The sequence below is a fragment of the Miscanthus floridulus genome, chromosome 5 (assembly GCF_019320115.1).
Source record: "Miscanthus floridulus cultivar M001 chromosome 5, ASM1932011v1, whole genome shotgun sequence".
NCBI classification, from domain to species: Eukaryota; Viridiplantae; Streptophyta; class Magnoliopsida; order Poales; family Poaceae; genus Miscanthus; species Miscanthus floridulus.
Window position 1 is genome coordinate 50,928,431 of NC_089584.1, and position 70,487 is coordinate 50,998,917.

At 52.5% G+C, this 70,487-nt stretch overlaps 2 protein-coding genes across 3 annotated transcripts; one reads left to right on the forward strand and one right to left on the reverse strand.

The window, feature by feature from the left end:
- Window positions 1-11,662: 11,662 nt before the first annotated feature.
- LOC136449958 (dual specificity protein phosphatase PHS1-like) lies at window positions 11,663-16,456 on the forward strand. The gene is made up of 10 exons (XM_066450193.1): window positions 11,663-11,898; window positions 12,005-12,093; window positions 12,638-12,860; window positions 13,021-13,197; window positions 13,272-13,432; window positions 13,522-14,530; window positions 14,869-15,015; window positions 15,092-15,319; window positions 15,422-15,579; window positions 15,791-16,456. Exons 1-10 carry the CDS (start codon window positions 11,848-11,850, stop codon window positions 16,149-16,151), a joined length of 2,604 nt encoding a protein of 867 aa, XP_066306290.1. The 5' UTR covers window positions 11,663-11,847; the 3' UTR covers window positions 16,152-16,456.
- Window positions 16,457-16,592: 136 nt separating this feature from the next.
- LOC136449959 (uncharacterized) lies at window positions 16,593-53,219 on the reverse strand. Of its 2 annotated transcripts, none has more exons than XM_066450195.1 (7): window positions 52,854-53,219; window positions 51,874-52,281; window positions 51,501-51,782; window positions 50,039-50,547; window positions 49,712-49,842; window positions 49,484-49,626; window positions 16,593-17,256 (listed from the first exon to the last, which is right to left on the reverse strand). In XM_066450195.1, exons 1-7 carry the CDS (start codon window positions 53,103-53,105, stop codon window positions 16,783-16,785), a joined length of 2,199 nt encoding a protein of 732 aa, XP_066306292.1. In that variant the 5' UTR covers window positions 53,106-53,219; the 3' UTR covers window positions 16,593-16,782. The 2 variants fall into 2 exon arrangements, with proteins under 2 accessions (XP_066306292.1, XP_066306291.1); XM_066450194.1 differs by having other exon boundaries at window positions 50,039-50,550.
- Between the last annotated feature and the right edge of the window lie 17,268 nt (window positions 53,220-70,487).

The window sequence follows — 70,487 nt, forward strand, 5'->3', positions numbered from 1 at the left end:
CCCAGGGTAGAGAATTATAATGAAGAGCAAGCCGCAACTGTTCAGACAGGGGACATCGATACAGCCGAAGAAGAACGCCTGATCACTTGCATCCGCACAGCCAAGTACCTAGAAGGCCTGCGAAGATACTACAATCACAATATCAAAGGTTGTTTATTTGCGGTCGGTGACCTCGTTCTCCATAGAAAATAGAAAACCAAAGGGATGCACAAGCTCTCCTCCCCCTAGGAAGGGCCTTACGTGGTCAAAGAGGTTACCCGACTAGGGTCTTACCGGCTATGTGACATGGAAGGAATCAATATCCCCAACTCATGGCACATCGAGTAGCTTATACATTTCTATCCTTGAAACGCTCTAGATATGTACTCTCCACTCCATAATGAATAAAGTTTTTGTCGCCATAATTTGTCTCCATTATTTCTCCACTCTAGTTTAATCTCCGTTTACGATCACCAGCTCCAAGCCATACCTCAATAAGCTCCAGCAATTATACATGATCTCCATAAACGCTTCGCCCCGCTTCTCCATACTGAAATAACTCTAAGATATTTCACCAACCATCGAGCAGCACATGTTCCGCTCTGTGTTCTTTGGAAAAAAACCATGTCTCCGATCTCTCCCTACATGTGCTATGGGCTCCAGCGCTCTGTGTTATGGGTGGTCGGCTGTGGTTCCTCGGTCACGTCTGTTCCCCCTACATGTGCACAGGCTCTAGCGCTCGACGTTATGGGATACGGGCTAGCCAAGGTCAAGAGCCCAGTAACGAACTAACACTCGGATGCTACTTATACCACGTATAAACGCGTTAGGGTTAACAACACGTCTCTTTTTCACTGAAAACGCTAGCAAGCCCCCTAAACACGCACATGTCGTCTACTTACAACATTTATACAAATACACAAATGTTTGCTTAGGCCCTTGTGCATTTAACTCCCCTTTCTAGTTGTCCCATACAGGTTCCTCTCTACTCAGGTTATTGGGATTGGCCCTCACCGTCTACCTCGCTGAACAGATCGACATCGTCGGCCAGCCTCTTTGCCGTGTCCTCCATCTCATCCTTCAGCTGCTCCTGCTTTGTCGCACCCATCCCTCTTGTGAATCTGGCCCCTATCGCTCGAAGATTGATTGCAGGGTAGTGAGACCAAACCACCGCCAGGGCATGTGTCATGATGGAGACAACGGCATCTTAGTTGAAGCCTTTGAAGTTCTCCCACACCGCCTTGCACCTATCAATGATGGCGTCTGGACGGGGCAGCCTGTCGTCGGGCTGAGGAGCTACCTCCATGTCGACACAGTCGAGCACCGACCTAACTTCGGCCACCATGGCGTCAAGTTTTCCCCTCTGGATTTTTGCCTCCAGCTCCAACACGTTGAACTACGCCTTGGTTCTTCGATGGTATTCTGCAGACACCAAAGGGACTCGTCAAACAGAGAAATCATATCAGCAACATCTCCAACCACGAACTACTCACCTTCTAGATCCTCGGCCAGTTTCTCCGCTCGCCCAGACGCTTTCTCCTTCTCCTTTTGGAGTTGATCGATGACTTGATGCAACCAGCCAGGCTCCACATCTTGCTCTACAAACGTAACGGTCGACAACAACATCAAAACTATTTGGCAATGCAGAACAAATTCACCGATCCACAGTACCTTTCTTCTATTCGAAGATGCTTTTCAGCTGCTCGGAGGTGTGCCCCAGCTACTCGAAGACGCTTTTCAGCTATTCGGAGGTGCGCTCCAACTGCTCAGAGACGGTCTTCAACCGCTCGGATAAGATGCCCTTTTGGTACTCTAGGTCCTTGGTGTTTGATTCAGCAAGATTCCTTTCACGCTGGGCCCTCTAGACGTTCATCTCCATCAGTTTCATCGCCTCCTTCAGTTTCTCGTTCTCCTCGGCTAGGGGCTCCATCCTTTTGATCAACTACTACCATTGTACGCTAGTTCGTGCTATGCCCTGCAAAGCACCAAGATTATAAAGGACCATAGTCTCCAATGCCAAAGACGGACACCGCTGATGTAATACTAACCTCAATTTTCTTCATAGCTGTGGAAAGGGTGGACCATAGCCTCTTCACCTCCCTGGTGGTGACCTCTTCCACAACCACAACTTCCTCCCCTCGCTTGCAGAGGATGCGGGTGGCTTGAGGTCGTGATCCATCATGCTCAATCTCCTCGACCTCATCCTCTTCCTCCACAGCCGGTGGCGCTCCCTAGGGGCTCAGTGGCCGCATAGAGCGACCGACCATGCCCTGCGGCGTCTTAGGTCGTGCTGCTTGCTCCTCCGACGTTGCTGGCCCTTGCACCCTAGATTCCGACACAATGTCAGTAGCTCCCGCTCCTGCCTCCGAAGACTCGGTGGCTCTCGCCGTTGCTCCTGGCATATCCGTCAAATCACCTGCTGTTGTCGCCAACCGCTCTCCACCTCCAACTCCATTAGCAGCGGTAGCCGAATCCTCCGCAAACCGATGAGCGCCTGGGGACTCTGGGACAGAGTCTATTTGCAATGTCTCCACGCTGTGAATAGCCCCGGCTACTCGCCAGTCTGGCCTGAAGGATTTAGATCCTCCGCGCACCCCATTCTGCATCAGATTAGCTCATCGATCACCGCAACTATAAAAATAGGATAGCTACCGATCCCAAGGCAAAGATACTTAAACATCAGCTTCCCGATAAACGGTTCTGAACTGGTACTGCCTCCCTAAGCACCCAGGCATTACTCTAGGGTCAACCTGCGTGTCCTGGGCTGGAGATCTTGCGGCCCCCATCGTCGGCGTCTCCTTCGCCTGCTACTCGAGGACTCCTTCCCCTCCCTTTGATTGCACCTCCATGCGCATGTTGCGTGATGACGCTTTAGTGCTCGGAGGGGGAGTTACTAGAGCCTCATCATCGTCCGACCACTTGGACATCGCCGCACTCTGTGTTCGAGCGGTCTGATCACCACCAATGAGATGTCGACTGGCTTACAGGGAGCTACATCTGCCGTTCTTCTCTTCTTTCAGGTCGGCTCATCTTTCGCCGCCCTTTTCCCTTGAACTTTCTCTGATATTAGGGGGAACTCTCCTTTTGACCAGCACCTTCGCCTCCAGATTTGGACGAGGTGCTGACAGTACCTTCCTCCGGCTGAGTGGTCGGCCTAGCGTCCACTGCTTTTGGCCAATCGCTCCTCTGCATGCCTGAGAAGTACGCCGCTCATTCCTGCCAATGGATCTTTCCACAAGCGAATCAGTCCACTGCTCAGTGCAGGCACGGGATAAAAAGCACCAGGAACAACAGTCGAGATTTTTACCCGAGGAGGTGGGTTTGTGCAGTTGAAGGGTTTCGGCTACCCCAGCACGGTGTACGACACATTTGGAGCGAATAGTTCAGTGGTCTGGTGTAGCATAGCCTCCTTCGTCAGTCTCTCCGTCCTCTCCCGAGTGCCATCAGTATCTCCTTTGAAGTCAAAGCCTGGATGAGCCCTCTCCTTGCAAGGCTGGACGCGGCGCAGTATGAAATTCACCACCACCACCACTCCGCTTGCCTTTATGCCCCTCATTAGCTCGAGGAGCTCCTTCACCTATTCTATATCGGCACTGGTCGGTTTCTCTGACTAGCTTCTTTGATTCTTTGGAATCTGGTCGACAGGATCACTTTGCTTCATATAGAACCGCCTGGAATTCCACCCCTTCAGTGAGGTATTTAGCGGCATAGGAATGTATTTGCTCACCATCCCATCGCGGAGCTATAGATACACACCGTCGATGACTTTGGAACCACCCCCTCCCTTCTTCTTGAGCCAGAAAAGGTATCGGAAGAGATTGAAATGGGGAAGAATGCCAAGATACACCTCGCAGAAGTGGATAAACACATAAATATGCAAAATAGTGTTCGGATGAAGATTACATTAGCTCACTCCCTAATACTCCAACAGATCCCGCAAGAAAGGATGTATAGGAAGCCCTAATCCACCCTAGAAATAATCTTCGAATACAACGATTTCGTCAGTGTGTGGCATCGGATAGGGCTCACCGTCGGCCAGACGCCATCTAGCGGTGACACAATCAGGAAGAACACCCGACTCCACCATCTCGTTGAGCTCCATCTTCCCCATGAGTGACGGTACCCATTCCTTGTCATGGCTCATCCCAGCGGCCGCCTTCTTTGTGTTACCACCTCCCCTCTTCGGCGCCATCCCTCAGATCTGGAGTGTGTGAATGCGAATGGGGGAGCGCGAGGGCAAGGAGGAAGACAAAGTGGCAGAGTGGCAAAGGTGGGAGCGTGGAGTGCGGCGACGCAGTTATAAAGACACCCAACCTACTTTTCGCATTCAAATGTTTTTCGAAAACCGCACCATGTTGATTTGCGCCCTTCTGAATTCCCCAAAGCGGCGTGGTGACCGTTATCTGGGCCTCCGTGCAACTGCGGCCCATATCGCCCATCTTTCAACGCAACTTGGTACTGCACACCGAATATTCACCGACCACTCCACAATACCATCAAGGCTCAGTAATTTCTACTATACAGTCATTACTCCGGCTTTTTCTCCACGATTTGAGTAATCAACACTTCTTGATTTATCCAAGATTTTCACTTGTGGCCCGAGGACTATGTCATCATTATGATTCAGTTTCTCACCATACTAGGGACTTTTTTTGTGGTTACTGCTGTTTCTGACCCTGACACCATGTGACCACGTCACCTACTGTCAGGCTCGGGGACTAAGTAGGCACACTTCACCTTGCGGTGAGTGTGTTTTCTTTAATCTGGAAGACTCTATGCCTCCTGAAGTTGAAGAAGATTATCTCCCATTCTCGTGGTCAGACTCTAAGTGGGCACACTTGGTCCATTGTGAGAAAATTTTCGATTTTGAACTTGAGCTCCTTACATCCTTCTAGCAAGCCTTACTTGGGAAAGCCCGTGCTTGGCCGAACAGTTAAGCTGGTTGGTTACGGTCCACAACTGCTCACTCATTAGGGTGGTCGGGCCATGAGTCTGACTACTCGGCTTTGTTTACACCTGCTTAGATAGGCTCAAGATAGCATTGCACAGCGGATATAAGGCGCTCGGGGACTAGCTGTGGGGGGTATGACCCCGGATACCCATGGTAGACTACATGGGCTGCGCCACCAGGGGTGGTCCAACCCATAAGACGAAGACTTACGGTGCATGGTACTGGTCGGCGTGTACCGCAAGACGTCAAGGGCGATATCCTGAAGATACGGCGTAATCTGTTAGGATATGTTACGATCCCATGATTCCTGTAACATGTTATTACTTACCAGTTATCTCCTAGATTTAACCGACTTGTAACCCTACCCACCGGCTATATAAGGCGGGTAGGGGACCCCCTCAAAACACACGCAATATCATACGATAGCCAATACAAACCAATAGACCACAGGAGTAGGGTATTACATCATGCTGACGGCCTGAACCTGTCTAACTCTTGTGTCTCTGTTGCCTTTTTGTTCTTGATTACACACACCTCTGCCGATCAATCTACCTTCGTGGGATACCCCTCGGAGGACTATCGAGCATCTTTTGTTGACACATCTATACCCATGTAGGTTCTTGAATGGTAGCCTTCGCTAGCCATCTAAAACTACAACCCTCTCATTCGAGGGCATTATCTCTTATATGTAGAGCTTATCTTTTGTTCAAGCGTAACCATCATTTTTGCAGGGTGTATGATATGTTTACCCCTTTTTATATTTTTATGCAAATGCACTTATTTGCATCATCAAATACATACATACATTATATAAATACATTGCACCACGGTAACCTGACAAAGGCCTATCCTTGATCAGGCATCAGGGCCGTCACTCTCAAAAACTTCAAAAAGCTTTACCCGACAAAGACCTGTCTGCAGTAGGCATCGGGACCTTCTCTCTCTCAAAACCTTCAAAAACTTCACCCCTCACATATTATATGAAATGACTAACCATCTTTTGCAGCTAGTAGAAAGCCAGTGTCTTTCTGAGTGTTGAAAGACTTGCAAGCAAGTTGATATTCGACAAAGCTATAACACCCAACCTAAGTCCCTAAAAAATGCAGGAGATCAACTTAGATGCATTTTCATGTGACTTCTTCGGCCTTTGGCATGCAGCGTCGGTGCCTGCATTGGCATTGCCTTCGGCATGACGAGCTTCGCCACCATCTTTAGTGACTTCACCAACATCGCCTCCACCAAAACACCGTTTTCTAGAGGGCCTTCGCAAACATCTTTATAGGAGGGACTTCGCCATCACCTTTGGCACCTACACCAACCTCGCCTCCACCAAACAACTTTGCAGGAGGGTCTTTGCAAACAGTCATGGCGAACCTGGATGACTCGCCTCCACTAATACATCGTCATAAGGGGCTTCACCGACAACTTCGTCGTCAACACCAATATCTACACCACCAGCATCAATGCCCACAATGACTTATCATCATTGCCAAGATCAAGGGGCTTCATCAACTCCTTCGACACCAAGGTCTACCACACCTTTGTCAACCACTTCAACTCAAGGGCCTCATCGGCAACTCTAGTCCGAACATCTACTTCCACTACTACAACTACATCGACTACACCTTCATCACAAGCACCGGCCAAGAGGGGCTACGGGAGCATATCGGAGGACCAACAACTCCAAAATGCGAAGTCTTTTTGCCCGGCACTCGTGAGAAGGCCTTGAAGATAAAGACCTCCACGCCAAGAAGGCTCAGAGATGAAGACCGCCTCCACGCTGAGAAGGCTCAGAGATGAAGACCTCCGCACTAGGAAGGCCTTGAAGATGAAGACCTCCACACCGAGAAGACTAAGAGATAAAGACCTTCGTGCCAAGAAGACCTGCGCACCAAGAATATATTGGAGGAGAAGGCCTTGAAGATGAAGGCCTACGCGCTAGATGAAGGCCTACGCGCTAGGTGAAGCCAGCGAACCATGTCATGGAAGTGAAGAAAGAAACCGAAGCCCAAAGGTGAAGACATCTAGAAGCACAAGGCACTCAGAGGTAGATGCCTCAAGACTTAGAACATGTTTAGGTTAGAGTCATACACGTGCTCTTTTCTCCATGCCCTTTTTTCCATAGGGTTTTTGAGATGGAGTTTTTAGTGAGGCGTGCACATGTGGTTTGTGAGGGGTAGTCTTCGCAACTAAGGTTCAAGTTATATTGTGCCTCTTCTAGTACAGATGAGCATCTACTAGGTCATGTAGTACTGGCCATAACCTAGTAGATGAGGGGCTACTGTTGGGACATGCCATATTCGTATGGGCCAAGTCCCCTAGAAGAGGCCCAACTAGCGCCATTGGAGTGGCATGTAAAACCCACCCCCACCAAGAGGTCGCTTGTAAATTGCTGCTCGTCTATATAATGCCAAGAACATGAGGGCAAGGGGGCACTCTCTTCTCCCACTATTTTTTCGCAAACCCTAGCCGCCGCCTCAATCTCCCCCCCCCTCGTGTGTTGGAGACTTCGTTGGTGCACCTTCTCAGCGAAATCTCCGCACTAGACCATCGTTGCAGAGCCTTCTCCGTGGAGCTTCCATCATGGAGCCTTCTCCGTGGAGCCCTTATTCAAAACAATCATTAGGCCTTCGTTCGAGACCTTAGTTCTGGGCATTGGCCCCGGACCTTCGTCGCAAGCCTTCTCTGGCCTAGACTTCGTCGAAGCCTTCTCCAGCCAGGCCTTCGTCGCCTGCCTTCTTCGATTGGGCCTTCTCGGAGCCTCCTTCGGCCAGGCCTTCGTCACCAGACTTCTCTGGCCGAGCCTTCGCCGGAGCCTTCTCCGGCCAAGCCTTCATCGGTCGACCTTCTCCGCACCAAGGAGCCTCCACCTCTCCAACCTGTTCGGGACGCGTGTCCCAATAGCTATGTACTTCTAGAAAAAGGCCAAAATGCCTTAAAATTTGGAATGGAGGGAATAAGAAATTAGTCCATCATTAAAAGAAATGTAGGGAACCATGTAGATCTCAAGCTGATATGGATAAATCTATTGTCTAAGAGCTAAAACATTAAGTTTTGTTGAATATTTTTTAAATCCTAGAACATCAAGTTTTCTAGGACTGAGGGAGTAATTCTATGAATGAACTAGGGGTTTGTTGGTATATTTAATACACACAGATAAATCCGCAAGCGTACGGATACCGATGTAGCTTTCACCCGAAAGTATTCCAGGTATCGTATCCACAGTGAGACTAACTACGATCTAACTTAACTAGGGGTAGCAACAAAGTTAAGATAAATAGGAGCGTAGAGAGAAAAACTAAGGTTCTCTAGTTCTGACTTGGGTAACCCATGTCTTCTACTATTCAACTAGGGACATTACTTAAGAAAAGACACCAGCAGAGGATGCTTCCCATAGTAACCGCGTCCTACTTGCCCTACAAATAGGAGGTGGACTACACAGGATTCAATGAGGCTATAAGAGTCACCCTCGCGAGCTACCATCGATCCGGAATACAGGATGCATCCACAAGTAACCAGAGTCTAAGCACCACGCTTACACTATAATTACTACTTTACTCTTCCCGAATAAAGAATAAAGCACTTAAACGAGTTGTGAACCTAATGAATAATATAAACAAGAAGCTTACTTGAATTAGAAGTTGATTACCAGAGAAATCTCAGAGGCAAGCTCAGATAGAACTTGGATCCGCTAAAGTACAAGCCGTAGAGAGAGCACCGACAGGCCGGCATCTCCTCCAAACTCTTCCCTCACTCTCTTTTCACTATTATTTATAAGACTAGATCCTATGGAGGACTAATCTTCTCTTGATAGCAGGCTCTGATCCTGAAGATATGAATTAGGGATTTAGGGATCTGCTGAGGGAGGGGGTAAGGGCTGATATATATAGGCCAGAGTATCAATCCTAAGCCCTCGGATCAAACCAACTTGAATAAATGGCGAAGATTGGATCTCAATGGCGGTGAGAAACCGACTTTCGAAGCGGAGGCTGATTGGTGGGACCCACAGGCCGGCCGGCCTGCAGGTGGGGCCGGGCAGCCCCGCATGGAAGCCCCTCGGGGTATGCTCTGGTGGAGAGCCTCCTGAAATCTTCTAGAATCTTCCCACGCTGTTTACGTGGTGAAATTCCATAATTTCCTTTGACGAATAGGTCCCCCTTGACGGCTTTCTGGATAAACCCTGCTGAAAAGATAGATTCACCAAAACTCATGGAATTTATTAATTTAAATCCCTATACCTATGTTTGGTGATGAAATTAAGTATAAATACATGTTATGTTGACGGTTTATAATTGGTGTTAGTGACCGTCAACAGGGTTGGAAGTTACAAAGTTGCAAGCAAGCCACATGTTAGTGCGCAAAGAATTATGACGCACATAGGCTCAGGCAACCAGTGAATGTTTTACCGTTCTAAATTGTAATCGACAGCCATGTATATCTTAAGCTGATATGGATAAATCTATTGTCCAAGAGTTAAAACATTAATTTTTGTGAAATATTTTTTAAATCCTAGAACATCAAGTTTTCTAGGATGGAGTGAGTAATTCTATAAATGAACTAGGGGTTGGAAGTTAGAAAGTTGCAAGCGAGTCACATGTTAGCGCGCACAGCATCATGACGCACATAGGCTCAGGCAGCCAGTAACCAACACTATATGACAAAGGATGTAGTCTATCATCTTGGGCCTCAGAGTTCTGTTGCGGGCTGGGACAAGTGGGAGTGAAAGACGACGGGCAGAAGTAAGGTTGAAATGAGGGGTAAACAGGAGGTGGGTGATAAACCAAGTGAGGTTAAAAATGAGCAACTAACAAAGAAGAGAATGAATGACCAATTGAGACTCGTACTATAGGTGGGTGGGTGTGAATTCGATCAGACTCAGGGGTGTTTGGTTTCACCTCTTAAACTTTAATCACTGTCCCATCGAATATTTGACATATGCATAGAGTATTAAATATAGACTAATTACGAAACTAAGGCCCCGTTCGGCTGGCAGAACTTTGGCTGAAACTGGCTGAAAACATTGTTCCGGCTGAATTGTTATGAGAGAAAATACTGTTCCGACTGAAAAAAAGAAGCCGAACAAGCCGAATATGGGGTAAGCCGAACAGGGACTAAATGCACAGATTGAAACTATTTCGCGAGACGAAATTTTTAAGCTTAATTAGTCCATGATTTGGCAATGTGGTGCTACAGTAAAAACATGTGGTAATGATGGATTAATTAGGCTTAATAAATTCGTCTCGCGGGTTAATTTATTTTTTTATTGGTATCCAAATACCACATACGACACCCCGTATAACATCTCCTAAACTTTAGTCACCGGATCAAATACCCACTCAATGCTACGGGTCTTTTTGGCCGGGCTCCCACATGCTCCGGCTCTGGCACTGTAGTGCACAGTGCTTCCGGATGCTCCAGTGCTACAATGAGAGAAGAGAGAAAATTAGATTCAATAAACAGTACAACGAAACAGTGAAGATATAGGGCCCCGTGAATCTATACCAAACGGGCCCTATGGTAGTTGGAGTGCAAGGCTAGAGTGAGGGAGACATGGACATAGGAGAGTGACAGATCAAGTGGGCTAGGAGTGAGGAACGATGTGCAAGATTGAAGGACTGATGAATTTTTTTTCTTTCTTATAGTTTTATCTATACCTATATATCCTGATACGAAAGAGTCAAAGTTTCTGCCACATGTATTTTTTCATCCAACTTCACGGTCACAGACTCTCAGTTCTCAGTTTCCCAATCGTGCTCGTCGATCCAAACGCTGTCCGGCACCTACGGCTAAAGAGGGTATGGTACGTAATCCGTGGCAAGAACCCATAGAGTTTCTTTTTTTCTTTTTTATGTCTTCTAGCATGTCCTCCAATCCTAGGCTCCTAGCTATATACGTATAAATACAAACCATGTATGTCAGTATAAAGTAAGATATGTGCTTTCATATTTCTTTTGAATCACGACATAAACATAAACAATCATATGCATAACTTACATGCCCACGTAAAAATTAAATAGCCAAAGATATCATTTGTTTGCACGAATAAAAAACGATCTCATCCATCCAAAATTAATTGAAAACAACATCCATATGTAGCAAGCTATTAAATAGAAATTCTCAAAACATATTACCAAAGACAATGGAAAAACGGCATCTTACAAAAGAAAATATTATACCTACTTACTACTTCCTTCATTCCAAATTATAAACCATTTTGGCTTTTCAAAATACATTGCTTTTATAATGAATACAGATATAGTATATATCTAAGTGCATAGCAAAAGCTATGTATGCAGAAAAGCCAAAATATCTTATAGTTTGAAATAAAGGGAATATTAAAGAGAAGGAATTCTTCTAACCGTTTTTTTTACTTTCCACAATGCATGCATGCCCTCTCCTTATCACTAAGTGATCCGAACTTACTATCCATGCTCATACGAAATAGAACACCACAAGTCCATCGAAGTAAATGATAACACGAGCGTTGAATAGATATTTGACCCGCAAATCGTCCAAGTAATCACACAATAAGATGTATGGTCTATTGCAATGTACAAGCATATTTGCTAGTTAATATTAAATATATATTGAGTATACCTAGTAGACAGATATATATATAAGAGGATGCGTTAAGTATCAAATCATCCCCAAACAGAGCACTTCTTTATACCAAAAACGATTCTATGAGAAATGCTGGCCACGTCCGCACCATGCATGCGCTACTGTTTCCTCTCTCCTGTCCTGTCTCCTTCCCTTGTAGCAGTTGGCCAAAAGGCACCACCTTTCCCTTCGCCCGCAGACTTCTCCGATCCGCAACCAAACCAAATTCCACAACATTTCCTCAAGCGGTTTCTTCAAGAAACCTGGATCAATCCAACCTTCAATCGCACATTCGGTGGGATCTCCCTTGAGTTGCAATGGAAGAGGGGACCACGGAATCCGGATCATTCTCCCGCTCTTCCTCCTTCGTAAGCTCATCGCGATTTAAAAAAAAAGTTGATTTGATTTGGTTCCCGTCCCCTTTTCTTGGAAGTAGAAGGGCAACACTTTCTTGATCTCGATGAATTCCTGCAGGGTGGGTTCGAGGAGTGGGTGGCATTGGTGAGGAAACGCAATGGGAAGGCCGCCTCGTGCGGGCGTCTGGGTCTCCGCTCATCAGCCAGGTACCGCCACTTCGTCTCGCTCTTCAATTCCTGTGATCCACCTGGTGGCGAAAGAACAGCTCCTTCTTTCCATGCTCAGCCACGCATTTGGATGTGGATCTGATAAATTTCTTTTTGCATAATTCCTCTTCTGAAGTTCTGATGCATTAAGTCAGACGATGAATTTTTATGACTTGTACAACTATTAAGTTTTTTATTACTTTTTGACAATCTTTCACGTGCCTGAATTTCATCAAAATTTCAATGTTTGATTTATGAGCGGTGCCAGCACCTGTTGTTGGTATGCTGAAACTGCTTACGTTCATATATTTAATCAAGCATCGTGAACTTTGTACAGTGTGAACATCTTAACTTCTTTTCATCCCAAAGCCCGAAACTGATACTTACTGTTCGATAGTAAATTGAAAATACACATTTGTATCCAAATGATTTGTACCATGAGTATAATTTGTTTCTTCATAGGATGGGGACGGGTTTGTCAGGGCAGATCATACTTTTTGTTTCAATAACTGATAGTATTAATGTTGCTCTTACTATATTGCAGTTCAGAAGTACTAGAACTTGCAGATCCTGATAGCAATGTCATTGACCCTGACCCTTGTGACCAAGTGCCAGAAGGAATCCTTTGGGAGAGGCTTGGGAGGGTTTCCATGATGGATATTGAGTCAAGTAACTTCAGTTGGAGCTCTCTCACCTCACTGCACCATACAAAACATACGGCTACAAGTACTGATCCATCTGAGGATGACGTTAGCAGAAGTTTTGAGGTTTTCATTTGTTCCATCCATGTTTTTGCAAATTACTTTTTTATAGTTGGAGAAATATTGGTATTAAAGGTGTAGGCTATCTTATATGAATATGTATATTAGAATTAATTTTACAAACCATGTCTCTAGGTCCTTCTAATGACTGTACTATTTTGCTTAGGTGACAGTAAATTCGGGGGGCGTTGTTTTTATTGCTTTATTCAAAGCTATTGAACATGTTGACCTTCCATCCAAGGAAACAGCTGCAGTCATTAAAATAGCACCTTCAAGGATGGCCACACAGTCCGAACGCTTTGGGTACGAACTCGCTAAATGGCTTGGAGTGAGAACTCCTCAAGTAAGAATCCACTATGCTAGCAGGCACTCACGCTAACTAAAATGTTGCACTGACAACTCTATTGACCCATATAGGGAAGAGTCATTCATAGCTCCTCGTCTGAATGGCAACAAATCAAGGATGCAGTTGAAAATGCTCGACATGCATCAATAGCTGCTGGTGATGAACTTGAGGAGATGATTTGCGCCGAGATGCTAGAAGCCCTTGAATTTAGCCGTTGCCTATTTCTGATGAAGTATATATAAACACCACTTACCAGTAATGTACTTATCAAAATAGTGCTTATTAATTATAACAAAAAACAAATGTCTTGCTGTTTTGCAGTTATGTACACGGCTCCCCTCTGCTAGAGAATGTAATGCCATTTGAGTCACGGCAAGCTGCTGAAAAAACTGCTGAAGCATTAGGTAGGGTCTTAATCCTGGACCTCGTATTGAGGAATGAGGATAGACTGCGATGCCGTCCCCTTGGCTGGCGTGGAAATTATGCAAATCTACTTGTCGCCAACAGGGAAGCTTATGCAAACCTTGACTCGCTAGATGATGTTTATGATTCTGCTATCATTCGATACAAGCCAGAGATCATCAGAAGCCCTCAGAAACAGAAGCAGAGAAGAGCTGTTTCAATTAGTGGCAGTATCGGCTCAGATGTCTGTGACCTCATATTGGAGGACTCTTATGCTTCTAGTGGACATGAGTTTTCTAGCTTTAATATTGTAGCCATTGATTCAGGTGTACCACGCAGGCCACCTGCCAGTAAGCGGGCAAAAGATCAGGAGAGCTACCCCAAACTAGTGGAATTAACACTGAACAACCTCGACTATTCTTCCAAACTTCTGTTTGAGGTGTCCTTCGGAAAACTTGGCATCCCAGGACATGAAGAATTTGATGTATTGTCTGATTATAGCTATAATTCTCCTCTCTCAGAGAGTGATATGGTAGCAACAGTGCATTCATTCCGAGGAGGTTTTCGTAGTGCTCTGAGAGACCTTCAGCGATTTCACATTTTCCTCATCACACTCTACCAGAAACTGGATGGTCTATTGAAAATTTTCTTCAATCTTATGTATAAATGCTCCAATGAATATGCTAGGGAGGATGCTGGTACTTCTGATTCACCATTGTGTTCAGTGGAATCACAAGCAGATTCAAATGATACTGATGTTCCAAGGAATCTGCGTAAGCCTTCCCGAACCTTATCCCGTGACAATCTAGACCTATCATCTCCTTCGTGTCGAGAGAGCTTTATCAGCAAACATTTCAAAGGAAATGGTGATGCCTCCCGTGGTCTTCGGTTGACAATGAAGCTGCGAGATTTTAACAAGTATGCCAAGGTTAAGACCTTTGAAGTGTGGATGGATAATTTGTCTATTATAAAATGTATGACGTAGGTGCCTAGTTGACATCTAGCTGTTTTTTTTTTCACTCTTATAGATTGTTCCACTATTTTTTCCTGAATATAGCACAAAACAGAATTTAGTTGTAGGAGACCAAATAGCTAAAGGGCTTCATGATTTCAGCATGCAACTTGCATACTAACCAAAGTTTTGTTTCAGGTACATATGGTCAGACGACTATTTAGTTAATTTGACTACTAGTCTGCTATGGTGTTTTGCATAAGTCAGTCAAGTTTATCACGCGATTCTATTAGTCATTCAGCAAACTTTTACAGGTAGACAGTGAATTAAGCAAAGAGATAGAACAATGGAATGACACGCTGAGGACTGAAGTAGTAAAGTTGTGTCAAGATAACAATTTTCACACAGGCTTTTTTGAAGGCACTGATAATAGCACTGCTGTTGATGCTTACGAATTGAAGGTAAATCTAAGTGTACCCTCTGTACTAACTACTTGTATACTCATTAATGGAACCTATCAAGCAATTTTGTTGTTAGGTTCGACTTGAGCACATTCTCGAGAGGATATCTTTGATCTCTGATGCTGCAAGCACTGAGCGTCCATCACAGATCACAGATTACCTGTATATTGGTGGTGCTCTAGCTGCTCGGTCAACACACACACTTAAGCACCTTGGCATCACCCATATATTGTGCTTGTGTGCAAATGAAATTGGACAGTCAGAATCACAGAAGCCTGACCTTTTTGAGTATAGGAATTTCTCGGTGAGTTCTAATATCTCCATGGATGGAAAATTATTTTCCTTTAGCATAAGCCAGAAGACCCAGTTTAGATATCTTTCAATGCTTAATTGCTTCTTTATATAGATAAAGGATGATGACAATGCAGACATTGGTGATCTCTTTCAAGATGGTTCTGATTTCATCGATTACGTGGACCACTTGCGTGGCAAAGTACTTGTGCATTGCTTTGAGGGAAAAAGTCGTAGTGCGACTGTTGTTCTTGCCTACCTGATGCTGAGGAAGTAAGACTGCACAGTAATTACTATGTCATCATTAAAATCAATAACTTGCCATGACTGAAACAACTTATTACCAGATTTACCTTTTTTTTATGTGACCTTATGGTCTATCAATCCAGAAATGACATCTGTAAGGATAGAAAGATTGCATCTTTCCTTTATTTATTGTCCTGGACTTGGTCATCATCGCATAATTTTCCCTTTTTTTCTTAAGAAATTGTACTCTCCTGGAAGCATGGAACATGCTGAAGAAGGTCCACCGACGTGCGCATCCCAATGATGGGTTTGCTAAGGTCTTGCTGGATCTTGACAAGAAACTGCACGGGAAAATCTCCATGGAATGGCAACACAAGAGGCCAGCAATGAAGGTGTGTCCCATCTGTGGCAAGAATGCTGGTCTCAGCAGCAGCTCACTGAAGCTCCACTTGCAGAAGGCGCACAAGAAGATATCCTCTGGGAGCGTAGACAGTGCAATGACTCTGGAGATACAAAAAGCAATAGAGGCAATCAAAGCTGGCTGGAGCGGCAGTGACAGCCCAGCGCATAAATCACAATCACACATCGAAGGATTTTGATGTTTAATGTTACATTCTTATGGTCCTGCTGCTAATGCATACAAGAACAAGGTTCGTAATCAGCAGCTCATACAACAAGGTTTGTAATCGGCAGCCGCTTTAATAATGAAGCCTCAGCTGTAGACTTAATGGCACTTGTAAGTAGCACATTTCTGGAACATTTGAGGGTTTTTTATATGGTTTACGAGCTTGGATTGACAAGAACCATCCATAGAGGGATGTAGTTTCTGTTATAAAATTGTGCGATTCTTTTTTTTTCTGAAGAAATATGTACGAGATGAACATTCAGACTCCTTTTTGGATATCAAATTTTGAATCCTTTGTCCTCTATAATCAGTTTGTTCAAATGGACAGAAGCTCTTCTTTTATTTCATTGTCAAACTACAGGAATCAAACCATTTTAAAATGAAATGTGAAAATTCTCAGTACAAACCATATATGACAACAATCACTGGATTCGTATCAAAGACCCATCATCATTAGTGAAACAACAGCTCAAACACAAAATTTGTCCTGTACAAAGATCCTATGTCATAGCATTGAGAAAATGAAATAATTTCCCTGCAATACCGGGTGCGTTTTTTTTTTATCTATCAGGCAAGTCCTGATGGTAATAATCTCTATCAGGACTTCAGGGTATAAGAGCTTGCCTGTACAACATGTCCTTTCCATCAGCAGGTGAGTACTTAGCGAGCATTGGTCCTGTCTCCACAGAACTCAAAACCTGCGCTGCGTTCCGGTACCAAGGCTGCAAACGAGGATCTGACGAAAGCGAGCCAGGAAGCATCACTGAACCCCAGTCTCTCTGCCCTGCCCTTGCTTCACTTATTCTCCGTCGCACTAAAAGCCCAGCCACATCTTCTCTCCTGATCTCTGTCATGGTCCGTGCAATCACCATGCATAGGAGAAGAACAAAAACTGCGTCCTCTTCAGGTAAGAACTCCACAGCAAGTAATTTCCAGTTTAGAAGCATGGTTGCTCTGTCACCATGATGATCCAGTGACTTACGAACAAGTGTGACGTATTGCTCCTCCTCAACTAGGTTGCTCGATGCATTATCAGTGTTTACTCTGTAGCTCAATCTCCTCCCGACAAGCAGCCTTGCCTGGTAAATAGCACATTGCAGTGCAATTAAAAGGCATGAAATGGCTTTGTGAATTTTTAGAACAGTGCAAAAATGTAGTAGTATATCAACAGTGTAGTAAGCCAACTGATATTTTACATTTTAATAAAACATAATGTTTGAATTACATTTAAATGGAAATTCTATGAAACTGAAACTTAGGGACCAATACAAATGCTATTCTACAGTTTAACCAGCGCACCTCTTTGCTAAGGAATGTATCTATATGAAATTCTAGAATAATATCTTTTAAGGAACAAAGTTAAATAACAAACATATTGGTGTAAATTAAGTTCATGTAAAGGAAAATGATGAACTCTACAGCATGCACTCATTTGTATATTGTATAGAAAAACTTGTTTACTATAGAAATCAAGTAAGATTCTTGTGCTGTCAGTTCTTTCAGCGGTGAAAATAGATGATGGTACTTTGCTTACTACTTGTCGGTGTTTTGGACCGGCGGACCCTTAACCAACTAGTAAAAATGTGCTGCGTGCCCCTAATCCCGGATGGTGACGCAAAGAGACACAAGGTTTATACTGGTTCGGGCAATGGGTTCCCTACGTCCAGTTAGAGAGATCGATCTTGTATTCCTTGCACCGAAATGCTCGTAGTAGGGGGTTACAAGCAAGGTGAGAGAGGGAGCTAGTCCCTAGTCTCTGCGTGGAGCGGCGTGGATTGCTTGAGATGTTGATCTCAGGCGGCGAGGAAGCGTGCGTGTTACAGAATGTCGAGTGTATGTTCGTCTACCTCGCGAATCCCTCCCCCTCTCTCCTGAAACGGCCCAAATTCCTCCCTTTTATAGTTAAAGGGGAGACAGGGGTGATACATGTGTGCGAACAGAGGCGGCATGTCCGAGCCCTGTAGCCTATTACTATGGCGGTATGGTTGATGGAGTGGTCCTGCCCTTGAAGTGCTGGAGCAACGCGCCGGTCACATCCGAACTTTGTGCGACGTGGGAGCTCCAGTGATGGCTGGACGCAGGGCCTGGCGAGCGACGTGCTGGTTGCTGTGCGTTGACTATGTGAAGAGCCGAGGCCCAGTTGGTGCCGAGGCCGAGCCGTCGTAGGGGGGCTCGACAGGCGCGAATCCCGAGGTTGCTGAGACCCTGAAGTAGACTGTCGAGGCGTGGAGGGAGCAGTTGGTTCTATACACTGACTTCGAGGCTATAGTAACCTGGACTTGACTCCGCACGCCGCGTTGTTTCTGGAGCAGGGGTTAGGTAGCACAGCACAGTACAGGCGCCGGTCGTGGGCACAGTACCGAGCACAGTGGTTGGTAACCCCTGTCCTGTCCTATCCCGGGCGGCATGGCTTCGATGTGACTGGCGTCCAGTCGGCCACGCCGCTGTGTCGAGCCATCGTTCGGCTGATATCGCGGGAGCGGTCGAACGCGCCGGTCGGACGCGACGTCTTGTCCGAGAAGTTGGTCGAGGCGGAGGCGACGGGGTTGTTTTGCCGAGCCGGCCTTGAGCGAGGCGGAGAATCGGCGTCTCGTCCGAGGCTGTACGCGCGGGGCCTCGGGCGAGACGAAGAATTGGTTCCTCGGACGAGGCCTTTCGCGCGAGGCCTCGAGCGAGACGGAAAATTGGTAGAGGCCGTCCGAGGCCTCTCGTGCGAGGCCTATGGCGAGACAGAGAGTAGGTTGCTTCGGACACGGCCGGGGGTTTGGCCAATAGTTGTCCCTTGGCTTTGACTTTGACGGAGACTAAGCGATTTTTTCGATTGTTGCTTAGGGGACCCCTTTTCGTGGTACCCGACAGTAGCCCCCGAGCGTCAGGGAGAGTGTGAGCGCTCTCTTTGAGGTTTTGACGAGGCTCGGCTTGCAGCAGCTCCTGGCGGGATGGTGTTTCGTACTCGAGGCCTCGTTGGGTGCGCGCGAGCGCGCACGCCGGGTGTAGCCCCCGAGGCCCTAGAGGAGTGAATTTATTCCTCCAGGGACTTTTCTTGCGTTGTGAGAGGGGTTTTATTGCGTTTGCCGGGCCCATGAGAGCTAGTTCGGGTCGCTGAGCCTCAGCAAGGTTGTAGGAAGAGCCCCCTAGCCTCTGCTCGGAGCGAGAGGGCCGTCAGAGGTTCCCCTGGCTTTTTGTGTGGCCCTCACGCATCCTTTTCGTTCGGAAGGAGGGGTGGAGGGTGCCATGCTACCCTCGGTGGGCGCGAGCAGTGACACCCCCAGAGAGTTGTTATCGGGTAAGTCCGAGTGGAGGCCCGAGCCCCGTTCGCTAGGGGTCGGCTGGCGGTCCAGAGACGCACTCCAAGAGTACCAGAGGGTTTCTCTAGTGGGTGCCGGGGCCGTTCGATGGGCCCCGGTGGCTCGGTGCCTCACTACGGTGGGATCCCATTCGGAGACCTTCCTGCCGGTCTCGGACACGACTTAGGGCGTCCCGAGCGATCGTTTGCTCGAGCCTCGGCCATGCGCGGGCTCGCCCCTAGTCGTCCCTGACTCTGCTGCCCTGGGGCGGCTGTCGAAACCCTCGGGGGCCCAGCCTTCGAACCCCTGGACCGTAACGGGCTCGATGCCCTTTATCGTGTTTTTCCGAGTCTTCGAGTGCGAGCTTGGGTTGCTTGTCTTCGTCTTAGGTGCAGGAAGAGCCCTCGAGTCTCCGCACGGAGCGAGAGGGCGGTCAGGAGTTCCCCTGGCTTTTTGTGCGACCCTCGCACATCCTTTTCGTTCGGACAGAGGGGTTGTTTGCCGAGCCCCCTCGAGTGCGAGCCTGGGTCACTGGGTCTCGGCAAAGTTGCAGGAAGAGCCCCCGAGCCTCTGCACGGAGCGCGAGGACGATCAGGAGTTCCCCTGGCTTTTGTGCGCCCCTCGCGCATGAGGGTTTGTTTGCCGAGCCCCCCTCGGGTGCGAGCCTGGGTCGCGGGGTCTTGGCATATTTGCAGGAAGAGCCCCTTAGCCTCTGCACGGAGCGAGAGGGCCGTCAAGGGTTCCCCTGGCTTTTTGTACGACCCTCGCGCAACCTTTTCGTTCGGAAGGAGGGGTTGTTTGCCGAGCCCCCTCGAGTGCGAGCCTGAGTCGTTGGGTCTCGGCAAGATTGCAGGAAGAGCCCCTTAGCCTCTGCACGGAGCGAGAGGGCCGTCAGGGGTTCCCCTGGCTTTTTGTACGACCCTCGCACTTCCTTTTCGTTCGGAAGGAGGGGTGGAATATGCCAGGCTACCCTCGATGGGCGCGAGCGATGGCACTTCCGGTGAGCTGTTATCGGGTAAGTCCGAGTGGAGGCCCGTGCCCCGTTCGCTAGGGGTCGGCTAGCGGTCCAGAGACGCACTCCAAGAGTACCAGAGGGTTTCTCTAGTGGGTGCCGGGGCCGTTCGCTGGGCCCCGGTGGCTCGGTGCCTCCCTACAGTGGGATCCCATTCGGAGACCTCCCTGCCGGTCTCGGACACGACTTAGGGCGTCCCAAGCGTTTCGCTTGCTTGGGTCTCGGCCCCGTATGGGCTCGCCCGTAGTCGTCCCTGACTCTGTTGCCCTGGGGCGGCTGTCGAAACCCTCGGGGGCCCAGCCTTCGAACCCCTGGACCGTAGCGGCCTCGGCGTCCGGTTCCTTTGTCTGAAAGGAATCGGGTGGGGGATATTCCCTCCCCCCATCGGTTCGACAACAGCAGGCGCGCCTTTTGAGGCGATTTTCTCGGGGAGGCGGAACGACGCCTGCCACTACAGCGGTCGGACGCGACGTCGTGTCAGCGGATAGAACATAACTGTTCACGCGAATAATGAGGGAAAGGTGGGTACGTGGGCGGTAAAATTGGATCTGGATTAACTGTGCCGGATCTGGGGGAAACTTTCCCGATTTCGTCGCCCGCCCGTTTCACCTCCTTCCTGCATAAATACGCAACGAGCCTCGCCCCTCTCCTCCTTACCTTGCCTGCATTCGCCTTTGCCGCCCTTGCGCCGTTGCTAGAACAGAGAGCGCCGGGGAGAAGGAGAGAGAGGCGAGGTAGAGAGAGCGAGAGAGGCTCACCGTCGTAGTCCTATTCTCCGTCGCACCCATGGCCGGTGCCGTTGTCGTCGAGGCGGACTCTTGGGGTCAGTCCGACGTCACCGTGGAGACGCTTCAGTCGCTCGTCGACGGCGGACTTCTTCGCCCGGTTACCGACCCCAACAGGCCGGAGTGGATCGCTCAGTCGGGCGAGCCGGAGCCGAGGCCACGCGACGGCTACGTCGTGAGCTTCGTGTCCTTTCACGAGCGCGGCCTCGGCTTGCCGGCGGATCGATTCATGCGGGCGCTCCCACACTACTACGGCGTGGAGCTCCACAACTTCAACCCCAACTCCATCGCGCAGGCGGCCATCTTCGTCGCCGTCTGCGAGGGTTACCTGGGGATTGCTCCCCATTGGGAGTTATGGCTCCACCTCTTTCGGGCGGTGCATACCACCAAGCCGACAGGCACGACGGGCGCGAGGAGGGCGGTGAGGGCCGGCGGCTGCACTCTCCAAGTGCGCCAGGATCGACAGCACCTTTACATCCCGGCCCAGCTCGCCTCGACCAATCGCCGCTGGTATACCAGCTGGTTCTACCTCCGCAACGACGACGGCGGGCTTCCCCCTTACACCGGGCCGATCGTGGAGAGCTGTCCGGAGAAGTGGAGGTATGGCGTCCCGAAGGAGGATCAACCCAAGCTGCAGCCGCTCCTGGATGGACTGGAGAGGTTGCGCGGCTGTGGCCTCACGGCGGCTGTGGTCGTGGCGGCCTTCCACCGTCGGAGGGTGCTGCCGTTGATGGCTCGGCGGCGGTGCCTGTTCAAGATGTGAGACCGGATGAGCCGATCGAAGGCATCCGGATGTCCGCCTCCGCCCTCTCCGACGAGGAGATTCTACGTCGGATGAGGGAGACGGTGGATGGGAAGCTGAGGAGCGGTGGTCTGGCCCCTATCGCGATGCGCCCATCGCGGGGGTACTTTTCTTTGGTAAGTCACGCGCTGCTGCGGCCCCCGAGGCCTCCTCGTTTCTTACTGTTTTCCGGTCCTTTATTTGCGTTCGCCGTTCCTACAGGGCATGAGGGACGTGCGAGCCTCCCCGCCGCCCGTTCCCGAGGACGCAGCGCGGCGGGCAGTGAACCGGGCGCACACCGAGGCGCAGAAGAGGCGGAAAGACGCCAAGGAGGCAAAGCGTACGAGGAAAATCCTCGCGCGTGAGGGACTGGAGAAGCGCCGCCGACAACAAAGGCAGGACGGTCTCCCGTTGGAGGCGTCCCCGTCGCCGTCACTGTCGACGGACGCTTCGGATGGGGATGACGAGGGCGAGATGGGGCGGGGTCCCCTGGACCATCTTCCTGACGTCGGGGAGACGGTGCCTAGGGCGTCGGCAAGCAGTCCGGCGCTCCCAGGAGGAGGAGACGCCTCGGGGCCGGCGATCGCCCGCCCCGGGGCCGAGGCTGACACGCCCGACGCGCGGGCGTTGGGAAAGCGCGCCGTCAGCCCGGTGGGCTCAACGACAGCGGTGGAGCAGGTGGCGGCGGGGGCGACGCAACTGCCCCCACAGAGGAACGAGGGGGCGCCGGGGTCCGTCGAGGACCGGCCGGCGCCGGCGGATACAGAGGCCGTGCCTCTGCCGCCGCCACCGCCTTCGCAGAGGAGGGTCGCCGTGCCGAAGCGGTTGCAGGCCCGCTCGAGGTAAGCGTATTTTCGACAGAGTTGCAACATTTTCCGTTCGTTCTTCGGTCTCATGCTGACCCCGTAAGTATCTCGTCTTCAGCCGGAAGCATCCTGCGGAGGTGCCCACCTTGGCGCCACTTAAGGCGCTCAAGGTGAGCCCCAGCTCCACCGCCCACTGGGTGGAGGCGCAAGCCGCCATACAACGTGGCGCGGCGTCGGCGAGGGCCGACCCGAAGGAGCCGGTCGCCCAAGGAGGGGCTGCCGAGGCGACCCCGACACAGACGGGGGAGGGAGCGCCTCCGCCCTGCGAGGCCGAGGCTCGTGAATCAGATGGGGCCGAGGCGCCCTCAGTTGCCGAGGTCGAGGCCCCCCGGGCCTCCGAGGCCGAGGCGACGAAGGCCAGGGTGCCCAGGAGCGGCGGGGGCCGGAGCCCCTGGGACCACCGAGGCCGTCGTGATCGCGGCGAAGCCGTCGGCCCAGGAAGTGGAGATGAAGGCGGCGGAGGCCTCGGTGGCGCCCCTGGTCCAAGGCCTGCCGCTGTTGCGGAAGAGCGCCCGGGAGGCGGAGGTCCATCCGATCTCCTCCGACGATACTTCCCGGGCGCAGGAGGTGGTCGACGCCGAGGTGGCCGGCACCGTGGAACAGCCGGCTCCGACCCCGGCGAGGGAAGCTCGGCCCTCGTGCGGGTACGACCCGAGCCCCGCGGGTGGGATCACCCGCGTGTCCTGTGGCAGAGCCAGGACGACCCTGAGGGGGAGCCTCTGTTCGCCCTCGAGGACGCGGCCGAGGGCGGGCGCTGGGACACCTTCGAGCAATACCGCCAGCTGGCGGAGCGGTCACTGCGGACGGCGCTGTCCGTGGTGGCCGACGATCTGCCCGGGGTCGCCCAGGTTCGCGCCTTCTTTTCTCATGTGGTGTCGTCTTTTTCCGAGTTTTCTTGTAGTGAATGACCCCTGTTCTGCTACCTAGGAGCTCGAGACCCGGTCTCTTGGGAAGTCAGTCTTTCTCCGGCGGGAGAGGGACGTCTGGGACCAGCTCCAGCGGCAGAAAGACCTGCTCGCTCGTGCCAACGAGCTTCTTTCGGCGCGGAGCGCGGAGGTGGAGGACCTCCGCTTACGCGGTACCAATATGAAGGCTGCTGCGGCGGCGGCTCAGGAGCAGGTCGTCCCCTTGGCGGCGCGGGTCAAGGAGTTGGAGGAGCTGAACCGCGTGGCCGGTGATCGGGACGCCTTCAGGTCCCGGGCTGGAGAAGCCACGGCCTCTGTCAAGGCCCTTGCTGGACAGCTGGGGACGGAGCAGGGTGCGCACCAGCAGACGAAAGGTGCCTTGGATGAGGCCCTCAAGGCGGCTGAGGCTTCCCGGACCGAGGCTGTGTTCTGGAGGGGAAATGCCGAGGGTGAGTCTTATTCCCCTTGTTTTATTTGTTTTTCTTGTGTTTGGCCCATAACTCCTTGGTGTGATACAGAGTTGGAGGGAGAGGCTTCCAGGGCGACCGAGACTTCCCGGGTCGAGGTCCAGCGCCTAAAGGAGAAGGCCGAGGCTTCTCGGGTCGAGGCCCAGCGCTGCAAGGAGAAAGCCGAGGCCTCCCGGATCGAGGCCCGACGCTGGGAGGAGAAAGCCGAGGGTGAGTCCCGTAGGCTTCCGCCCCTATTTGGCTTGTTTTCCTTTGCACTCAACCCCATTCTGTTTCTTTTGGCGCAGAGCTGGAGAAGGAGGTCACCCGGGCAGCCGAGGCCTCCGTCGCAGTGCAGGCGGTGCTTGAGACCGAGATCAGGGAGCACGATGCGCTGAAGAGTGCCGCCCGTACCGCCTGCAAGGCCCTGGAAGTCGAGGGGGTCCAGTCAGGAAGCTCCCTCGGGAGCCATCTGATTGCGTTGAGCGGCCAAGTGCGCGAGCGACTCCGAGGGGCGCTGCATACGGGCGTTAAGCGCGCCCTGGCCGTCATCGCCTCGCACTACATCGGCGTCGACCTCAAGGCCATCAGCGATGGCTACGTCTTGCCTAATGATGACGGGGAGGCCGACAAGGAGGTAGCAAAGCTGATGGAGGCGGCGGAGGGCCCAGGAACGACGCTGGCCAAGCTATTCGAAGAGGAGGTTGTCCCTCCTACGCCGTCCGCCGATGCTGGAGGCCCTGAGCCTTGACCTGGGCCCAAGAGGCCGTGTAATTAGATTGGGGATTATGTTACCCTACCATAACGCTGGTGGCCATCGAGGCCTTTTTAAAGTAATCATGTGTCTACGCTTCTTTAATCGTTTTTTATTGTATTTTCGGGCCTCTGCCCTCTGTCTCGTCTCTGAACAAATCTCTTGCAAAAAACTTTCTCGGAGCCTAATCTGCCCCTCGGGCAAAAGGTGGTGAGGGAGTGCCGTAGCCCGGAGGCGTAGGCCGTCTCGCGACTCAGCCGGCCTTCTGGCCTTGAGACAGTCTTTCGGTCCTTAGGTTTTTTCACCATCGATTTGTCAGAGCATGCTAGAGAGTTTGGCGTAGGAATTTTTTCGAAAAACGACTAAAAAATGGTGCGTGGGACTTAGGGGGGGAGTCCCCCCTTCTAGCCCCGAAGGGAGGCTCAGTTCTGCAGAGGCAGAGCCGAGTCTCCCTTATGGTGTTATTGTACTGCCGAGACCCGTGATGGGCTCGGGGGGGTTCTCGAAAAATTAGAACAACTAAAGAACGCTTCTTAATTGTATTCCGAGAAACAATGTATACAATGCTTGAAAATTTAAGGATAAAAGCGACGTAGTTGTTCTATGTTCCAAGCGTTGGTGAGGATTTCGCCCTTCTCGTTGGCTAACTTGTAGGTCCCGGGCTTCAGCACTTGGGCGACGATGTACGGTCCTTCCCATGGCGGGGTCAGCTTGTGGCGGCCCTTGTTGCTCTGCCTCAGCCTCAGCACTAGGTCGCCCACCTTCAGGTCTCGGCTTCGAATGCGCCGGGCTTGATAGCGTCGTAGAGCTTGCTGGTATTTGGCCGAATGTAGCAGCGCAACGCCTCGGGCTTCCTCCAGCTGGTCGAGGGCGTCCTCACGGGTAGTGCGGTTGCTCTGCTCGTTGTAGGCCCGAAGCCTCGGGGAACCGTACTCCAAGTCAGTGGGGAGGATGGCCTCGGCCCCATAGACTAGGAAGAACGGTGTAAATCCCGTGGCTCGGCACGGGGTATTCCTCAGGCTCCAGATGACTGACGGGAGTTCGATAAGCCATTTCTTGCCAAACTTCTTCAACCGATTGTATATTCTTGGCATGAGGCCCTGTAGGTGTCGGTGTTTTGGACCGACGAGCCCTCAACCAACTAGTAAATTTGTACTGCGTGTTTTCAATTCCGGATGGTGATGCAAAGAGACACAAGGTTTATACTGGTTCGGGCGATGGGTGCCCTACGTCTAGTCTGAGAGATCGGTCTTGTATTCCTTGCACCGAAATGCTCGTAGTAGGGGGTTACAAGCAGGGCGAGAGAGGGAGCTGGTCCCAGGTCTCTGCGTGGAGCGACGTGGATTGCTTGAGATGTTGATCTCAAGCAGTGAGGAAGCTCGTGTGTTCGTCCGTGCGTTTATGCGTGAGTTCGTCGCATGGGCGTGGGCCTAATCGTAAGCGTTCGATCCCCCCTAGAAACGGCCCTGGTCCCTCCCTTTTATAGTTGAAGGGGGGACAAGGGTGATACATGCACTAGCTACACGGCGTCGTGCGAACGGAGGCGGCATGTCCGAGCCCTGTAGCCTGTTACTGTGGCGGCATGGTCGATGGAGCGGTCCCGTCCTTGAAATACTAGGGCGACGCGCCGGTCACATCCGATCCTGTGTGTCGTAGGAGCTCCAGTGTTAGCTCGAAGCGGGGCGTGGCGGTCGACGTGCCGGTCACTGTGTGTTGACTGCGAGAGAAATCGAGGCTCAGCGGGTGCCGAGGCCGAGCCATCGTGGGGTCTCGGCGGGCGCGAATCCCTAGGTTACCGAGACCCTGAAGTGGATTGCCGAGGCTTGGTGGGAGCGGTTGGTCCCGTGCGCTGATTACGACGCTATAGTGACCCGGACTTGACTCCCCACGCCGCGTTGTTCCTGGGGCAGAGGTTAGGTGGCACAGTGTAGTGCGGGCGCTGATCGTGGGCACAGCACCAGAGCACAGTGGCCGGTAACCCCTACCCTGTCCTGTCCTGGACGGTATGGCGTTGATGCGGCTTCCCGTCTTGTCGACCGATCTGCAGCGTCGAGCCGTTGCCCGGCTGATATCACGGGAGTGGTTGGCGCATTAATGGGACACGACGCTCTGTCGGGGAGACCGGTCGAGGCAGAAGCGACGGGTTATTGCCGAGCCGGCCTCGAGCGGTACGGAGAATCGATATCTCGTCCGAGGCTTTACGCGCAGGGCCTCGGGCGAGACGGAGAATTGGTTCCCCGTCGAGGCCCCCCGTGCGAGGACTCGAGCGAGGCGGTGATTTGGCAAGCCGTCGAGGCCTCTCGTGCGAGGCCTCGAGCGAGGCGGAGAACCGGTGGGCTCGGACAAAGCCAGGGGTTAACCAATAGTTTGCCCTTTGGCTTTGTTTTTTATGGGGTTTAAGTGACTCTTTCGGTATACGCTCGGGGTACCCCGTTTTATGGTACCCAACAGTAGCCCCCGAGCCTCAGGGAGAGCGTGAGCGCTCTTCTTGAGGTTTTTGACAAGGCTTGACTTGCGGTAGCTTCTGACGGGATAGTGTTTCGTACTTTGAGGCCTTGGTGGGTGCGCGCGAGCACACCCGCCGGGTGTAGCCCCCGAGGCCCTGGGGGAGTGGATTCATTCCTCCAGGGTCTTTTTCTCACGTTGAGCGGGGGATTTTATCGTATTCGCCGAGCCCACAAGTGCGAGTTCGGGTCGCGGGGTCTCGGCAAGATCACAGGAAGAGCCCCCGAACCTCTGCATGGAGCGAGAGGGCGATCAGGAGTTCCCCTGACTTTTTGTGCGACCTCGCACTCCCTTTTCGCTCGGGAGGGGTGGAATATGCCAGGCTACCCTCGGTGGGCGCGAGCGGTGACACTTCCAGTGAGCTGTTATCGGGTAAGTCCGAGTGGAGACCCGTGCCCCATTCGATAGGGGTCGGCTAGCGGTCCGGAGACGCACTCCAAAAGTACCGGAGGGCTTCTCTAGTGGGTGCCGGGGCCGTTCGCTGGGCCCCGGTGGCTCGGTGCCTCCCTACGGTGGGATCCCATTCGAAGACCTTCCTGCCGGTCTCGGGCACGACTTAGGACGTCCCGAGCGATCGTTTGCTCGGGCCTTGGCCACGCGCGGGCTCGCCCATAGTCGTCCCTGACTCTGTTGCCCTGGGGCGGCTGTCGAAACCCTCGGGGGCCCAGCCTTCGAACCCCTGGACCGTAACGGGCTCGATGCCCTTTATCGCGTTTTTCCGAGTCTTCAAATGCGAGCTTGGGTCGCTTGTTTTTGTCTTGGGTGCAGGAGGAGCCCCCGAGCCTCCGCACGGAGCGAGAGGGCGGTCATGGGTCCCCCTGACTTTTTTATTCGACCCTCGCACATCCTTTTTGTTCAGACGGAGGGGTTGTTTGCCGAGCCCCCTCGAGTGCGAGCCTGGGTCGCTGGGTCTCGGCAAAGTTGCAGGAAGAGCCCCCGAGCCTCTGCACGAAGCGAGAGGACGATCAGGAGTTCCCCTGGCTTTTTGTACGCCCCTGCGCGTGAGGGTTTGTTTGCCGAGCCCCCCTTGGGTACGAGCCTGGGTCACGGGGTCTCGGCATATCTGCAGGAAGAGCCCCCTAGCCTCTGCACGGAGCGAGAGGGCCGTCAGGAGTTCCCCTGGCTTTTTGTACGACCCTCGCGCGTCCTTTTCGCTCGGAAGGAGGGGTTGTTTTGCCGAGCCCCCTCGAGTGCGAGCCTGGGTCGCTGGGTCTCGGCAAGATTCGCAGGAAGAGCCCCCGAGCCTCTGCCCGGAGCGAGAGGGCGATCAAGGGTTCCCCTGACTTTTTATGCGACCCTCGCGCTTCCTTTTCGCTCGGAAAGAGGGGGGAATGTGTCAGGCTACCCTTGGTGGGCGCGAGCGGTGACACTTCCGGTGAGCTGTTATCAGGTAAGTCCGAGTGGAGGCCCGTGCCCCATTCGATAGGGGTCGGCTAGCGGTCCGGAGACGCACCCCAAAAGTACCAGAGGGCTTCTCTAGTGGGTGCCGTGGCCGTTCGCTGGGCCCCGGTGGCTCAATACCTCCCTACGGTGGGATCCCATTCGGAGACCTCACTGCCGGTCTCGGACACGACCTAGGACGTCCCAAGCGTTTCGCTTGCTTGGGCCTCGGCCCCGTATGGGCTCGCCCATAGTCGTCCCTGACTCTGTTGCCCTGGGGCGGCTGTCGAAACCCACAGGGGCCCAGCCTTCGAACCCCTGGACCGTAATGGGTTCGGCGCCCAGTTCCTTCGTCTGAAAGGAATAGGGTGGAGGGATATCTCCCCCATTGGCTTGACAACGGCAGGCGCGCCTTTTGAGGCGAATTTCTCGGGGAGGCGGAACGGCGCCTGCCGCTGCAGCGGTTGAACGTGACGTTGTGTCAGCGGGTGGAACATAACTGTTCACACGATTAATGAGGAAAATGTGGGCACGTGGGCGGTAAAATCGGATCTGGATTAACTGTGTCGGATCTGAGGGAAACTTCCCCGATTTCGTCACCCGTCCGTTTCACCTTCTTCCTGCATAAATACGCAACGAGCCTCGCCCCTCCCCCCCTTACCTTGCCTGCATTAGCCCTTGCCGCCCTTGAGCCATCGCTAGAGTAGAGAGCACCGGGAAGAAGGGAGGAGGGCGAGGCAGAGAGAGAGAGAGACTCACCGCCGTAGTCGAGTTCTCCACCGCACTCATGGCCGGCAACGTTGTTGTCATCGAGGCGGACCCTTGGGGTCCGTCCGACGTATCCGTGGAGATGCTCCAGTCGCTCGTCGACGACGGTCTTCTCCGTCCGGTCACTGACCCCAACCGGCCGGAGTGGATTGCTCCGTCGGGCGAGCCGGAGCCGAGGCCCCGCGACGGCTACGTCGTGAGCTTCGTGTCTTTTCACGAGCGCGGCCTCGGCCTTCCGGCGAACCGGTTCATACGGGCGCTCCCGCACTACTACGGCGTGGAGCTCCACAACTTCAACCCCAATTCCATCGCGCAGGCGGCCATCTTCGTCGCCGTCTGCGAGGGGTATCTGGGGATTGCTCCCCATTGGGAGCTGTGGCTCCACCTCTTCTGGGCGGGGCATACCACCAAGCCGACGGGTACGTCGGGCACGAGGAAGGCGGTGAGGGCCGGCGGCTGCACTCTCCAAGTGCGCCAGGACCGCCAGCACCTTTACATCCCGGCCCAGCTCGCATCAACCAATCGCCGCTGGTACACCAGTTGGTGCTACCTTTGCAACGACGACGGCGGACTCCCCCCTACACCGGGCGGATCGTAGAGAGCTGTCCGGAGAAGTGGAAGTATGGCGTCCCGAGGGAGGATCAGCCCAAGCTGCAGCCGCTCCTGAAGGGGCTGGAGAGGCTACGGGGCCGCGGCCTTACTGCGGCTATGGTCGTGGCTGCCTTCCACCGCCGGAGGGTGCTGCCGCTGATGGCTCGGCAGCGGCGCCTGTTCGAGATGAGGCCGGATGAGCCGATCGAGGGCATCCAGATGTCTGCCTCCGCCCTCTCCGACGAGGAAATTCTTCGCCGGGTGAGGGAGACGGTGGAGGCGAAGCTGAGGAGCGGTGGTCTGACCACCTTCGCGATGCGCCCGTCGCGGGGGTTCCTCTCGCTGGTAAGTCACGCGCCGCTGCAGCCCCCGAGGCCTCCTCGTTTCTCACCGTTTCTTGTTCCCTTATCCGTGTTCGTCGTTCCCGCAGGGGATGAGGGACGTGCGAGACTCCCCGCCGCCCGTTCCCGAGGATGCAAGGCGGCGGGCGGTCAACCGGGCGCACGCCGAGGCGCAGAAGAAGTGGAAGGACGCCGAGGTAGCGAAACGCACGAGGAAGATTCTCGCGCGCGAGGAACTGGAGAAGCGCCGCCGGCAGCAGAGGCAGGACGGTCTCCCGGTGGAGGCGTCCCCGTCGCCTTCACTGTCGGAGGACTCTTCGGACGGAGATGACGAGAGCGAGAGGGGGCGGGGTCCCCTGGACCATCTCCCTGACGTCGGGGAGACGGCGCCCGGGGTGTCGGCGAGCGGCCCGACGCTCCCAGGAGGAGGAGACGCCTTGGGGCCGGCGAGCGCCCGCCCCGGGGCCGAGGCCGACACGCCCGAGGCACGGGCGTTGGGAAAGCGCGCCGTCAGCCCGGTGGGCTCGACGGCAGCGGTGGAGCAGGTGGCGGCGGGGGCGACGCAACTGCCCCCGCAGAGGACCGAGGGGGCGCCGGGGTCCGTCGAGGACCGGCCGGCGCCGGCGGATATAGAGGTCGTGCCTCTACCGCCGCCACCGCCTTCGCAGAGGAGGGTCGCCGTGACGAAGCGGTTGCAGCCCCGCTCGAGGTAAGCGTATTTTCGACAGAGTTGCAGCATTTTCCGTTCGTTCTTCGGTCTCATGCTGACCCCGTAAGTATTTTGTCTTTATCCGGAAGCGACCTGCGGAGGTGCCCACCTTGGCGCCCCTTAAGGCGCTCAAGGTGAGCCCCAGCTCCACCGCCCACTGGGTGGCGGAGGCGCAAGCCGCCATACAACGTGGCGTGGCGTCGGCGAGGGCCGACCCGAAGGAGCCGGTCACCCAAGGAGGGGCTGCCAAGGCGACCCCGACACAGACAGGGGAGGGAGCGCCTCCGCCCCGCGAGGCCGAGGATCGCGAGTCAGATGGGGCCGGGGCGCCCTCAGTTGCCGAGGCCACCAAGGTCGAGGCCCCCCGGGCCTCCGAGGCCGAGGCGACGGAGGCCGGGGCGCCCAGGACCGCCGAGGCCGCAGCGGCGGGGGCCGGAGCCCCCGGGACCACCGAGGCCACGATGGCGGAGGCCGGAGCCCCTGGGACCACCGAGGCCGATGTGATCGCGGCGAAGCCGTCGGCCCAGGAAGTGGAGATGAAGGCGGCGGAAGCCTCAGTACCGCCCCCGGTCCAAGGCCCGCTGCCGTTGCGGGAGAGGGCCCTGGAAGCGGAGGTCCATTCGGTCTCCTCCGACGATACTTCCCGGAGAAAGGAGGGGGCGGACGCCGAGGCGGCCAGCACCGTGGAGCTGTCAGCTCCGACCTCTGGCGAGGGCGGCTCAGCCCTCGTGCGGGTACAACCCGTGCCCCGCGGGTGGGATCACCCGCGTGTCCTGTAGCGAAGCCGGGACGACCCTGAGGGGGAGCCTCTGTTCGCCCTTGAGGACACGGCCGAGGGGGGCGCTGGGATATCTTCGAGCAGTACCGCCAACTGGCGGAGCGGTAGCTGCGGACAGCGTTGTCCGTCGTGGCTGACAGTTTGCCTGGCGTCGCCCAGGTACGCGCCTTCCTTTCTCGTGTGGTGTCGTCTTTTTCCGAGTTTTCCTGCAGTGCATGACCGCTATTCCGCTTATCCAGGAGCTCGAGACTCGATCCCTCGGGAAGTCGGTCTTTCTCCGGCGGGAGAGGGACATCTGGGACCAGCTCCAGCGGCAGAAGGGCCTGCTTGCCGGCGCCAACGAGCTTCTGTCGGCGCGGAGCGCGGAGGTGGAGGACCTCCGCCTTCGTTGTGCCGATGCGAAGGCCGAGGCGGCCACGGCTCAGGAGCAGGTCGCCCCTTTGGCGGCGCAGGTCAAGGAGTTGGAGGAGGAGCTGGCCCGGGTGGCTGGCGATCGGGACGCCTTCAGGTCTCGGGCCGAAGAAGCGACGGCCTCGGGCAAGGTCCTTGCTAGGCAGCTGGGGGCGGAGCAGAGTGCGCACTTGCTGGCGAAAGGCGCCCTGGCAGAGGCCCTTAAGGTAGCCGAGACCTCCCGGACCGAGGCTGTGGTCTGGAAGGGAAAGGTCGAGGGTGAGTCATGTTCTCCTTGTTTTACTTGTTTCTCTCGTGCTCGACCCCTAACTCCCTGGTGTGATGCAGAGCTGGAGAAGGAGGTCTCCCGGGCGGCCGAGGCCTCTCGGGTCGAGGTCCAGGGCTGGAAGGAGAAAGCCGAGGCCTGTCGGGTCGAGGCCCAGCGTTGGAAGGAGAAGGCCGAGGCTTCTCGGGTCGAGGCCCGGCGCTGGAAGGAGAAGGCCGAGGGTGAGTCCCGTAGGGCTCCGCCCCTATTTGGCCTGTTTTCCTTTGCGCTCAACCGCATTCCGTTTGTTTTGGCGTAGGGTTGGAGAGGGAGGTTTCCCGAGTCGCCGAGGCCTCCGTCGCGGTGCAGGCAGTGCTCGATGCCGAGATCGGAGAGCACAACGCGCTGCAGAGCGCCGCCCGTACCGCCTGTGAGGCCCTGGAGGTCGAGGGGGTCCAGTCAGGCAGCTCCCTTGGGAGCCGCCTGATTGCGTTGAGCGGCCAAGTGCGCGAGCGGCTCCGAGGAGCGCTGCACACGGGCGTCAAGCGCGCCCTGGCCGTCATCACCTCGCACTACATCGGCGTTGACCTCCAGTCCATCAGCGACGGCTACGTCCTGCCCGACGATGACGAGGAGGCCGACGAGGCGGTCGCAAAGCTGATGGAGGTGGCCGAGGGCCCCGGCACGGCGTTGGCCAAGTTATTCAAAGAGGAGGTGGTCCCTTCCACGCCGCCCGTCGAGGCTGGAGACCCTGAGCCATGACCTGGGCCCAAGAGGCCATGTAAATAGAATAGGGATTAACTTTGTATCGTAACGCTTGTGGCTGTCGAGGCCTTTTTTAAAGTACTCGTGCTTCTTAATCGTTTTTCTTGTATTTCCGAGCCTCTGCTCTCTGTTGTCTCTGATCAGATTTCTTTGCAAAAAACCTCCTTGGAGCCTAAGCCGCCCCTTGGGCGAAAGGTGGTGAGGGAGTGCCGTAGCCCAGAGGCGTAGGCCGTCTCGCGACTCTAACGGCCTTCTGGCCCTGAGACAAACTTTCGGTCCTTGGGTTTTTCACAACCGATTTGTCAGAGCGTGCTAGAGGGTTTGGCATAGGAATTTTTTCGAAAAACGACTAAAAAATGGTGCGTGGGACTTAGGGGGGAGTCCCCCATCTAGCCCCCGAGGGAGACTCGGTTCTGCAGAGGCAGAGCCGTGTCTCCCTTGTGGTGTTATCGTAATGCCGAGGCCCGTGATGGGCTCGGTGGGTTTCTCAAAAAATTAGAACAACTAAAGAACGCTTCTTAATTGTATTTCGAGAAACAATGTATACAATGCTTGGAATTTTAAGGGTAAAAGCGACGTAGCTGCTCTATGTTCCAAGCGTTGGTGAGGATTTCGCCCTTCTCGTTGGCTAGCTTGTAGGTCCCGGGCTTCAGCACTTGGGCGACGATGTACGGTCCTTCCCATGGCGTGGTCAGCTTGTGGCGGCCCTTGTTGCTCTGCCTTAGCCTCAGCACCAGGTCGCCCACCTTCAGGTCTCGGCTTCGAATGCGCCGAGCTTGATAGCGCCGTAGAGCTTGTTGGTACTTGGCTGAATGTAGTAGCGCAACGTCTCGGGCTTCCTCCAGTTGGTCGAGGGCGTCCTCGCGGGCGGTGCGGTTGCTTTGCTCGTTGTATGCCTGTAGCCTTGGGGAGCCATACTCCAAGTCAGTGGGGAGGATGGCCTCGGCTCCATAGACCAGGAAGAACGGTGTGAACCCCGTGGCTCGGCTTGTAGTGTTCCTCAGGCTCCAGATGACCGACGGGAGTTCGGCGAGCCATTTCTTGCCAAACTTCTTCAACCGGTTGTAAATTCTTGGCTTGAGGCCTTGTAGGATCATGCCGTTGGCACGTTCTACTTGGTCGTTTGTCCTTGGGTGTCCTACGGCCGACCAGGCCACACGGATGTGGTGGTCGTCGCAGAATGTCAGGAATTTTTGGCCGGTGAACTACGTCCCGTTGTCAGTGATGATGGTGTTCGGAACCCCGATCCTGTGGATGATGTCCGTGAAGAATAGCACCGCTTGCTCGGATTTGATTTGATTGATCGGACGAGCCTCGATCCATTTGGAGAACTTATCGATTGCTACCAGTAGATGGGTGTAGCCCCCAGGGGCCTTCTGTAGAGGCCCGACCATGTCGAGCCCCCACACGGCAAATGGCCATGTAATGGGGATGGTTTGGAGGGCTTGGACCGGGAGGTGCGTCTGCCGCGCATAGTACTGGCATCCCTCGTAGGAGCGTACTAACTTGGTGGCGTCAGCAACCGCCGTCGGCCAGTAGAACCCTTGGTGGAAGGCATTTCCGACGAGCATCCGAGGCGCCGCATGGTGCCCGCAGGCCCCCGCGTGCAAGTCCCAAAGTAGGGCTTGGCCTGCTTCGGTGGTGATGCATCGTTGGAAGATGCCAGATGAACTTCGCCTGTACAACTCGCCGTTGCAGAGGACGTAAGTTTTGGCTTGTCGCGCAAGCCGTCGGGCTCTGGTCCTGTCTGTAGGAAGCTCTCCCCGAGCGAGCCAATCAAGGAACGGGACTCGCCAGTCCATGTCCTGGTCGGTCTCGGGAGGCTCAGTGTCGACTTCCATGACCTCGGGCTCGGCCGAAGGAGTCTCGGAGGCGGAGGGGGCGTCGAGCCCTGCGGTGGGTTCGGCCGGTGGGCCCTCTTCCGCTGCCGAGGCGTAGTCGATGGAAGGCTTGTGGAGGTCTCTGGTAAGGACGTTCGGGGGGACTGGAGCCCGTGCCGACGCCATCTTTGCCAGTTCGTCCGCGGCCTCGTATTTCCGCGTGATGTGGTTGAGTTCGAGACCGTCGAACTTGTCTTCTAGGCGACGTACCAACTTGCAGTACGCCTCCATTTTGGGGTCGAGGCAGTTTGACTCCTTCATGACTTGATCGACGACGAGCTGCGAGTCGCCCCGGATGTCGAGACGCCGTACTCCAAGTACGATGGCGATCTGCAAGCCGTTGACGAGGGCTTCGTACTCGGCTGCGTTGTTGGAGGCGGCGAAGAGGAGCCGAACCATGTAGCGCATGTGTACTCCGAGGGGCGAGATGAAGAGCAAACCTGCGCCTGCCCCTGTCTTCATCAAGGACCCGTCGAAGTACATGGTCCAGCACTCAGTCTGAACTTGAGCAGGTGGCAGTTGGGTGTCGGTCCACTCAGCCACGAAATCGATCAAGGCCTGAGACTTTATTGCCTTCCGAGGCGCAAAGGATAGGGCTTCCCCCATGAGTTCAACGGCCCACTTGGCTATCCTACCTGAGGCCTCCCGGTTATGGATTATCTCTCCCAGGGGGAAAGACGACACCAGTCACCGGGTGGGACTCGAAGTAGTGGCGCAGCTTGCGCCGAGCCAAGACTACGACGTAGATCAGCTTCTGGATGTGGGGGTAGCGTGTTTTGGTCTCGGAGAGCACTTCGCTGATGAAGTAAACAGGTTGTTGGATGGGTAGAGCGTGCCCCTCTTCCTGCCTCTCCACTACCACGGCCGCGCTGACCACTTGGGTCGTTGCGGCGACGTAGAGTAAGAGGGCCTCGTCCCTGGCCGGTGGTACCAGGACGGGAGGATTGGTGAGCAGTGCCTTGAGCTTGGCGAGGGCTTCTTCGGCCTCAGGGGTCCAAGAAAAGCATTCGGATTTTCTCAAGAGACGGTACAGAGGCAAGCCTTTTTCGCCAAGGCGTGAGATGAAGCGGCTCAGGGCCGCGAGGCATCCCATGACCCTCTGCACTCCCTTGAGGTCTCGGATTGGTCCTATGCTAGTCACGGCCAAGACCTTCTCCGGGTTGGCCTCGATGCCGCGTTCCGAGACTATGAATCCCAAGAGCATGCCTCGGGGGACCCCGAACACACACTTCTCGGGGTTGAGCTTGATGCCCTTCTCTCTAAGGCATTTGAAGGCTATCTCCAGGTCGTCGACGAGATCCCCGGCCTTTCTGGAATTGACCACGATGTCGTCCACATAGGCCTCGACGGTTCGCCCGATGTGCTCGCCAAAGACCTGGGTCATGCACTGCTGGTATGTGGCCCCTGCGTTTCTGAGGCCGAAAGGAAGAGTCACATAGCAGTACATGCCGAATGGTGTGATAAAAGAAATCGCGAGCTGGTCGGACTCTTTCATCTTTGATTTGATGGTAACCGGAATACGCATCAAAGAAAGACAGGGTCTCGCATCCCGCAGTGGAGTCAACGATTTGATCGATTCGAGGTAATGGGAAGGGGACTTTTAGACAGGCTTTATTCAAACCGGTGTAATCTACACACATCCTCCACTTCCCGTTTTTCTTCTTGACTAACACAGGGTTAGCTAACCACTTTGGATGGGATACTTCCTTGATGAATCCGGCCGCCAAAAGCTTCTGCACCTCCTCGCCGATGGTCCTGCGTTTTTCCTCGTCGAATCGGCGCAGGCGCTGCTTCACCGGTCTGGAGCCGGCCCGGATGTCCAAGGCGTGCTCGGCAACCTCCCTCGGTATGCCCGGCATGTTCGAGGGACTCCATGCGAACATATCGGCATTCGTGCGGAGAAAGTCGACGAGCACGGCTTCCTATTTGATGTCGAGGGTGGCGCTGACGAGGGTGGCGCTGATCCTCAGCGCCCGGTCGTCGGGGCAAGTGGGGTTGACCGGGACGAGTTTGACGGCCTCCGCGGGCTCGAAAGTCCCGGCGTGACGCTTGGAGTCGGGCACTTCGCTGCCGAGCTGGTCGAGATTGACGATGAGGGTCTCGGCCTCCATGATAGCCTCGGCGTACTCGATGCACTCGACGTCGCAGTCGTATGCATGCTCGTACGTCGACTCGATAGTGATGACGTCGTTGGGGCCCGGCATCTTGAGCTTGAGGTACGTGTAGTTGGGGACCGCCATGAATGTGGTGTAGCACGGCCGCCGCAGGATGGCGTGGTAGGTTCCCTTGAACCCAACCACCTCGAAGGTGAGGACCTCCTTGCGGTAGTTGGAGGGAGTACCGAAGCAGACGGGCAGGTCAATGCGCCCGAGGGGCATTGTGCGTTTCCCTGACACAATGCCGTGGAAAGGCGCGGCACCTCCACGGAGCTGCGACTGGTCGAGCTCCAGGAGCTCCAGGGTGTTGGCGTAGAGGATGTTGAGGCTGCTGCCTCCGTCCATCAATACCTTAGTGAGCCGGGTGTTGCCGATGATGGGGTCGACAACGAGTGGGTACTGCCCGGGATTCGGGACATGGTCGGGGTGGTCATCCCGGTCAAAGGTGATCGCCTCCCGAGACCAGTCGAGGTATCGGGGAGTGGCCACCTTAACCGAGAAGACCTCTCGGCGTTCCCTCTTTTGCTGGCGCGCCGTAAGGCACGCCGAGGGTCCGCCAAAGATCATGAAGGCGTTGCGCACCTCGGGGAACCCGTCGTCCTTGTCTTCGTCCCGGTCGCCGGCAACCCTCTTCTTGGCATCGTCGTCGGGGAGCCCGAGCTTGGCGTAGTAACGCCGGAGCATGGTGCAATCCTCAAGGGCGTGCCTCACCGGGCCCTGGTGGTAAGGGCAGGGCTTCTTCAGCATGTCGTCAAAGAGCCCGGGGCCTCTGGGGCCTCGGGGATTCTTGCGTTCTGCGGCTGCGACCAGATCGGCCTCGAGAACCTCTTGCTTCCCCTTGCGACCCTTTTTCTTTTTCTTGGGGAGGTGGGGAGCCGAGGCCTCGGGGGCCTCGTCCCTCCGCTTCCCCTTGGCGTCGTTGTCAGGGAAGATGGCCCCAACAGCCTCTTCGCCCGAGGCGAAGTTGGTGGCGATGTCGAGGAGCGCGGCGGCCGAGCTCGGCATGTTCCGACCTAACTCTCGGACCAAGTCTCGGCAGGTGGTGCTGGAGAGGAAAGCCTGGACGATTTCTGAGTCACCAACGCTGGGCAACTCGGTGCACTGTTTGGAGAAGCACCGAATGAAGTCTCGGAGAGACTCGTCCGGCTTCTGGCGATAGCTTTTAAGGTCCCAGGAGTTTTCGGGGCACACATATGTGCCCTAGAAATTCCCGACAAAGACCCTGAGTAAGTCACGCCAGTCGTGGATCTGTGAGGAAGGAAGGTGTTCGAGCCAGGCTCGCGCCGAGTATGACAAGTGCAAGGGGAGGTTACGGATGATGAGTAGGTCGTCATCCGCGCTGCCTAGCAGATAAGCTAGGTGGTAATCGGCCAGCCAAAGCTCGGGGTTGGTTTTGTCACTGTATTTTGTGAGGTTGGCCGGTTGGCGAAACCAGGCTAGAAACTGAGCGACGTGGATGGCCCTACTAAAACTCGGGGGCCAGGTGGTTCAGGGGAAGGGCTACGGTCCTCCCCACTATCGTAGCAGACACCTCGGTGCGGATGGGTAGCTGCGGCGGGCCCCTCATTGTCGTGGCGTCATCGCCTGCTGACCACCTCGCGGTCACCCCGCACTTCACGTTGGTTGCCGAGGCGGTCATGCAGTAAAGGGACCCTATTGATTGTCAGCACCTAAGCGGGCTCAGGATGAACCGAGGCCTCCCTATCCTGCCGAGGCGTGCCATGGGAAGGTCTGAGGCGCCCTCGCGCTGTCGGGAGGCGGAGCTCTCGGCCTGCTGCACCGCGGCGGTTTCGAGGAGATCCAGAGCTCGCCGTGGACCCATTGCCCCTCCGTGGTAGAGGGCTCGAGCATCATACAGACTAGCATCGCCGCAGCCGTGATGTTCTAGCTAGCGCGGATGAAGATTGGGGGTTGCCTCACTCCCCTCGTCATCGTTGATGCGGTAGTGGACATCGTGGGCCCTCCAGTCGGGCTCCTCCGCCATCGCCACGACCCTCGCTACTCCCTGCTCGAGAGTGCCTCGAAGCTACTGCAGGAAGGAGTCAGTCTTGTTTGACCTTGGCCTGGAGCTCACGGAGCTATTCTAGGTTCGGGCGTTGAGGTTGTGCAGGGGCAAGGTTCCCGTTCCTGCGCTGCCGGTGGGACAACAGCGCAAAGGTGTGGCGGCGCCTGCTCCCTGGCTGAAGCGGGGAATGGTTGCCTGCCCCCTCGTCCTCCTCGCCCGCCTCTGGCATCCCGAGCCCAATGTGAAACACTCACGAGTGGGGTCATAAGCGCCTTCGTCGTCGGAGTCGGAGTAGCCGAAGCAGTAGTCGCTTGCAGCCAAGAAGCGGCGCATGGCTTAGGGTCATGGAGTCAGAAGAAATCCGCTCTGGCCCATGCCTCATCCTCCTCTAGGAGTCAGCATGGGTGTGGGTCGAAGCCGTGGTGTCAAAGTCGAAGGCAAAGCGCTGGCGGCGTCCTGAGGGATCCTGCGTGAGCGGAAGCGTAGGCGTAAGCGTAGGAGGCGGCGGCATTTCTCAACCCGAAAGGGTACAGGGATGGTGCGATCGCCGGGTCCCGCTCCACTGGAGTTGGCTCCTCAGGACGTGGCGGGGCAGAGCTTGATGACGGGGGCGTCGCCGCACTGCCACCGGCATTTTTCCCTTGTCTAGTCTCAGGCTAGACAGGTCCCCAACCAAGGACCTTGTGCCAATAGCTGGGCATGGGATACCGGCGAGGCGTGGCTGCAGTTGACCCTGGGTTTGCGCAGTGTCGAGGTGGTTCCGTCCTGCGTCGCGCTTGGTGGGCAGTGACTGCGGGCGGCTGGCCCTGGCGCCGCCTGCGCCTGGGCTACTAGGTGTGTGATGTCGTCAGTCGGTCGGTGGGGCTCGGGGTGTGAGGAGTACCATGTCGTACTCAGATCCTAGAGACATGAACTCTAGACTCCCAAACCAGATCACCGTGCCGAGACTGTAGCGGTCGTATGAGGTCTGCCATCCAGAACTTGTTGGGATGACGAAGCTGACACACAGAGGCCCCTACCTGGCGCACCAACTGTTGCTGTTTTGGACCGACGAGCCCTCAACCAACTAGTAAATTTATACTGCGTGTTTCCAATCTTAGATGGTGATGCAAAGAGACACAAGGTTTATACTAGGTTCGGGCAATGGGTGCCCTACGTCAAGTCTGGAGAGATCGATCTTGTATTCCTTGCACCGAAATGCTCGTAGTAGGGGGTTACAAGTAGGGCAAGAGAGGGAGCTAGGTCCCAGGTCTCTACATGGAGCGGCGTGGATTGCTTGAGATGTTGATCTCAAGCAGCGAGGAAGCTCGTGTGTTCAGTCTGTGCGTTTATACGTGAGTTCGTCGCGTGGGCGTAGGCCTAACTCGTAAGCATCCGATCCTCCCCTCCCAGAAACGGCCCTGGTCCCTCCCTTTTATAGTTGAAGGGGGACAAGGGTGATACATGCGCTAGCTACACTGACGTCGTGCGAACGAAGGCGGCATGTCCGAGCCCTGTAGGCTGTTCCTGTGGCAGCGTGGTAGACGAAGTGGTCCCGTCCTTAAAGAACTGGGGCGACGCGCTGGTCACATCCGATCATGTGCGTCGTGGGAGCTCCGGTGTTATCTTGAAGCGGGGCGTGGCAGTCAACGTGCCGGTCACTATGTGTTGACAGCGTGAGAAGCCGAGGCTCAGTTGGTGCCAAGGCCGAGCCATCGTGGGAGGCTCGACAGACGTGAATTCCGAGGTTACCGAGACCCTGAAGTAGATTGCCGAGGCTTAGAGGGAACAGTTGGTCTCGTACGCTAATTTCCGAAGCTATGGTGACCCGGACTTGACTCCCCACGCCGCGTTGTTCCTGGGGTAGGGGTTAGGTGGCACAGTGTAGTGCGAGCGCTGATCGTAGGCACAGCACCAGAGCACAGTGCCCGGTAACCCCTACCCTATCCCGTCCTGGACGGTATGGCGTTGATGTGGCTTCCCGTCTTGTCGACCGATCTGCAACGTCGAGCCGTCGCCCGGCTGATATCGCGGGAGTGGTTGGCGCATTAATGGGACGCGACGCTCTGTCGGAGAGACCGGTCGAGGCAGAAGCGACGGGTTATTGCCGAGCCGGCCTCGAGCGGTACGGAGAATGGATATCTCGTCCGAGGCTTTACGCGCAGGGCCTCGGGCGAGACGGAGAATTGGTTCCCCGTCGAGGCCCCCCGTGCGAGGCGGAGATTTGGCAGGCCGTCGAGGCCTCGAGCGAGGCGGAGAACCGGTGGGCTCGGACAAGGCCGGGGGTTAACCAATAGTTTGCCCTTTGGCTTTGTTTTTTATGGGGTTTAAGTGACTCTTTCGGTATACGCTCGGGGTACCCCGTTTTATAGTACCCGACAGTAGGATCATGCCACTGGCACGTTCTACTTGGCCATTCATCCTAGGGTGTCCCACGGCCGACCAGGCCACACGGATGTGGTGGTCGTCGCAGAACATCAAGAACTTGCGGCAGGTGAATTGTGTCCCGTTGTCAGTGATGATGGTGTTCGGAACCTCGAACCTATGGATGATATCAGTGAAGAACTGCACCGCTTGTTCGGATTTGATTTGATTGATCGGACGAGCCTCGATCCACTTGGAGAATTTATCGATTGCTACCAACAGATGGGTGTAGCCCCCGGGGGCTTTCTGTAGAGGCCCAACCATGTCCAGCCCCCACACGGCGAAGGGCCATGTAACGGGGATGGTTTGGAGGGCTTGGGCCGGGAGGTGCGTTTGCCGCGCATAGTACTGGCATCCCTCGCAGGAGCGTACTAGCTTGGTGGCGTCGGCAACCGCCATCGGCCAGTAGAACCCTTGGCGGAAGGCGTTTCCGACGAGCGTCCGAGGCGCCGCATGGTGCCCGCAGGCCCCTGCGTGCAAGTCCCAAAGTAGGGCTTGGCCTGCCTCGATGGTGATGCATCGCTGGAGGACGCCAGATGGGCTTCGCCGGTACAACTCGCCGTTGCTGAGGACGTAAGTCTTGACTCGTCGCGCAAGCCGTCTAGCTTCGGTCTTGTCTGCAGGGAGCTCTCCTCGGACGAGGCAATCAACGAACGGGACCCGCCAGTCCGTGCCCTGGTTGGCCTCGGGAGGCTCTGCGTCTACTTCCATAACCTCGGGCTCGGCCGAAGGGTTCTCGTCTACGGAGGGGGCCTCGAGCCCTGCGGTGAGCTCGACCGGTGGGCCCTCTCCCGCTGCCGAGACGTGGTCGATGGAAGGCTTATGGAGGTCTCTGGCGAAAACGTTCGGGGGGACCGGGGCCCGCGTCGACGCCATCTTTGCCAGTTCGTCCGCGGCCTCGTTGAATTTGCGCGCGATGTGGTTAAGTTCGAGACCGTCGAACTTGTCTTCAAGGCGACGTACCAGCTTGCAGTACGCCTCCATCTTGGGGTCGTGGCGGTTCGACTCCATCACCTGATCGACGACAAGCTGTGAGTCGCCCCGCACGTCGAGGCGCTGTACTCCAAGTTCGACGGCGATCTGCAAGCCGTTGACGAGGGCTTCGTATTCTGCTGCGTTGTTGGAGGCGGCGAAGTGGAGCCGAATCATGTAGCGCATGTGTACTCCGAGGGGCGAGATAAAGAGCAGACCCGCGCCCGCCCCGGTCTTCATCAGGGACCCATCGAAGTACATGGTCCAGCATTCCGCCTGGACTGGGGCAGGTGGTAGTTGGGTGTCGGTCCACTCTGCCACGAAATAGGCCAAGACCTGAGATTTGATCGCTTTCCGAGGCGCAAAAGACAGAGCCTCCCCCATGAGTTCGACGGCCCACTTGGCTATCCTACCCGAGGCCTCCCGGTTATGGATTATCTCCCCCAGCGGGAAAGACGACACCACGGTTACCGGGTGGGATTCGAAGTAGTGACGCAGCTTGCGTCGAGCCAAGACTACGGCGTAGATCAGTTTCTGGATGTGGGGGTAGCGCGTTTTGGTCTCGGAGAGTACTTCACTGATGAAGTAGACAGGTCGTTGGATGGGTAGAGCATGCCCCTCTTCCTGCCTCTCGACTACTACGGCTGCGCTGACCACTTGGGTCGTTGCGGCGACGTAAAGTAAGAGAGCCTCACCCTTGGCTGGCGGTACCAGGACGGGAGGATTAGTGAGCAATGCCTTGAGTTTGGCGAGGGCTTCTTCGGCCTCGGGAGTCCACGAAAAGAGTTCCGATTTCCTCAAGAGGCGGTACAGAGGCAAGCCTTTTTCGCCAAGGCGCGAGATGAAGCTGCTCAGAGCCGTAAGGCATCCCATAACCCTCTGTACTCCCTTAAGGTCTCGGATCGGTCCCATGTTGGTCACGGCCGAGACCTTCTCCGGGTTGGCCTCGATGCTGCGTTCCGAGACTATGAATCCCAAGAGCATGCCTCAGGGAACCCCGAACACACACTTCTCGGGGTTGAGCTTGATGCCCTTCTTTCTGAGGCATTTGAAGGCTATCTCCAGGTCGTCGACGAGATCCTCGGCCTTTCTGGACTTGACCACGATGTCGTCCACATAGGCCTCGACGGTTCGCCCGATGTGCTCGCCAAAGACCTGGGTCATGCACCGCTGGTATGTGGCCCCTACGTTTCTGAGGCCAAATGGCATAGTCACATAGCAGTACATGCCGAACGGTGTGATAAAAGAAGTCGCGAGCTGGTCGGACTCTTTCATCTTGATTTGATGGTAACCGGAGTACGCATCAAGGAAAGACAGGGTTTCGCATCCCGCAGTGGAGTCAACGATTTGGTCGATCCGAGGTAATGGGAAAGGGACTTTCGGACAGGCTTTATTCAAACCGGTGTAGTCTACACACATCCTCCACTTCCCATTTTTCTTTTTGACTAACACAGGATTAGCTAACCACTCCGGATGGAACACTTCCTTGATGAATCCGGCCGCCAAAAGCTTCTGCACCTCCTCGCCGATGGCTCTGCGCTTTTCCTCGTCGAATCGGCGCAGGCGCTGCTTCACCGGCCTGGAGCCGGCCCGGATGTCTAAGGCGTGCTCGGCGACCTCCCTCGGTATGCCCGGCATGTCCGAGGGACTCCATGCGAACATATCGGCATTCGTGTGGAGAAAGTCGACGAGCACGGCTTCCTATTTGATGCCAAGGGTGGCACTGATCCTCAGCGCCCGGTCGTCGGGGCAGGTGGGGTTCACCGGGACAAGTTTGACGGCCTCCGCAGGCTCGAAAGTCCCGGCGTGACGCTTGGAGTCGGGCACCTCGCTGCCGAGCTGGTCGAGGTTGACGATGAGGGTCTCGGCCTCCACGATAGCCTCGGCGTACTCGATGCACTCGACGTCGCAGTCGTATGCATGCTCGTACGTCGACTCGACAGTGATGACGCCGTTGGGGCCCGGCATCTTGAGCTTGAGGTACGTGTAGTTGGGGACCGCCATGAACTTGGCGTAGCACGGCCGCCCCAGGATGGCGTGGTAAGTTCCCTTGAACCCAACCACCTCGAAGGTAAGGACCTCCTTGCGGTAGTTGGAGGGAGTACCGAAGTAGACGGGCAGGTCGATGCGCCCGAGGGGCCGCGTGCGTTTCCCCGGCACAATGCCGTGGAAAGGCGCGACGCCACCCCGGAGCTGCGACTGGTCGAGCTCCAGGAGTTTCAGGGTGTTGGCGTAGAGGATGTTGAGGCCGCTGCCTCCGTCCATCAATACCTTAGTGAGCCGGGTATTGCCGATGATGGGGTCGACGACAAGCGGGTATTGCCCGGGGTTCGGGACGTAATCGGGATGGTCGTCCCGATCAAAGGTGATTGCCTCCCAAGACCAGTTGAGGTACCGGGGAGCGGCCACCTTCACCGAGAAAACCTCCCGGCGTTCCCTCTTCCGCTGGCGTGCCGTGAGGCTCGCTGAAGGCCCGCCGAAGATCATGAAGGCGTTGTGTACTTCGGGGAATCCATTCTCCTTGATGTCGTCCTTGTCGCCGGCGCCCTTCTTCTTGGCATCGTCGTCGGGGAACCCGAGCTTGGCGTAGTAACGCCGGAGCATGGTGCACTCTTCGAGGGCATGCTTCACCGGACCCTGGTGGTAAGGGCAGGGTTTCTTGAGCATGTCGTCGAAGAGCCCGGGGCCTCTGGGGCCTCGGGGATTTTTGCGCTCTGCGGCCGCGACTAGGCCGGCCTCGAGGACTTCCTGCTTCCCCTGACGACCCTTTTTCTTTTTCTTGGGGAGGTGGGGAGCCGAGGCCCCGGGGCCTCGTCCCTCCGCTTCCCCTTGGCGTCGTCGTCGGGGAAGATGGCCCCAACGGCCTCTTCGTCCGAGGCGAAGTTGGTGGCGATGTCGAGGAGTGCGGCCGCAGAGGTTGGTACGTTCCGGCCCAATTCTCGGACCAGGTCTCGGCAAGTGGTGCCGGAAAGGAAAGCCTGGACAATTTCCGAGTCGCCAACGCTTGGCAGCTCAGTGCACTTCTTGGAGAAGCGCCGGATGAAGTCTCGGAGAGACTCGTCTGGCCCCTGGCGACAACTTTTGAGGTCCCAGGAGTTCCCAGGGCGCACGTATGTGCCCTGAAAGTTCCCGACGAAGACCCTTACTAAGTCGCGCCAGTCGTGGATCTGTGAGGGAGATGTTCAAGCCAGGCTCGCGCCGAATCCGATAGGAATAAAGGGAGGTTGCGGATGATGAGCAGGTCATCGTCCGCGCCACCTAGCTGACAAGCTAGGCGGTAATCAGCCAGCCAAAGTTTGGGATTGGTCTCGCCGCTGTATTTCGTGAGGTTGGCCGGTTGCCGAAACCGGGCCGGGAAATGAGCAACGCGGATAGCTCTGCTAAAAACTCGAGGGCCAGGTGGCTCAGGGGAAGGACTGCGGTCTTCCCCGCTATCGTAGCGGCCACCTCGATGCGGATGGTAGCCCCGGGCGGGCCCCTCATTGTCGTGTCGCCGTCGCCTGCTGATCACTTCGTGGTCGCCCTGTGCCTCGCGTTGGTTGCCAAGGCGGTCGTGCAGCAAGGGGACCCTGTTGATCGTCGGTGCGCGAGCGGGTTTGGGACGAGCCGAGGCATCCCTGTCCTGCCGAGGCAGTGCCGTGGGAAGGTCTGAGGCGCCCCACGCCGTCGGGAGGCGGAACTCTCGGCCTGCTGTACCGCGGCGGTCTCGAGGAGATCCCGAAGCTCGCCGCGGACCCGTCGCCCCTCCGTAGTAGAGGGTTCGGGCATCGTTCGGACTAGCATTGCCGCAGCCGCGACGTTCTGGCTAGCGCGATTGAAGATTGGGGGTTGCTCACCCCCTTCGTCGTCGTTGATGCGGTGGCGGACGTCGCGGGCCCTCCGCCGGGCTCCTCCGCCATCACCGCGACCCTGCTGCTCCTGCTCGAGAGTGTCTCGGAGCTGTTGCAGAAGGAGTCGGTCTTGCTCGACCTTGGCCTGAAGCTCACGGAGCTGCTCCAGGTCCGGGCGTCGAAGTTGTCCAAGCGCGAGGCTCTCATTCCGCGCTGCTGGTGGGACAATGCGTGAGGGCGTGGCATCGCCCGCTCCCTGGCGAAGCGGGGTACGGTTGCCTGCCCCCTCGTCTTCGTCGCCCGTGTTCGGCATCCCGAGTTCGACGTGGAAGCACTCACGAGTGGGATCGTAAGTGCCTTCGTCGTCAGAGTCGGAATAGCCGAAGCAGTAGTCGCTCGCGGCCAGGAAGCGGCGCATGGCTTCAGGGTCGCGAAGTCCGGAGAAGTCCGCTCCGGCCCACGCCTCGTCCTCCTCCGAGGAGTCAGCGTGGGAGTGAGTCGAAGTCGTGGTGCCGAAATCGAGGGCGAAGCGTTGGTGGCGTCCTGAGGGCTCTGCGTGAGCAGAAGCGTAGGCGGAAGCATAGGTGGCGGCGGCATTTCTCAACCCGAAGGGATACGGGGATGGTGCCATCGCCGGGCCTTGCTCCGCCGAAGTCGACTCCTCATGACGTGGCGGGGCAGAGCTTGATGACGGGGCGTCGTCGTGCGCCACCGACGTCTTTCCCTTGTCCATGCTCAGGCTAGACAGGTCCCCAACCAGGGACCTTGTGCCAACAGCCGGACGTGGGATACCGGTGGAGGGCGTCGTGTCGCCCTGAGCTCGCGTGGTGTCGGGGTGGCTCTGCTCGCGTCGCGCCTGGCGAGCGCGACGAGAGCGGCCGCCCGGGCGCCGCCTGCGCCTGGGCTGCGGGTGCGTGACGTCGTCATCGGCCGGAGGGGCTCGGGGCGTGAGAAGTACCATATCGTACTCACATCCTAGAGACATGAACTCTAGGCTCCCGAACCAGATCACCGTGCCAAGACGCAGTGGTCGTACAGGATCTGTCATCCGGAACTTGTTAGGGAGATGAAGCTGACACACAGGGACCCCCTACCTGGCGCGCCAACTGTCGGTGTTTTGGACCGGCGGGCCCTTAACCAACTAGTTTATACTGGCGCAAAGAGACACAAGGTTTATACTGGTTCGGGCAATGGGTTCCCTACGTCCAGTCAGAGAGATCGATCTTGTATTCCTTGCACCGAAATGCTCGTAGTAGGGGGTTACAAGCAAGGTGAGAGAGGGAGCTAGTCCCTGGTCTCTGCGTGGAGCGGCGTGGATTGCTTGAGATGTTGATCTCAGACGGCGGGGAAGCGTGCGTGTTACAGAATGTCGAGTGTATGTTCGTCTACCTCGCGAATCCCTCCCCCTCTCTCCTGAAACGGCCCAAATCCCTCCCTTTTATAGTTAAAGGGGGGACAGGGATGATACATGTGTTAACTATGCGACATCGTGCGAACAGAGGCGGCATGTCCGAGCCCTGTAGCCTATTACTATGGCGGTATGGTTGATGGAGTGGTCCTGCCCTTGAAGTGCTGGAGCAACGCGCCGGTCACATCCGAACTTTGTGCGACGTGGGAGCTCCAGTGATGGCTGGACGCAGGGCCTGGCGAGCGACGTGCTGGTTGCTGTGCGTTGACTGCGTGATGAGCCGAGGCCCAGTTGGTGCCGAGGCCAAGCCGTCGTAGGGGGCTCGGCAGGCGCGAATCCCGAGGTTGCCGAGACCCTGAAGTAGACTGCCGAGTCGTGGAGGGAGCAGTTGGTTCTATACACTGACTTCGAGGCTATAGTAACCTGGACTTGACTCCGCACGCCGCGTTGTTTCTGGAGCAGGGGTTAGGTAGCACAGCGCAATACAGGCGCCGGTCGTGGGCACAGTACCGAGCACAGTGGTTGGTAACCCCTGTCCTGTCCTATCCCGGGCGACACGGCTTCGATGTGACTGGCGTCCAGTCGGCCACACCGCCGTGTCGAGCCGTCGTTCGGCTGATATCGCGGGAGCGGTCGAACGCGCCGGTCGGACGCGACGTCTTGTCCGAGAAGTTGGTCGAGGCGGAGGCGACGGGGTTGTTTTGCCGAGCCGGCCTTGAGCGAGGCGGAGAATCGGCGTCTCGTTCGAGGCTGTACGCGCGGGGCCTCGGGCGAGACGGAGAATTTGTTCCTCGGACGAGGCCTTTCGCGCGAGGCCTCGAGCGAGACGGAAAACTGGTACGCCGTCCGAGGCCTCTCGTGCGAGGCCTCTGGCGAGGCAGAGAGTAGGTGGCTTCGGACACGGCCGGGGGTTTGGCCAATAGTTGTCCCTTGACTTTGACTTTGACGGAGTCTAAGCGATTTTTTCGATTGTTGCTTAGGGGACCCCTTTTCGTGGTACCCGACACTACTCCCTCCTGAAAAGAATGTAATTCTAATTCTAACATAGTACGAGTCAAACCATATAGAGTTTGACCAAGTTTATATAATAGGTATATTGATATTTATAATATCAGATAAGTATCATTACATTCATCATGGAATATGTTTCCATAATAACCTATTTGGTGTAAAAAATATCGTTGTTGCTAAGAATAGTTTGACTAAGAATAGAAGTAGAATTGCATTCTTTTCAAGGCAGAGGTAGTACAATCCATATGCACTCTTGTTTTTTTTGAACCAATCCATATGCACTGTAACCCCTTCTTAAATGTACTGATCATACCTCCTCTTCTGAGCTGTCATTTTTCAACTGAAAGCTGAGTTCATCTCCCAAACGTACTGCCAGTGTATCTCCTGTTGATAAGCTCCAAACTACCTTATTCTCCTGTTGATCTTTCATCACTGTTGCTGTGCCCACTATCTTTTCTGCACCATAAAGGGAAAAAATACCCACATTATCATAATAATTGTGATCTCCAGGAAAACCAATTATTGTACAAACTGAAGTTACCAGGAGCATAACCAACGGAGCTTGTACTAGCAATGTATGACCATGATCCTTCTCGAACCTCAATGCTCCTATCCTCACATTTCACTGCCATGGGAGTTTCAGCACCTCTCCGCCAAATCCCTCTGCCTACTCTACACAAGTTGCAACAGGTTTCATCAAAAAAGCATACCGAGATATAAAATTACAAGTCATTCCCCAACAGCTTGTACCGTAACCATTACAGATGAAATGATTCAATGGATCTTTTTAAGCGAGGTGGTACGTGACAAACATATCAACCAAAGCCGAACTCTAGAATAATAATCAGTACAACCTACTGAACAATACCTCATCCGGATGACAAAACATTCTCTCCCACTGTGATCAAGTACAGTGCGTGTCAACCAACGTCCTTCTTGTGGATGGTAATTTCTCATGCGCAATATGACATCAGAAATCATGGCCCCACCATCATCAGTGACTCGATCAGGCACACACTTCAACAAGTATGGTGCTTGAACTGGAGGGGTAATTGATGCCATCGCTCTCATCCTGACATCAAGTTCCTCTGTGAGAGTGAGTGCTTTCTCATGCAACACATCACTCCATGAGAATGAGATGTTCTTGAGGAACTTGCTTTTCCTGAAGCACCCACTAAGGGTACGCCTGAACTCAATGAGGAGGCCCCGGGTTGCAAATTCACAATACAAGTGCCATACTTTCTGCCAGCTTTTGCAGGATAAATTGGACATCAATTTGTTGAGTTTTAGTGATCTGTGACACCTCTGTGTTCGCAATCGTAGGAACTCCTTACTGGTGGGCTCCTTATCAAATTCTCCCTTCAAGAACACATATACCTGCTACCAAGAAGATCAATGATACACTGAGCCAGAATGTAAACCACACAAATATATGAGGACATCATGTGTCATGTCAATATAAAATTTCTTTTAATTTTTGTAATATGTGACCCAGATTACCAGAGAAATAATTTGAATATACCTAAATAAATTCACTATACAAGGCCTCAACCTGGAAATAAGCTTATCAATTGCTTGAGTGACTAGATTTTCTATATCGATCAATAGGACCACAGATTGAAAGTTATAGTAGCAGTCCTCAATAATTTGAATATATCTGAATCATATGAATGTGGAAATACCTATCTATATTCTATACACAAAAATGCTTACGAGCAGCCAAGTCTATCCTGATATTTCCAGTCTCAGGCCTGAGTTGAATCACCAGGCCTAGGCTCGACTCCTCAACCTCGTTCGAAGAGAGGGCAATACTTGTTTATGTGTTGTGCATACTAAGAATAAAAAGTATTTTTTTGAGGCCCAACATTGTGGGGTTGGACTTTTTGAGAGATCATGCTGGCAAAAACAAATGATTGAGCAGGCCTACCCACCACCCGATCACTTGAGGCCATTAGCAAAGGGAATCTAGCATTTTGGCTTGGAGTGACCATGGTGCATGGGGCTGTAGAATTTATAACTGCCTTTTTGACTTATTGCTGCCGTTATTACTTACTGTTGTTGGCATTATGCCACGATGTGGTCCAGAAACAAATGGAAGGTTGCTGAGGAGCAGAGATGAATAGAACATAACAGTAGACAAATAGAAAATTCTGCCTATTTGCTAGCCCCTCATGAGGACATCATAGAAGCTAATGTGGAATATCCTAAGTTTGGCACAAGGTTAACTGGTTAAGTATGATTACAATGTCAGCTCTACTGAGCAGTGTAATTCAATAAAAAATGCTACTGAATAACTACAGCTAATGATACTCTGAAGGTTTCAGATATACCTCCATAATAAATCTTGGCTGCAAACTCTTGTATAGCCGGTTGGCATCCGCCTCTGATGCTGCTGGCACCCAGTAAAATGCCTCCCTTGCTGCGCTAACTGCTCCCGCATCAACCTCTGATCCAGCCATATCATATGGTTCATCATATGCGTCCTCCCACAGTCCCCTTGTCCTCCCTACCACCTCATCACTCACCACTTCCCCATAACCAACCCCCACTTTTGCAACATTGTCCCTGATGCCCATCGCTAGCATATCCGTGGCATAACACACAGGAAAACTCTGGCATGGATTCATCACAATTGTATAAACTAAAATACTTTTGCGAACAAAATTACTTGCTTAATCGAATGTAAGGTCTATGCATGTATACCTGGTGAGCAAGCCATATCAGTAATATGTATAGGCTAGGCACAAGCCGTGTGCATTCTTGGGTTGCACACACAACCTTCTTGATAAGGTCCAGGAAACGAACGTATGGCCGCCTAGCAGCAACATGGTAGACACCTTCCCACACAAAAGGTGACGCAAAGCGGTCTGCTATGCCAGTGTACCGTCTCACCATTTTGACAATTTCACCATTGACATTGTCACAGGATATGTTATCAACACTGTTTCCATCAATCTCATTAGTGTCAAGGTCAAATGGCTCGGATGGGAAATGAGTAGCCCAGACATCCCGACAATGGTCCTCAGCATACACCTCATTCTCCACATCAAGGATTGATGGACGGTTGATGAGGCGTCCAAACCTTGAAATGCAGTACGCGGAGTAGCTCTCCTGCAGAGCCGAAGAAACTTCAGATGGAGCACTTGGTGAGAAGTGTTGAAGGGACAAAAGCATCTGACTTGTGGAATGTTAAGTCCAGCAAGGGGTTCATTTGAAGTTAATTATTTCAAAAAAAAGTAAGCACGGTAATTTATACTACTACTAGGAGTATATCATTGCAATTTAACTAACTTGTTGCTCATTCACAATAAATTCTCTATCTCGTTAAAAAACTAAACATTTCTAAATTTATATTAGGAGAAAGAAGAAAGCAAAGACTTTTAATCAGGATGGCCCGAGGTTACAGAGAAAGATATGGCTACTACTACGTAATATGAAGATGAAACTGATTGTTGTGGGCATAATCATTGTGTTTAGCCGTCTTTTCACAAATCTGTCCGTGTGCCGTGGATTTGAATGAATGTAGTAAATTCTCAAAAGTATACCACAAGGAATCCCATACCACACAGTTAGTAACAGAGGCATCCGAATGAATAGAATTTTAAGGTGGCCGAGTCAAGACGCTCTCAGGCAATAAATGAAGAAAGAACCGAAAAGGTGGCAAGAAATTAAAGAAGGCTGACATGGTGGAAGCAGTGGCACAGCCAGACGAGGTGCACGTCGGGCGGCGGCAGCAGTATCGCCGCCTCTCCTCCGCCTGAGTCCCCCGCCGCGAGCGGCATCCACAGCTCCTCGTACCTCCGCACGGACCGCGGGCCCACCCCGGCCGGCGCCGCGCGGAGGAAGGCCAGCAGCCGGCGCGCGGCGGCCACGAGGTCCACGGAGAAGGCGGAGGAGGGCCCCTCCTTCCCGCCGAGGCCCGAGACGGAGGACATGGCCGCGGCGGCGGGCTCCGGCGCCTGCAAGAAAGCGCACGCCTTCCTTGCTGCTCTCGGGAGAGTGGGGTGGGATTCCTTGTCGTCAGCTGATCTGATTGATGCCCGGATGCGTACGAGCGCATCGGACTGCAGGGCGTAGAGAGGTTGGTGGTCAAAAGGCCCGGTGCGGTGCGGGACATGCGCCAGCCGACGACGGGGCGCACGACAGCACCAGGGCCGGCCGGCCCGATTTTTTTATTTTTTAGCCATTTTTTGAAAATTTCTTACAAATACGTTCTTGGAGGTATGATTTTAAAATCTGGACCCTTAACTCGACGCCATCATTGCTGGCGCCGAGCTTACACTGCTCGGCGTCATCGTTGTTGACGCCGAGATCTTGGGCTCGACGCAGACGTGGCGGTGACTTGGTAGACAGCTCGGCGCCATAGATCCGGCGCCAAGCTCAGCGCCGTAGATCCTGGCGCCATGATCTATGGGGCCGAGGTAGTGTTTTAACCCTGGCCCTAACCTTCCTGCCCGAGCCTTCTTTCTCTTCTTTCTTCTCCCTCTCGGGTTTTTTCTTTCTCCACTTCGTCCTACTTTACGAATCGGCATATTGGACCTTGGAAACTTTGATTTGATCCGTAGATCTTCGAAAGCAAGGTATCATCGCTTCCCTCCTATTTTTCCGCATCGATTCGATATATATTAGTCGGATTTTTGAACCTAAGAATCGTCATTACTTAGGGTTTCAAGTAATTTTTAATATTTGTATTATACCTAGGTAACCACAGCGCATGTTGTTATGTTATGGGTTCATTGTTGTGCATCAAATAGGAAATCCTAGGTTTATGGTTTAATGTTAATTGCTTTCGGTTCTTAGAACGAAATTAGTTGTATTGTAGTTATGGTTCTCATTGACATTAATTTGTGATGTTTTGATTTTTGTTTATTAAATTACAACCGTTTTGTTAGACGCAAGAAATGTATCGGGAGGAGTTTTTGCGAAAACATGGTCATCCTCGAGAATTATACCCCGACGCGTCTAGCAAAGGTGCCCCCGTCCCTCCTGACCTTCCTGTCCCTAACTGTGACTGTGGTTTCTCGGTCGACGTGTTTTAATCGAGACATCCAGACACAGCGGCGCGTTGCTTCTACACATGCAGTCGTTTTAATGTAAGTAATTGTTTCCACTATCTTTTTTCTTTATTTGTGTAAGTAGGCTACTAATATTTTATTAGAATCTTGTTGTGTAGGACCATGAGAGGTGTTTTTTCTTTCAGAGGATCGACGGTGCAGAGAAGTTTGACCTTAGGTACATCCTTTTCGACGATTGGTGTAGAGGGAGACATCCACATGAGCACTTCCAGCGTTAGGTTCCACCCCCCTAGCCCCCCGCCAATAACGGTTAAGGAGAAGCACCTAGCCACAGTTAGACTACTCGAGGAACCTTCTCTATGTGAATACGGAGATCGAGCTATGATAAACCCTGAGAATACGTTGGAGTTTGTGTGTCCGAACAAACATGAAGTAAGTGGAAAGTATATCTGTTTAAATGTTTATCTCTATAGGTGTGCGTGTACTAATGTATTCTCTTATAGCGTTATGGATTTGCGAAGTGTCATTTCAATGAGTGGCTCTACAGTCCTAAGAATCAATGGCCGAAGCCACCAAAGGCAAAGGAAAAGAAGAAAGAAATGTTAATTTACAAAGCACCTCCAGTCAAGTGCGAATATGATGTTAAATCTAACTATGGTCTAGTCCCTTCAGAGCTTGGAATAGGCCATTATTGTGGCCATATGGTTGACTATGATGAGGTTGATTATTTTTGTGGTAAACATGAAATCGTATTTTGTTTCTTTTGCTAAGACATGATATAATTTTTCGTTTGAATAGAGCACTAAGAAATGCAGGTGGGAATATTATGATGGTCAAGCTAAGTTCTTGGATGAACTGAAGGGGAGGCAAGTAATTGCACGAAAGAGGGGATATGGACCTGACTACATCAACCTATTCGTTAAACATCACAAAAACAAGATGCATGAGTTTGCTAGACAGCGCGGTATTCGTAACCCGATCGATGTTGGGCTTGACAAATGGGGATTAGAGAGACAGAGGATGTTAGAGGAGGAGAGGGCAAGGAAGGAGGCAAGGGAGGAGACAAGAGTACATATACAGGTCTTGAACAGGCATGTTGTTACATTATGTGCCAGTGAGTGCTTGAAAGCCTTTTTTTCGTTGCCTGATTTTAAATATAATATAATCGCGTTGCTAACTGATTGCATTTATACACGAAGGAATTGGATGCAGCGAGGACCATGCCGTAGAGGTGGCTCGTGTAAGGTATAAGGAAAAGAAGTTAGATGAGCATAGAACATGAGTTGGTCGCACCGTTCAATCACCGATTATGTTGTCTGATGAGGGGACGAGGATGAGGACAACACTGCCAGGTTAAGCGATCTCATCGCTCTTGCTGAGGCAGGCTTACAGGCGAAAGAGGCAGAGGACAACACTAGCAGACTAAGCGAGCTCATCGCTCTAGCAGAGGCGGGCTTACAGGCAGAGGAGACTGAGGACGACACTGGCAGACTGAGCGAGCTCATCGCTCTAGCAGAGGCAGGCTTATAGGCGGAGGAGGCAGAGGACGACACTGGCAGACTGAGTGAGCTCATCGCTCTAGCAGAGGCGGGCTTGCAGACGGAGGAGGATGATGATGCGTTCTTCATTTAGGCCACAGAGGTCACAGATGAAGCGGAGGCCGCTTACTACAGGCGACACGTAGGTCAGAGCAATACAGGTGAGCCTAGCCACAACAACGATGTTGTGGTAGAGGACTGATACTCGGATGATGAGTTGCTTACTCAGTATATTTCAGACTGAGGATTTAATAGTGCATTTACCCCCTATGTGGGTTTTGGTGTATTGATGACATCTAAATTAATGACTAATGTGATCTTAATAAGATATGTCGCAGTTATTAGCCCCATGAAAGATTCAAAGAGTTGATAAAGATGAAATGGTATCCCTCAATTCTTGAAGTTGTAAAGGCGGACGAACTCAAAGCGCTCTCCAAAGGTTTTGTTTTTGTTTTTGAGTTTAGGATCCGCTGCCCTATAAAGAGGGATGCAAACTTAGTTGGTCTAAGGAAGATAGAGTGCTCAAGCATAAAAATAAAATCAAAAGAGAGACACTCTAGCACTTCACGAGCACATAGAATATTTTTCAGTGACTGTTGGTGTCGAAAGTCCTGACATAAGCTGGAACTCCCGACCGTCGGAAGTCATGACTCATGCCGGAAGTCCTGACGCCCAGTCACTTAGCCTGCGCAGTGACTGTGGCCGTCGAAAGTCCCAACGTGAGTCGGAACTCCCGACAGTCGGAAGTCCCGACCCAAGTTGGGAGTCCTGACACCTGGGTTTTTGTTGGCTGGCTGTCTGCGCCTATCGAAAGTCCCAACATACGTTGGAACTCCCGACAGTCATGGCCAGCGCCCAGCATGGGATTGCCGTGCCACCGTACACTACGCGGCAAGGCTAACGCGTCAGCGGCCATGGCACGGCAAGGCTAACGCGCCACCAGCCATGACTGTACTTTGTAAGTGAAGTGATAAATCGCTGCTGTCATCGTACTCCTCGTCCTTGTAACAAACAGAGACATCATTATATAATCCAAATATTTAATCGTCCAAAGAGCACAATACAACCACAACGAACATCACAATCAACATAACATGTCCTGCATAGTCCAAATAGTCCACAATATCCATATAGTCCCAAATAGTTACAGTAAAGTAACTACAAAATCCATAATAGTATATACTAACATCTACCACAAACCTTCACTGCCTCCTAGTCTTACCATTACCCTTATGACCAAGAGCGCTGATACCTGGAGTGTAAGGGCCAGGTGGATGGCATCGCCTCGTGCCTGGAGGCTATGTAGGCTGAGTCAAGGGAGCGTCCTAGAGCTAAGAGGGGGCCAAGCTCCTCATGCCTCTGGTCCACATCGTCATCGTCCTCGTCCTTGTCTCCTATAGCTGCTTGGCTAGAGGAACCTAAGCCTCCTCTGCCTGCGGAAGGAACGTACACGTCTTGCATCATGTCTATCCTGCAACCACAATGAGCAGCCGCACGACGTAGCTGACGTGACAGCCTCTGTTGTACAAAATTATGTTAACTAAAAGAATCTAACATATTAATAATATGTTTGAAAGAATATTTTGAATATTACATCTTAGAAGCTATGCGTGTCGTCATCCCTGACTCTCGGACGAAAGCGCTCAATGTCTTCAACGGAGCATTTGAGGGCATTGCCATGCAATAAAGTTCTCAGTAATAATAGATACCTCTAACGCATAATATAATGGTATGCAACTTAATGTAGAAAAATAAGGCAATTGAATTACCACTCTGTCCAAGATTGGTCCTGCCTCCACCTGCCTTCTTGCACGAGTAGATTGGTCGTACGCCGTGTCTTCATCGTCAAAGGACTCGATGTCGGCGTAGTCATCTTCTATCCATTGTAGCCTCAGTCTACAACGTGTCGCACGTTGGTACCAAGCTTGATACTGCCTGAACTCACGGTTCGTGTGTGGCTCGTTGTTCTCATCCATGTCGTCGTGCATCTGCTCCTATTGCTCAATGTAGTACTGGTGGTGCTTCTCCTAGTCAAAAAAATTTCTGTTCTTCTAACAATCTAACCTACACATATGCCATCGTTACTTGAATCCATGTATATGTCACCATATTAATGGAAATGGACCATCACGAGACATTTGAAATAGCAAAACACTTACTTGTATAAGTCAACATAAGTCGAGAACGGAGCCATTGGCCAAAGCTGTCTCACTCCAAATTGATGTGTAACTCTATCTGGCAGGTGGAACTCGACAGCATAGAAATAGATTAGAGGGCACCTCATCCTATAGAAGTCGTCATCGCACCCACACATGTTGCTCAAATGAAAAAGGAAGTGCCCCCTCTCCATCGTACGGCTCCCACGACACCTGCAACATGTCCAAACAAGATGTTAGATGGTATACTAAACCATTTCAAACCAGCATGGGAAATAAAATTTACTTACACTAGACGTCGTGAGGCTGTCTAGCTCATTCATGAACCCAATGTACCCCTATTGTAACCTCGCGTGAGGAACCCTAACCTGGTCCCAAAGGTACGCCCACGTCGACTGACGGTGTGGAGGCTGACTTGGGAACCACTCACGAGGAGCCAGAACCTTGGGACGGCCAACTGGTAGACTAGCCCACATCCACAACTAAAGCAGGTACACGCATCCACCAAGTGACACTATGGACGAAGTCCAACGACACCCCTCGCAAAGCTGCCGGTAAAGAAAACCCAAGACTACAAAGCCCCAGCTGTACTGACCCGCCTAGTCCCAGTCACTAAGGCAATGGACCCACATACACGATGCAGTGTCACCCATGGCATCGGGGAAGAGAATGCAGGCAAACAGGTGTAGGATCCATGCCCTGCAGTAGTACCCAATTGTCTCCTCATCTGCCTCCTCTAAGCACTGTGCGAACTCTTGCCAGAGCCAGAAGATTAGAACTCCAGAAGTGCGAGCCCCTTGCTCGCCAACCTCACGCCCAAGGAAGGCCTCTACTCGTGCTCTCCAACCTTCTGACCTGCACTGCCCAATGACTGCGTTGCCGTGAATCCTTAGGCCTAGCATCTTTTGACAGTCCTGGAGCATTACTATCATCTCTCCAAAAGGTAAGTGAAAGCTGTGAGTCTCTGGCCGCCACCTACATTTTAGACAAAGCAAGATTACATGACAAAAAGGCAAGCGCATGAACAAATGCCAATGAATGGAGGCAATGATTGAAGATAATACCTATCAACCAACGTAGTTATAGCCACTGAGTTAAACTTGGGCAACCCACGACGAACCTAAAAAGAGATGATGTCTAGGCTAGCTCTTTGCAGGAAAGGAGTGTACTTGTTGTCGTACTACATGTCCAAGAACCCATTGTGGGTTCTAGGACGAAGGAGTGGAAGATCCTGCATGGAATAAAACATAGTCTCCCGTTACTTCACAAACACATGTACACTCACAAAAATTTGAACAAAACATATAGATTATTACCTGCCCCTCCGCTATGAGACGTCCTCGGTGGGTCACATCGTACGTCGGGTCGAGCAGGTGGAATTGCGCCATCCTATAAAAAAGTTAATGAAATAAAAATTCAATATACAATGAAATATGAACTTAGAAATGTATAAGTAATTGACACAATTACATGCATAAATTGGGACATGCATAATTAATTAAATGAATACGACAAATATAAAATAATGAAAACAACCAATAGTCGCACCTCACTAATCTGCTAATGGCAAGTGCATGAATTGTGGCCCAGTCTACCACACTTGCTGCACTTGTACTGCTTGGGGTCAGTAAGAAATGGGGTTCATCTCCCATGCCTCATTCTTCTGGGTATCTGATCCATAACTATCATGTGCCTCGTCCTCTTCCTTGATCCACGCTTATTCCAATGGTAAGCTGGATCCGCAATGTACTTTGGCCCATCATATGGAGGCCACTCTCTAGGGGCCCGGAAAGGCACGAAGCGAGGGCTCCATGTGTGCACAAGTGTGTCAACACTGAACTCGTGAGGTATCCTGCTCTCGATACTATAGTTGCAATGCCTAGCTACTGCCACCAAATGGGAACATATAAAGTGGTACTGCCTTGGTTTACCACAAGTGCATGTGAAATTTTTGAGGATAACCACATGCATCCTCGACTTTCGGACCTCACCATCGGACGTTGTACCGCCCCTATGCTCGACCTGATAAGTCCCTGTGGTGTGGTCAAAGCATGTAACCTCATGTGTGCCAGCCCTTTTATTTGCCTTCTCTAGGTATGCCTTTGGTTTCGAGCCCATATCTCTCCATCACTACGCAACTTCAATGCATGGGCGTGTCTATCGTTGAACCAGGCAACAAGCTTGTAGAAGGTGAATTGAATGATTGCATTCACGGGCATACCATGTATCCCCAATAGCAACTTATTGAATGACTCCGCCATGTTGCTGCACTAAAACTCATACCTCCATCCACTGGCGTCGTGAGCTCTGGTCTATTTCTCTAAATCCCTCATCAAACCTATGAGCCATTGTCTACCTTCTGCATTTGATGAGGTTCTGACCTGCTCCAACTTTTTCTGAAAGTACTTGTCCTCAAGCTGTCGAGCAGCCTCCTGGAACAGATCAAAGTTATCCTTCACACCATCCTTCAGTAGTAGATTCTCGGCAAGGTGCCGAGTACACCAACGATGGTGCAAAGGTGCATACCCCTCTATCTACTCTCGCACGGCATTAAGTATGCCCTGGTGTCTATCAGATATGACGCCAACCTCCCTGCCAGGCCCAACCACATGTATCCAGACTAGCCTTAAGAACCATCCCCAACTGTCATTATTCTCCTTCTCAACCAAAGCAAATGCCAAAGGAACCAACTTGTTGTTCACGTCATAGGATATGGCTATAAGAAGTTTGCCCTGGTATTTGTCAATCAAGAACGTACCATCAATGGAGAAGATGGGACAACAGCGCCTAAAGGCCTCGACACACTGAGGGAAGCACCAGAAAAGCACGGAAGAATATCTGTCTCCCATCCTTCCATGCATTTGGTTTTGGGATGTACTCATAATGCATGCCTGGATTCACCGCTTTGATTGCATTGAAAAGTACTGGCAGCTGCTCATACCCATCCTCCTAGTCCCCATATATCATCTTCCACGCTCGCTGCTTAGCCCTCCAAGCTTTACCATAAGTTATCACATAACCTCCATATAATGCCTCAACGATCCTGATAATTGTCCTAACCTTTATGTTAGGTTCTCCCTGCAATATTTCCATCAACCGCTTGTCAATGAGGGTAGATGTCAACTGCCGATGCTTCAGTGTCAGCACATGGTCAGTACAATTGTGTGGCCCGACAACTTTTGAGATCTTCCACTTTCTGGTTACCTTTTGCTTCCTTGCACAAACCCTCTATGGAATGCGTTCCTTGTCACACACAACTATGTAATGGCACTCCGCATATGAATGCAAGGCCTTGTAAGGTCTCTTTCGTATCACTACAAATGCCTACAACCACCTCTTCAATGTAGGGAGGTCCTTGAATACCCTCCCATTCTAAATTACCATGTTAGGACCGGCCTCAGGAGCTTCTAGGAGCTCATCATCACGTCCTTCTGCATACGCCTGATCGGAATGAGCAAGGTCGCTGAACTCGTAAACTCTTGGATCACGACGGCCAGGAAAGATACGCCTTAGAATCTCAACATCACTCTCTGTCAGCTCTCCAACAGGGCGATCATCATCAGAATCAAGAGTCATTGCCATCTCATATGGCTCCGAATCATTCATAATTTTAACACTATTAGAGCCACGGAATCCATCTCCACGGTGCACTTGCACAGCAATAGGGGGCACATCCATATGGTCAGGAATGTCTCCTGCAACATAAGTAAAGAAATGAGAAAAGAATAAAAGAAATAGATGTAAGGAAGGGGGTAAGCTTCCAATAACCATACGGATAAGACACTTACTCGGATGATTCTATGTCAAAGGGATCTCATGAGGAGGATCTGCTACAACAACATGAGTCTGACAAGCATCTCCAACTACCTCATTGGGGGCAGATTGAGCATCGGGAACCGTAGATGCAACCTCCACATCCATATCAGGTTCTAGGACGGGAGGGTCGAAGTATGCCTGCTAACACATTGGTGGGGAAAACTCATGAGGGATGGGATCAACTAACACCCAACGCACAACCATGTCCAAACATTGCAGCTGACTCTTCATAGCCGATCTCATAAAGTTCTCCCACTGATCCGCACACCCAATTGGAATCATTCGCCTGAAGATGTTGGGAGGAGAACCTAGGTGCAGTACACCCTCAACTGCAATGCCATCATCATCATCTCCAAGGCAATGCAATTCCTCCCGAGCCCTTGCAACCATCTCACTAAATGAAGGCCTATTATTGAATATCACAGGCATGCTTTGCATGTCAACAAACTCAACATATCCATAGCGATCGTATTCAACGGTGCCTCCATGATATATGGTCACTAGGTTGTCCATCTAGTTCAAACACATAACGAAACATATGTCCTTTAGTCCAAATTAGATGATAGATAGTATCTAACAAGTACTTTCTAACTACAAACTAAGTAAATAAGATAATAACTACGTATATATATACAGTGTACTCACAAAATAGCTATGTCTATGTACCTATGTATCTATGTTTCTATCTATCTACATATCTAACTATGTCTATGTACCTATGTATCTATGTTTCTATCTATCTACATATCTATTTCACTTGATCATTAACTAATCAACTACCTGAGTCATCACATAACTAGTAAATAACAAATAATCGAACAACTACATTATAATCAAAGCTAACTAAGCACCTACATTGCATATTTATAATTTTTACCTGGCGCGGCCGGCGCGGGCGGGGGCGGCCGCCGAGGGCGAGGGGCGCGGCCAGGGACGGCCGGCACGGGCGCGGGCGGTGACGGCCGGCGCGGGCGCGGGCGGTGACGGTCACCGAGGGCGCGAACGCGAACGCGGACGGCCGGTGCGGCGCGGGCGCGGCGACGCGAGTGCGTGGGAGCGGCTGCGACGGCGCGGGTGTGGGCGGGGCGGCACGGGCGCGCGGGCGGGGACGGTGCGGACGGTGCGAGCGGGGACGGTAGAGAGAAAGAGAGAGAGGAACCTGGGGCCCATACGTAAGAGGGTTTGGCGTCAAGATTGTTGTCACCGAGCTCGGCGTCAAGATCCACGGCGCCGAGCTGGCTGCCATGTCAGCATACATGGGCCAGCAACGATGGCGCCAAGATAAAAGTCTAGATTTTGAAATCATACCTCTAAATACATATTTGTGAAAAATTTTCAAAAAAAGGCTAAAAATAAAAAAATTCCCGGTCGGCGCATCAGTCGTGATGATGATGGAGCGGGACAGGCCGGCCACTCTGGTTAACGTTTGGTCTTGGCAGAGAGTGATTGATGTGCGGTCCGGTCGTCCTGGTAGTGGCTAGTGGTTGACATGCTCTCCTCTGCTACGGCCACGCGCCTACGGCATGCGTAGCACTACGAGCTTCCACAGTGCCATTGCAGTAGTAGGTCCGTCGCCAGCGCCGGTCCTATGATTTTGAGGGCCCTCTGGCGAACTCGTCGCGACGGCCCCTCTAGACCATAAAATTTTAGAATATATAGACTAATTTTACTTGTACAGGGAAAGCAAATCTAATAATATATTTTAATTTAATATGTCTGATAATTATCGAGAGCGAGAAACAACGTAGACTAAAAGAGCAATATATTTGTACTTCTAGAACTAATATGATTACCTTAAAGAAGAATAGAACTCCATCATATCCACTGCTTCTTATAAAAAGATACTTCTTCGGGCATTTCTTGATGCAAAATCATCAAGGACGGTATCGAGATCAATAGTGTCTAAGATATCCTTCTCGATGGTGCACATAGCCAAGCCATTTAACCTTTCTTGTGACATAGTTGATCTCAAATAGTTCTTCAACAACTTCAATTTTGAGAAACTTCTTTCGGCCGAAGCTACAGTCACAGGTACAGTTAAAAGAATTCGATAGGCAACTGAAATATTTGGATAGCAATCTGCATCCATAACAAACTTCAGAATCTCTGGCGCCGACATCAAAGAATCTGGCAAAGTCACTTGCAACACCTTTAATTCTGAAAAAAAATCATTGATCTCAACATCGGATGAGTTATCATGTGAAAATTTTTCCACAAAAATCTTGCAGCGCAACCAAAGATCAGCTTCATCCAAGGATTTCAAATTTTCTGAGTTGAACAAGAACCCAAAAACATTATCAAATGCTGTCATCTGCTCAAATCTACTAGTCAATGAAGCAATTGCAGAATCAATCATAACTAGGAAGTACTCTCTTCTAAAGGAGTCCACAGCAGACTGTTGTATTTCCTCGTCTTGATCATCTTGTTCATCAAAATATTTCTTTCTCTTTCGTTGACGTTTTGTAGGAAATATTGGCTCTATATCCAATTCAGATGCAATGTTTTTTGCTGTATTCATACTAGAAGTGAAACCTTCATCTCTATACTTCTTAAAATATGATATGACACCTTCAATGTGTTTGAGAGTAGCATCTATACTCACAATTTTAGATTGCAACTTCTTGCTAACCTTATTTATAGAGAATAAAATATCATGCCAGATAACCAAACCAACTATAAATTCAAAATTCTCAAGTGCACTCACCAAAGATTGACATTCACTAACTGCCATTGGGTCATCAGTTGAAACCTTCTCTAGCGCTATTAAAGCTGATCTTATTTGAGGAGTTTGGAATCTGATAGCTTGAACACTTTTTATTCGGCTTTCCCAGCGAGTATTAGACCATGACTTAACTGTCAATCCTGGGACATTGTCAACTAAAATCTTCCACCTTTTGGTAGATTTTGCAAACAGGGTATATATACGTTGGATAATGCCAAAAAAAGAAATAGCTTGCCTGCAAGATTTCAAATATCACAAATAGTAAGATCCCAAATAATGACATATTATATGAAAACAATATATAACATATAAAAGAAATAATAGTTTACCTGCAAGATTTTCCCATATCACAAAGAGTAAGATTCAGACTATGACATGCACACGGCATATATAGTGCTCTTGGATTAATTTCAAGCAAGCGTGTCTGAACACCTTGGTGTTTCCCCTTCATATTTGAACCATTATCATACCCTTGACCCCTCACATCATCAATATTCAAACCAAGAGAGGCCAATGCACTCTTTAATTCATTAAAAAGACCCAATCCTGATGTGTCATCAACCTTCAAAAACTCTAGGAAGAACTCCTCTACCCTTGGAACATTTCTCGATATATTCACACACCTAATAATTAGAGTCATTTGTTCTTCATGACTCACATCTGGAGTACAATCTAAAATCACAGAAAAATACTTGGCATCCTTAATGATCTTTAATATAGTTTGTTTTACACAATCTGCAAGAAGAGAAATCATCTCATTCTGAATTTTATGCCCAAGGTAATGATGATGAATCTCACTATTTTGAATCCGCCTAATATGGTCTTGCATCACAGGATCAAATTCACCCATCATTTCAACTGTGCCCAGAAAGTTACCATTGTTAGCTTGATATAGTTTCTCATTTTGCCCTCGGAAAGCCAAATTATGTTTAGCAAGAAACTTGACAGCAGAAACGATTCTTACTAAAACTTGTCTCCAACGCTCTCTCTCCTTTGCAATTTCTCGTTGCAAATCATCATCAATTGTTTTATTTTTGCTCAACCTCAGCCTAAGTTCATTCCAAGTATTCATGTTTCTTATATGCTCAACACTATTCTCATGTTCCTTGAGTCTTAAACTAAGATGTTTCTAGTCCCTCAATCCATCGTGTGCTACCAAACTTTTGTTCTGATCTGATTTGAACAATTTGCAGCAAAAACAAAAAACTTTGTCCACATGTTTAGAGTAAACCAACCATTTTCTATCAACCACCTCACCATTGCTTAACTTTCTGGAGTAGTAAGCATATGAAAAATGTCTATTGTGAGCATCTACAGGGAACTCAAGATTCAATTCTCTCACTGGTCCTTTTTCAATCAAAATATCTCTACCCTTATTATCAAGATTCTCCCAAGTTCTGGGATCAAAGACATCATAAATAGAAGGTTGCACATCATCAACTGAATTTTCAGGTTGAGAGGAAGGCTGTAAATTTTCATTCTCTATAGCATCAACTTGTTCACTTAAATTATCATTAACTTGTTGTTGCTCTTCTTCTTGATTATCAGGTGCATCTATAGGGTTGTCATCATGCACAGCACTACTTGAAGCTGAAAAAAACTTATCTAAAGCACCTTGTTGTGACTGAACAAACTGTTCTTCTTGTCTTTTCCGTTTTCTTTTCACAGCCCCTAATAAATGTTTCTTAGGTAACATTCTAAAATTCTTACACCTGACCCAAATTATAAGAAAAAACATGACTATATGAGTACAAAGTACTAGATAAAATTTAAACAAGGAAAAAAAATCCTAGGGCCTAGACAATTTAGACATGAACTAATTCAGAACCAAGATTCACAAATCACAAAAAAGGCATAAGGCAATAACCAAGATAAATCTTCAGATGTCGTCGACTCGTCGTCCTCAGTCGAGCCCTGCCTCGGGCCCTCGGCTGCCTTGTCGCGGCGCTGCGTCTCGCCGTTCGCGGAAGTCTATACGAAGTAGCGATCGGCCGATCGCTGATTCGCTTCACGCTACTGCGGGGCTGCGGCAGTGGGGCGTTGGCGGCGGCTCGGCTCAGTCTATTGCTGAAAAGAAAGACAAGACGGGCGATGGGATGTGCCTGTGCGGCACGGCGCTGCTGGCCTGCTGACTGCCTGGCTTCTGCATTTCCACGCTGATGGGCTGTGCGGGCGTACGGCGTTGCTGGCATGTTGGCCTGCCGGCTGCCTGGCTGTTGCAGTTCTGCGTTAATCCCGCGCTGATGGGCTGTCAGCTGTGCAGCGCTGCTGGCCTGCTGGCTGCCTGACTTCTGCTGTTCATGTTCTGCATTAATCCCGCTGGGCCCCCATCCCGCCTGGGCCCTTGGCCATCGCACCTCCTGCCCCCCCCCCTCAGGGCCGGCACTGTCCGTCGCGTGTAAGGCTGGAAGAAAAACTCGAAGCTCGTTAGCTCACTCGGTTCGTGGCTGACTCAACTCGGCTCGGCTCGGCTCGGCTCGCTATGATAACGAGCCGAGCCGAGCCAAGATTTTAGCTCGTTAGCTATAACGGGCCAACTCCAGCCAGCTCGTGAGCCACTCGCGAGCTAAACGAGCCAAGCTTCTAGAAAAAAAGTATCAAAACTTATATTAGTTTTTGTATTACTTCATGTCTTGCACTTTATAATTGACTGGTAACTGATCTAGATCCTATAAATTGACTGGTAACTAGTCTAGATGCATTTCTTTTATATTATTATTATTCTCAAACTTTAGATAAATGCAAATAGTATATTTTGTGTATTTTTTATACCTGGCTCGCGAGCTTAACGAGCCAGCTCGAGCTTTTAACGCGCCGAGCCGAGCTGGCTTTCTAGCTCCTTAGGATAACGAGCCGAGCCGAACTAGCTCGTTATCTTAACGAGCCAGAACGAGCCGAGCCGAGCCAAGCTGAGTAAGCTCGTTATCCAGCCTTAGTCGCGTATAGCAGGCTTGGGTTCGTGTATGCAAGCAGTAGTATATGCACTTGGTAGAGGTTCAAAGTCTGGAGTATCAGATTCATCTTAGAGCAACTTCACATGGGAGCTGCTTCGGCTGCTAAAGGAAAAGTATGAATTGCCATGGCTGTGTTGAGATTTTATTCAACTATGACCCTGTTTGCTTGGAGAAATTTAGAGGAATCTGAAAGGATTTGTGAAAGCGTGAACAATGTTTTTTATCCGAGAACAGTGTTTTCCGGCTGGTATTTGCACCAGCCGAATGGCCCCTATATGACAAAGAAGGGGGTCCTCCTCGAGCAGAAAGGAGTGTGGAGAAATTCCGCCAAGTTCTGGAGGATTGTGATTTACATGACCCCCACTTTGTGGGAGATGCTTTCACTTGGAGGAATCATCACCATGATGTTGCAAGTTACATAAAGGAGAGATTGGACCGGGCCGTGTCAAACAGTGCATGGAGGTGTCTTTTTTCCCTAGTGTGTGTTGAAAATGGGGATTCTCGACACTCTGATCATCGCCCAATAATTGTGGAAATCTGGGAGAGAGGATCCAAGGGTGGTGGTGCACAAATTTGAAGCAAGGTGGTTAGACGAGGAAGATTGTGCCACGAGAGTTGAGGAGGCATGGATGGGAGCTTTAGAGGAGGGAGAGGTGAGTATGATGGAAATCCAAAAAAGGTGCTGGGAGAACTATGGAGATGGGACAAGAATGTTCTGGGAGATTTAGAGAAGAGGATAGGCAAGGTAAAGAGGGAGCTGGAAAATTGTAGGAGAAGAAGCAAATGTCAGGAACAAGTGAACCGGGAAAACATATTGAGGTAGAAGCTCGAACGCTTGCAGGACCAACTACATGTTTACTGGAAGCAAAGTGCTCATACCTCATGGCTGACAAAAACGGACCGGAACACTAAATTCTTTCAGCATATGCTTCAAAGAGGAAAAGAAGGAATTATGTGAGGAGATTGATTGATGACAGCGGAGGAGTGGTGGAAGGAAAGCACCTTACGATGTTTATGGCTAACCAATACCAAAAATCTTTTCTCATCTCAAGCAGGGAATCATGTCCAAGAAAATGCAGTGCTAGATTGTGTTCGGAGGAGGGTCACTCAGGACATGAATGAAATGTTACTAGCTCCGTTCACAGGAGAGGAGGTGCTGGTCGCTTTAGAGAGCATTGGGGATCTTAAAGCCCCTGGCCTAGATGGGATGCCCGCAATATTCTATAAACGATTCTGGACTCTCCTGGGAAATCGGGTGAAGGCAAAAGTTCTTGCTGTACTCAATGGAGGCAAGATGCCTCAAGGCTGGAATCATTGTGCTGATCCCCAAGGCCAAATCACCGGAGAAGCTGAAGGATCTCAGACCAATTAGCCTTCGTAATGTGTTGTATAAGCTCATCTCCAAAGTCCTTGGCTAACGGACGTAAAGCAGTGCTCTCAGAAATTATTTCTCCACCTCAAAGTGCTTTTGTTCCCGGATGAATGATCACAGATAATGTCTTGTTAGCATATGAATTCATCACTTGAACACAAAACGAAAAGGGGCTGCAGGCGTGACTACCATTAAACATGACATGAGTAAGGCTTATGATAGGTTTGCTGGCCTTTCCTAAAAATAATGATGCTGAAATTGGGTTTTCATCAGAGGTGGGTAAAGATAAGCCCAGTGCTAAAGCACTTATATCTTATTTTTCCTGCACTTTTTACTTTTCTTGATTTCCAAGGCTAGTGTTAGGAATATGTTCAGCATCCACTTTAGTGATTGGAATATATTTTAGCAAGTGGGAGTCCTCTTTGCCTATAAAGGGCAAGGGAGTGTCATTGTAAAAATAGTCCATTACATTTTCCATTCAATCAAAGCGGCCAAGGGCCAAGCTGTCCTTTGATAGTTTCAGATCTGAATCTGAGATCCAATCGGGCCAACAATTTGGTATCGGAGCCGAGAGAGTTCTTGAGTGAGCGAGCGCCATGTCCACCGCCAACCAGATCGCGAGAGCGCGCGCCGCCGCGGGTGCCAGAGCCGACGATCGCGCGACGCGCCTTGCTACCGCAGAGGCAGAGGCAGTGGCACAGGCCGCGGTAGCCACGGCCGCAGCACTGCGCGCCGAGATGGAGCTGGAGCCGGTGCCAGATGGAGGATCACGTAGCCCAGTTGGGCGCCGCCACCAGTCGCCGTCACCAGAGCGGCGTCGTGGTCGGCGCGGCGCCTCCCCGGTGCTGCAGACGGTCTACCATGACTCCAGAGTGGGAACGCCCTGGCCGATGGTCACCAAGTCAAACTACCATTAGTGGAGCCTGCTGATGAAGGTCAAGCTACAGGCCCGACGGCCGTGGGAGGCGGTTCACGTCGGTGACGTCGACTACGACGACGATCACCGGGCGCTGGAGGCGTTGTGTGCCGCCGGCCCGACCGAGCTCGGCGCCTCCCTCGCCAGCAAGGCTACGGCAAAGCTGGCGTGAGAATCAATCGCCGTGGCACACATCGGTAGAGATCGTATGCACCAGGCGACATTGCAGCGCCTCTGAGGGGAGTGGGAAGGCCTCGCCTTTCAGCCTGGTGAGCAAGTCAAGGACTTTGCCCTTCGTCTTACCAATCTGATGGAGCAAATGGCGCTCAACGACGACACCGACCTCACGGAGGAGCGCGCGGTGGAGAAATTCCTCCGCTGCATGTCGAGGAAGTACGTGCAGATCGTCATGTCGATCGAGACGCTCCTCAACTTCGAGCAGCTCACCGTCGAGGACATGTCCAGGAGGCTCAAGGCGGTGCAGAACCGCGAGGAGGGGCCTCACACCGAGCCGAGCGCCGCCGGAGGCAAGCTGTTGTACACGATGGAGCAGTGGCGCGCCTTCGACAAGAAGAAGAAGGAGGAAGGATCCGGTTCGTCTGGCTCTAAGGAGCGTCGCCGGAGTCCACATGGTGGCAAGAAGAAAGGAGGCGAAGGGACCCTGGGGCCAAGTCTGCGCTGATGGCGGCACCGCCGGCGAGCGCAAGGTGACCCGAGATGACACCTGCAACAACTATGGTAGGACTGGCCACTGGGCTAAGGACTACCGCCTTCCTCCATGCCACGGTGGGCAGGCTCACGTCGCGCAAGCAGAAGAGCAGGATGCCA

What these genes read in the sequence shown, in the direction of transcription:
- LOC136449959 (XM_066450194.1), bottom strand. Translation starts at nt 53,105, where the DNA reads ATGTCCTCCGTCTCGGGCCTCGGCGGGAAGGAGGGGCCCTCCTCCGCC. An exon ending in TGATATGGCTTGCTCACCAG is followed by an intron (nt 51,783 to 51,873) that starts GTATACATGCAT and finishes AATCCATGCCAG; the next exon opens with AGTTTTCCTGTGTGTTATGC. An exon ending in AGCCAAGATTTATTATGGAG is followed by an intron (nt 50,551 to 51,500) that starts GTATATCTGAAA and finishes TCTTCTTGGTAG; the next exon opens with CAGGTATATGTGTTCTTGAA.
- LOC136449958 (XM_066450193.1), top strand. Translation starts at nt 11,848, where the DNA reads ATGGAAGAGGGGACCACGGAATCCGGATCATTCTCCCGCTCTTCCTCC. An exon ending in ACGTTAGCAGAAGTTTTGAG is followed by an intron (nt 12,861 to 13,020) that starts GTTTTCATTTGT and finishes TATTTTGCTTAG; the next exon opens with GTGACAGTAAATTCGGGGGG. An exon ending in GCCTACCTGATGCTGAGGAA is followed by an intron (nt 15,580 to 15,790) that starts GTAAGACTGCAC and finishes TTTTTTCTTAAG; the next exon opens with AAATTGTACTCTCCTGGAAG.